The sequence below is a fragment of the Pyxicephalus adspersus genome, chromosome 11 (genome assembly GCF_032062135.1).
Source record: "Pyxicephalus adspersus chromosome 11, UCB_Pads_2.0, whole genome shotgun sequence".
Lineage (NCBI taxonomy): Eukaryota > Metazoa > Chordata > Amphibia > Anura > Pyxicephalidae > Pyxicephalus > Pyxicephalus adspersus.
Genome location: NC_092868.1, coordinates 41,156,192 through 41,228,280, shown reverse-complemented (window position 1 = coordinate 41,228,280; position 72,089 = coordinate 41,156,192). Strand labels below are relative to the sequence as shown.

Genomic DNA, 72,089 nt, shown 5'->3' with positions numbered 1-72,089 from the left:
TTTATCCATATATAATTTTAATACACATTTTCAATTCTAACATTGGGGTAATAAAAAGTTATTTTACAAACAATTCTAACAAAGTTTTAGTGAAATATATTTTCAAGCTCAGTAACGTGTTATGCTTATATTATTATATATTAACAATATATGATTATTAGTATTTATTATATATGTGGTTTTTACTATTGTAGTAATATTCTATTACAAACGACAAAGGCCATAATAAAAGGACCATTTAAATATTTAGTTTGTCAGCAATGGCAAATATTTAATATGTAAAGTAGAAATCTAATATTTTTATGTTAATGTAATTTCAAAAGTGATTTTATTCTTTTAAATCTGCAGCTTACAATAAAAAAAATAATAAAAACAGGTGATCCTACCATGTAGGTCTTTTGTCAAGTGCTACCTTTTTCAATCTGAAATCTGTTTCCCAAATATGTTCCTGTGCTGTCACTGGGTTGCATGGGCTCCTAATGGAGATTGTCCTTACCATTAGCAAACTCTTCCTAAGAAATGCTATGCAGCCATTGCTGAAATACATGGAGACAAATGGCTGTAAATAAGATCTGCCGAATTCGTATTCGTATTCGTATTCATATTTATGCACAATATATAATACACAGTGCTTTAGCAAACTGAATGTCACCCAGTTATGGTTTAGGTCTGCTTCAATGCTGAATGCCAGGGAACATTAAAAATTACACTTACAGCGGGACTTCTCCGCAAGGGTTAAATGGTTGTCTATAATACTAGTAAAAAAGAACACTTTTACCTACCTCATCTCTCACTCCCACAAGCTTTTTCTTGTGTCTGGGCCCTTCTAATCAGCTTCTCTAAGATGCCCTGTCCATCGGTCGCTGGGTCTGACATCATGTATATTAAAGGATCAGCAGTACTGCATTGTAAGTAAAGACACCCTCCCACAACTGGGTGTGTTGGAGGTAAGAGGAGAGCGCCGGCTGCTGGAGGGCAAGGCATAGGGTAAGTAGAATTGTTTATTACTGGTTCCCCAGGTAAAAACAAGAATTTAACCCCTGCAATGTGTAGAATATTCACTGCAAGTGTCATTTTTTTCATCTTTCCAGCTTAAACAGAAAACCTTACACTTTACAAATCTGTGGCTACAATTGGAACTGTGCTTCTTAACATATACATTCCTTGGATTTAGCCCTTCACAGTGCCACTAGCAATTCTCATCCTATGCTTTTCAATAAATACATTAATTACATGAATAATAGGAATTATTGTTATGAATAATATGAATTTATGATTTTTTTATCTATTATTTTGGTAATTATCTATGTTTCTTATAAACATGTTTAAATGCTATGGTAGACTGACCCACTACTTCTGCTGAACATCTGTTCCAATCATCAACTACTCAGTCAGTAAATTCATACTCTTTAAGTAAATTGTGAACTTTTCTCCTAGATTGAAGTTGTGACCCGGCGTTTTTGATCTTACAGTACCTGTACACTAAAAATACTGGCCTCCTGAGCCTTAATAACTGTAATTAAAAAAAAAAAATAACCCCCCTCCTCCTTCCCTTATTTTCTGAATGCTGTACATATTGAATTCCTGCGGTCTCCCCTGATATTTATTGTCTGAGCCTGTCCCTAAAATAATTCTTACTATATTATTAGTATCTGTTTGTGAGTTACAGTATTCTGAATGAGACCTAACCAGGATCTCATTACTTCTGCTAGGGATCTGTCTAGAGATTCATCACGATATCACTTATTTTTGTTTTTTATCTATATGATTATTATAATTTACTATTTTATAATTATCAATATTTTATTTCTAGAAATAAATAAATGAGAAAGAAAATGAATTTCACCAACCAACATAAAGTATTAGAGTTCACTCTCCTGGGATTGGCTAATTTCCCGAAGCTCAGCATAGTTCTTTTTCTTCTCCTTCTTATTATCTACGTTCTCATCTTCCTTGGGAACCTGTTGATCATAGTGACAGTCCATTTTGAGGCCCGTCTCCATTCAGCCATGTATTATTTTCTAAGCAGGTTATCTCTTGTAGACTTATGCTATGCCACAGTGACCGTCCCCAAAATTCTAGCTGACTTTCTTTCCAAAACCAATACAATTTCCTCCAATTCCTGCATCACCCAGCTGTTCTTTCTGCACTTCTTTGCAGGAACAGAATGCATACTTCTAACAGTCATGGCCTATGACCGGTACGTTGCCATCTGCCACCCCTTACGCTATTCCAGTATTATGAATAAGACTGTCTGTCGTTGGCTTGAGTTTGTTTGTTGGGCTATCAGTTTTTTCCATTCCATTATTCAGATCATCATGACCTGTCAACTGAAGTTTTGTGGACCAAACCAAATTGACCATTTCTTCTGTGACATCCACCCTTTGTCTGTTCTGGCCTGCTCAGATATTTCCATCATTGAGATAGTATTTGTTGCCAACAGTGGTCTGATTTCTGTGCTGTGCTTCCTTGTTCTACTTATGTCCTATATGGGCATCATCAACACCATACTTAAAGCTCGCTCTGACAAGGGCCTAGGAAAAGCGTTTTCAACTTGTGCTTCACACCTCATTGTTGTCACTCTTTTCTTTGGGCCTTGTGTCTTCATATATTTGAGACCCTCAGTATCATATGCAGTAGATAAAATGGTGTCTATATTCTATACGGTTGTAACACCCCTACTGAACCCAATTATTTACACCTTAAGAAATAAAGAGGTAAAGACTGCCATCAAATCATGTTTAGGCAAGAAATTACTACGAAGAGAAGATTAAATCAGTCAAGCCTTTCATTTATATTGTTTGCGTTTTATTATTGAATAATTTCGTCATACAAAGATATAATGAGCGTGATTTATTAATGCTGGTGAATGACTGGTGAAGGTAGAACCTGAGTCATTCAGCAAACCTGGAATGGATTTCTTAAAAATAAGTTGCTATTAGCTGGCAAATGTTTTTAGCCCTGGACCAGAGCCATCCTAGGTTTCCTGGATCACCAAGTTCTATCTTTACTCCATATTAGTCTATTAACAAGTCTTGGAGAACTTTAATAAAGCAAGCCCACTGTATATTATTTTATATTAGCAAAGATTATTAGCATATACTGTATAACGTGTACCTGCAACAAAATGTACATGATAGTTTGATGTTAACTAGGGATGAGCGAGAATGCCTCTGGCATTGTCGCGAGAATTTCCTCGAAGTTCCGATGGGTACCAACAGTAATCCAGGAAATCACTTATAGGAGAATTACCGCGGCTGCATTCTTGGGAATCCTCCTGTCAGTGAGCGATCCCCGGGCACTACAGGTCAAAATGAGGGCTTCCCTGAGAGGAGGATTCTCATGGCTCCATTCATAAATGCAGCCGCGGTAATCCTCCTCTCAGAGTGAGACATGTGGCTTGCGTTTATGAATAAACGTGGCCGTGGGAAAAATCCTCTGAATTTTTCCCACGGCTGCATTCATTTATGAGCAGCCAGCGAGACTCACGCTGTGTTCCTGGATAGAGAAACTATCCAAGAACACCGACTACTAGTACAGGGCAGCAACAGCAATTAGCTCCGCTCCCCTGATTGTTGTTGCAGCCCTGTAGTATGTGTTCCTGGACTCCTGTGTTCTTGGATAGAGAAACTCTATCCAAGAACACAAACAACTAGTAAAGGGCTGCAAGAACAATCAGAGGAGCGGAGCTGACAACTCCAATCCCGTTTGGTCTTGCAGGTCTCAAAAATTCTGTCTCGCTGGCCGAATTTACAAAGGCCTTTCTCGCCTACATGTTTGGTAAGCGAGAATGGCCCAATTCGGCGCGAGACCAAATTTATTAAATTTGCTCGCTTATCCCTAATGTTAACATGAAATGTGGACAAATGTCTAATAAAAAGTACAAAATTCTGTGGCGTCTTCCCCTTGACAATGATTCTACCGTTATGTAAGTTAACTCACGGTGTACAGATATTCCCTTTGTTTTTCCTTTATTTTTCCTTTATTTTTTGTGTATATTGTTTATTTAGTGTTTTTGTAGACAGTATGATAAAAATAGCTCTAAATAGCAACTTGAAAAGTATAGAGATACTATAAAAACTGTTCATTGGTATTTTTTTGCTTTATTTAAAGAATATGTGTAAATAAGAAATAACAATAAAATATACAAAAAATATTATTGTGATATTGTTACCTCTATTGTCTAAAATACTTCAAGTAACAATAAGCTACACCTAAAACTAACAGAAGAAAAGAGGTAGTAGTTGGGGGTTTCCGTTTTATATGGAGACTTTTGCTGGATAACTTTTCCAGCAGTCCTACAAAAACTGACCACCATCCCCACCCCCTTTGATTTCAATTCTGGAAAAATTTGATTTGATTCTGGAAAAATGGTTCAATATGAGTTTGACCTAAATACTATGGAAAATAGGAAAGTGCCATAGCTGAAAGTAGGTGATACACTGTATACAGGAAACATAAGCTAAGTGCATCTGTATACTGTAGATAGTAATTGAATGCTAGCAAACAATACAAACTCCTATGATCCCTATGTTAACGTGTTTATAAACACTCATGTCCTGTATGAATGCATGAATTACCTTTGGTTTTTAAAAACAGACTTCATGTTTTAGTAATCTAACTGTTGTAAAGTCAATTCTAAAGATTACAGGACAATGCTATTTATTTTTGTAGTTTGCTCCCTTATTGCTTATTGCTAATGAAAATTGCTCATCTTACTCCTAATTTATTGTAAAATGCAAATTTTTAAATTTATCATCATGGCCTGAAAAGTTCTAAAATAAAAAATAAAATATGTAGAATGAGATTGCACCCTATTGATCTTTGTACATTAATTTTGTTTTTGCATTTTACAATACGTTGTTATTAAGTAAAACATAAACTGTAGTGAGAGCAGTTATGTGGAATGACCGGTAGAATCAGTTTGAGATCTTCTTGTATTCAATATACTCAGAGTTTTGAAAAAATAACTTTGCTTGGCTTATATGGGGTATAGTCCTATGCAAATTGCCATGCAAGTTTTTTTTAGTTCACATTAGACAAAGCATCACATTTATTTATATACTATCCTGCAGATGTGTTTGCTTCCATATTTTGCTCCTATGCCCTGTATAAACTGTAAATCACTATAGTCAGGTCTTTATTAAGGCATAGGATTATTTTCCTGTCTCCATGTGGCAGTGGCATTTAGTGGTATATTTTTGGAAAAGTGTCATGCTTGGAAACACAGGGTATTTCTTTTTGTTCAATGGCTTCAAAGAATAGCATGTTAAATTAAATTTATGTTAGCATGTTAAAAATTTCCAATTTTCCAATATAGTCTATCCTGATATTATAGTGAAGATAAAAGAACCCACTGAAGATTCCCCAGTAAGTCAGGGGATCATTGTGTCACAGACAAGGGTTGCATAATAAACGTTTATGGGAAGCTTTAAAAAATGTCAAATCTTTATAATGCAGTGACAATATATATATATTTTTTTTTTTTTTTTGCTGTGATCAGCCTTCTTGTGTCATCACATAACACCTGCATATCAATTTTATGTGTTGTGAAGAACAAAATAAAAACACATGGGATCTGTCTGTGGTAAATTAATTGCAAAACTTTTGTTAGAAATAACTCGTCTGTGAAATAACACTGTAGGGAACATCTCCCAAGCTGAAAGTCTTGTTATGGATAGACAATAAATGTTAAAAGAATCAAGAGAATCTGCCTCTTCAGCAGCAGACTACCACCCGAGATACCTAAATTCTATCACTTCCAGGACCATAAGGAAGCCGTTGTATAATCCTCCATCACTTCAACATGAGCTGAACATTTTTTTTTATCTGTATACATTTTTTTTATTTTACATTTTTATTCTGATAATGGGGTAATTAAGACTTTTTTTACACACAATTCTACCAAAATTTTAGTGAAATATATTTTAAAGATAAATACCGTGTTATGCTTATATTATTATATATTATTATTATTATATGATCATTAGCATTTATTGTATAGTTAGTTTTTGCTATTGTAGTAATATTCTGTTACTATCCATAGTGTATAGCAAAAAGGTAATTTAACCATTTATTTTTTTTTAGTTTATCAGAAATAAAAATTATTTATTATGTTATGCAGAAATCTAAAGTTTATCATGTTAATAACATTTGAAAAAAATAGTAGCAAGTGATCCTATCATGTAGGTCCTTTGTCAGGAAGTATCTGAAAAGTGTTTCCCAGTTATGGTTCTGCACTGTCACTGGCTGCATGTTCTCCTGATGGAGATAATAATCACCATTTGGAAACTCTTCCTAAGAAATGCTATGCAGCCATTGATGAAATACATGAAGACAGCAAGTGGCTGTAAATAAGCCAGAGAAGATTGGCAGAACTCATATTTGTGATACACAAAGTTTATAATACACAGTATATTAGCAAATAGAATGTCATTCAGTTATGGTTTATGTCTGCTTCAATGTTGAATGCCAGGGAAAGTGATAAATTACACTTACAGAGGGACTCCCTGGGTCTGAAAGGGCAGACAACATGTCAACATCATGTACAAAGTTGGATCAGCAGTCCAGCATTGTAAGTTAGGACATTAAGAGCCCTTTCACAACCTGAAGGTAAGATGAGCAAAGGAAGATGGGGCAAGACATATGGTAAGTTTAGATGTATTTTACTGATTCTGTAGTCAAAAGCAAACATTTAACCAATGCCGTGCAGTGGAGCCCCATTTCAAGGGCAATATTTCATCCTGCCAACTTTAAAGGGAAACCTGATGCTATACATATGGCTACATTGTGACCATACTTCTAAAAACCTCTAAGTGAAGTTTCTAGGAGTTATTATCACAGCAGTCAGTGTGTTTATGTCACTTCCTAACCAATCTTTTTAATGCCTTCAAATCACTGATGTCAGTGCAGCACCATGGCACTTGCAGATTAATATAGGGTCAGATGACACTGTCTTTGGCTGCAAAAGGAATATAATGGAATTAGCGGGTAGGCGAAACACGTTGGGTCAAGAGACTTTTAGCTTGGACTTTTATTTATTTCTGATTAAACCAGGGCTTTCATTTGTATAGTCAACCAGTCTATTCACCCCATGATTATACAACGGGGAAAGACCACTTGTAATCTCTGTATATTATAATAATTGGTATATCTGTGATATTTTTTACCATATAAGTATTTAGTGCCAGAAAACCCCGGCTTCATCTCTTCTTTTATCTTTGTTTACAAGTTACCTACTTGGGGCGGCAATAAATAATTAATTTATCTAAGGAAATATTGCTATTTTCACCTACATACATATAATGGACGTGGTTTTACTTTATCTGGTGGTGCTTATTGAGGTACTTTGTCATAGGGCGACAACTGTCTCCCAACCATGCTCATATATTGTCACCCTGTCACAAGTATCCATGGTGGAGACAACAAGTGGACATTCCAACACTGGAATTGTCATCATCACAAAAAAGCTGGCCTAAAATAATGAACTGCAGATAACATTGGTGCACGTTAATAAAAAATGTTGGGAGAGATTCACAGATAAGTGATGCTGCCAAAACAATGGGCTGAAAACAATTGGTCTCATAAGTGTCTAAAGATCTATATAAGTAATTCTTTACTTCTGTTGGTGATCTTTCTAGACAAGTGTTTCTCAACCAGGGGTTCCATGAGCCATTAACAATTTGAGACAATTTAACTGACATCAATAATAATTTTTGGCTTGTTGTAAGGATGACATTCCCCCCAAAGGTCAGAAATGGAGTCATTGTTCCCTGACCACCCCATTAATGTACTGGGAGCTGTGGATATAGTAATTAAAGCAGGAGTTCTTTATGTCTTGAAAATTATTTCAAGGGTTCCCCCATGTTAAAAAGATCTAGAAACACTGGTCTGGAGATATACCCAAGAATCACATATTTTAAATGTTCATCTATATGCATGTTCTAATATAGTCTCATTTTTTATTTTTACATAGAAATAATTAAATGAGAAAAAAATGAATTCCACCAACCAACATAAAGTCCTAGAGTTCACTCTCCTGGGATTGACCTATTTCCCGAAGCTCAGCATAGTTCTTTTTCTTCTCCTTCTTATTATCTACGTTCTCATCTTCCTTGGGAACCTGTTGATCATAGTGACAGTCCATTTTGAGGCCCGTCTCCATTCAGCCATGTATTATTTTCTAAGCAGGTTATCTCTTGTAGACTTATGCTATGCCACAGTGACCGTCCCCAAAATTCTAGCTGACTTTCTTTTCAAAACCAACACAATCTCTTTCAGTTCCTGCATCGCCCAGCTGTTCTTTCTGCACTTATTTGCAGGAACAGAATGCATTCTCCTAACAGCCATGTCATATGACCGCTACGTTGCTATCTGCCACCCCTTACGCTATTCCAGTATTATGAATAAGACTGTCTGTCGTTGGCTTGAGTTTGTTTGTTGGGCTATCAGTTTTTTCCATTCCATAATTCAGATCATCATGACCTGTCAACTAAAGTTTTGTGGACCAAACCAAATTGACCATTTCTTCTGTGACATCCACCCTTTGTCCGTTCTGGCCTGCTCAGATATTTTCATCATTGAGATAGTATTTGTTGCCAACAGTGGGCTGATTGCTGTGCTGTGCTTCCTTGTTCTACTTATATCCTATATAGGCATCATCAACACCATACTTAAAGCTCGCTCTGAAAAAGGAAAAGCGTTTTCAACTTGTGCTTCACACCTCATTGTTGTCACTCTTTTCTTTGGGCCCAGTGTCTTCATATATTTGAGACCCTCAGTATCATATGCAGTAGATAAAATGGTGTCTATATTCTATACAGTTGTAACACCCCTACTAAACCCAAATATTTACACCTTAAGAAATAAAGAGGTAAAGACTGCCATCAAATCATTTTTGTGTAAGAAATTACTAGCAAGAGAAGAATGAATCAGTCAAGCCTTTACCTTATATTGTTTGCTATTTATCATTGATCGCAATCTGTCATACTAAAATATATTGAATAAAACACTACATATTAGCATGGAATATTATCATATACTGTATAAAGTGCACTTGTTTTCCAGGAGAAACTACATGAGACCTAACAAGACAGTTTAATGTTAACATGAAATGTGTTAGTATCAAGTAGGCAAATTATTCATGTCTAATAGATGGTACAAAAGTTTGCTGCTTCTTCTCCTAGATAGAAATGTTGTACAGATATTCCCTTTTGGTTTTTCTTTCTTTATTTCTTGTATGTTGTTTTGTAGACAGAGAGATAAAAAATAGGTCCAAATATCAACTTGAAACATATAAAGAGATATTACACAAATGTTTATTATGTATTTTTGTTGTATTTAAAGGATATGTGTAAATATGAATTAAATAACAATAAAATGTACAAAAATGTATGGTGATATTGCATGTAGGGTGAGATTTATGTTTAGGTTTAATAAACCTGTGCTTCTAGATGGCAGAGACTAAGGGGAAGTTTGAGGGTAGCAAGTTTATGAGGAAATTCACAGAGGTTTGTGAAAGTACATTTTTAGAGGTTTTAAGGGTATCTTAACACATATGGAGAGAGGTTTAGGGTAGCAGAGTGTCAGAATAAAAGCAATTCACATGCAGAAGCATTTTGATGTGATGTGTAAGAGAAGCGTTTCCTCTCTGGAGTGGGTTCCCCTTGTAAATGACAGTTCCCAATTTACCCCAAGAGGATATTTTCCTAAGCACTTTTTCTCAGGTTCTCATCATAATAATTCATCATAACTCTCCTCATATTTAGCGTTCGTTAGAAGTCTGCGTAGAAAGATGTCAAAAACGTCTCAAAAAGTGATGCACCAGAATAGTTATTGACTACTACTATGCCAAGGACAGGTTTCTCTCATGCAACATAAGGCAGCCAACCATACTGGGGAGAACCAATTCCAAAGCTGTCCAGAATTACCTAGGACTGACCTTTGAACCCTTATATGGACCTCTCTATACTAAAAGGGTGCTACAGTAGTTTGTGCTATCATTAATCAATATATATCAAAGTGGTCATTATAGCAAAGGGTTGCAGCTTTGGGTGCCCCAGGTTCTGTGATTACAGGCTGATGTAGGACAATGAAAAGTTCTATTTACAGGAAGGAATAATTATGACTGACAATTTTAGATGCTATATTTGGGGTTGAGGGAAGGTGATAACCTTATATCTAATTCAAGGTAAGGTCCTAGACCAGATTGCCTGCAATTCAATATAAAAAGTTTTCTATAAAAATAACCTATATATATTCCCCTCCGATGCCTAAAACATTACCTAATTGTTGTGTGGACTTTCTCCACAATGTTTGGACCACCACCAAGCTGGATAGTATTTGCATTCATTTTTTTCCGGGCATCTGTGCCAGGGTTGCCAACTGTCTGATATAACATTGGCCTGACTGGTAAACATAACACTTGTTACCAATGTTAACAGGAAAGAAACCAAAAAAACAATATTTTTTTTAGTAAATGTTACAACCATAATTACATTTGTGGCAGCTGGTTCTATAACGATAAATGAGAAAGGTGTCTCGAAAAATTAAATATAAACACTGCCCAGTATGGTGGAGGACCTCATGATGTAGAACAGGTCTTTAATGCCTTGTAGGGTTCCTTAGAGAAGATAGGAATCTGTAGGTAATGATTTTTGATTACCTACATTTGTCTTGCCCAGGATGCTAGATGTCAGCTCTATATAACCAATAACCACTTCTGTAGTCAGCTGCCCAACATGGAGGTTCCATTTAAAAGGATAACAGTGAACCTCATCAGATCTTTGCTTAGATGGCATCAACATTTTATTGGTGCAAGATTATGCTAGGACTCTGATACAATTCAGCTAAGGAATGCTGATTCTAACTTGTTGTGTAGGAGTTATTTCTACATTTTTACATGCACAGGAATTCCCAGGGAAATTCCGACAGAACAAGGGACACCCTTTAACTTTTCATGTTCAAAGTCATGAAAGAACAGTGTGTTTTTAGGAATAAAACAGCTTTATACCCTTATACCTTTAAATGTATGAAATGTCAAGTCCTTGGATGAGGGAGGAGTGAGGTGTGCAGGGATTCCAACATCCTGCTGGAATTGGCTATCAAAGGGTTCCAGCAAGACGCTTCCCTGCACACCTCTCTCCTCCCTCATCCACGAACTTGGCATTTTATACATTTAAAGACCAGGAAACATCTGTATTTTATATCACATTCTAACCCAAGGCATCATCTACAACTTAACCCATATCAGCAGCAACATTTATCCTTATCATTTGTGACATACCTATCTGTGACAACATCTCCACCTCGCTTAGACAATATCTTACACGTGTTATATACCCCTGAAGAAGGCCCCGTGGCGAAACTCGTCGGGTAACAAGACGTTTTTTTCACGTACACTTTCTTTGTAGCCCAGAACACAACTGTTCAGCCTAGCCAACCACCACCCCATGATTCTACAATGGGGAAAGGTCTTTTTTGATGTAACACACTATTGTACTGATGTATGACACCAGACCTCAACTGCTTTTTGAAACAATACACAACTTAAAACGGGAGCCTGAAGCCCCTCTCTTTTCTCCCTCTAACCTTTCCCATACATACACAAAGGGGAGCTCACATATATTTCATTCACCTTTAAAGGAAAATAGAAAGGAATCTGCCACCATACCCCTGAATTTCGTAGCTTCATACCTTAATCTAGCATCCACAACTGATTGATTTTTTTTATGGTTATATTGGAGCAGGTAGTGAATGGAAGGAACTGGGATTGTTTCCTGCCATACCTTATGTCCAGAGTCTGAGAGGTCCCACCGTTTTCCACAAAAAAATTTCATCCTTTGAATTAGTGTATGGGAGATGCTCTGTGACTTTTAAGATATTGCTAAGGAGACACAGAAAAGCACATGCCCAATGCAGGAAATAATCAAGGTAGTCATACCCATGGTCAAAGAACACATGCAACAAGTTTAGGAGGCCCAGAGACAGGCTTGCAATCTTTTTGGAAGGTGCACTCCTTCAACCCTGGTATCCTTGTCCCCACAATAGAAAGCAAGTTCATGGCCAAGTAGCAGGGACCATATGAGAGTGTTAAGAAGGTGGGGGGAGTAAATGACAAAGTTTACCAATCTGACAAGATGAAGAAGGAGCAAATTGCAAACTGTAGTACATGTCCCAAATACATACAAAGCACATAAAATCGAGTAAGGTTCTGTTTGTGCTGACAACACAATGGCTCTACAATGTTAAGCCTGCTAGGTTTTATTCTGCTGCACTTTGGAACACCCCCGACTCTCCACAATGGGTGTTCATCAACCTACCACTATCCCACCTTCCTGACATTCATCATGGCAGTCCTGGTCACCCACAATGGCATGAGAGGGTTGAAAAAAATGTTGAAACATTTTTATGTCAAAAAATACATGTTTAAAATGATGCAGTCACACAACTAAGCAGTTTTATCTGGGAATTTATTAAACAATAGTGCATAGACTGATGTTAGCGGAATCCCATTTCAAAATGGTCAGAAGATCCAGAAAATATAGACAAGTAATATAACACTTCATGGTCAAACGTTCTGTATTTGGATACCTCTGAAAATGAGTGCAGTTTTCAGTGAAGTGTTGTATGCTGTATGTCGTATTTTATATTTTAAACAGGAATGTTGTATGGCATGTCTGGACAGCTTTTGTTTGGGAAAACTGAAACATCCAACAATAGCGTGTTTGCTATTAACATTATTGAGAGTCTGTACAAGGCTTAAAACAGAACTAAAGTCTCCTCCATATACTCTTGGACATTGACATCTTCGTCTGGCCTTCTTTAAGGCTCAGGATCTGCGGCTATCTTGTTTAGCCAGACAACTCCTATGTATTTGACTGCGCCATTGAATTATTGTGCATGGGACTTCAATCGCTCTGGAATTATGTATTTCAATATTTTTATTGGGTTTTTTAACATGTATATTATTTACAAACAACTAAACAACAGAGAAACAAAAAACATCTTCAGCATTCTTTGAGGATACCTAATAACTCTGGCATTATGAATGTACACTAAGCTGCACAGGCCCATAAAGACCACAAGCAGACAGGTTTGTTTGAGTGTCTCCTGCAATAAAGAACTGTCTGTTCACAGTTTATTTTTTATCACTACCCAGGGAAAACTACCTATGCTGTAATACAAAACCCTTTCATAAGCATTGTCTCATTGTTCACTAGAATACTTTAGCTAAACAATTGCATGGGCTCCAACAAAATGGCCACTAGGACCCATAACTGCAGACACTTGTTGCTCTGCTCTTGTGCTGAAGATAGAAAACACATATCATCACGTGACCATTGTGTTGCATTCAGCTACAGGAAGCAGTAATTCAATGCATGCATAGCAATATATCTGCTGCAGCTCACCCACTGCTCCTTAGGTGATGAGAAGTAAGTAAATTCCAAGAAACACAATGGCAGCTTGTCAGAGCCTTCAATGCACACATACAGGAGATCACTAGGTTAATACATAGAAAAAACCTAGTGTACATTAATATTATAATACAGTATTTATATAGCACCTACATATTACGCAGAGCTGTACAAAGTCCGTAGTCATTTTACCAGCTGTCCCCCAAAAGGGCTCACAATATAATGCCCCTACCATAGTCATATGTCTTTACTAAAGTCTACGGTCAATTTTGGGGGAAGCCAAATAACCTAACTGCATGTTTTTGTAATTTAAAGAAGATGCTAATAGGCAGGTAAGAATCTATATAGCAGAAGAGTTGTGACAAAAACAAAACCTGGCCTTTCTGCACATTTTAAATATTCATATCCACTATGGATACTCACAAAATAAATTCTCAATCAGCTGATTGCTTCCTCTTGTGCTGCACAACTTCCTCGAACTTCCAATCTGGGTCCACACACTGTAGATGACACATCTACTACGAACCAAAACAATCAATTACATTATTGACACATTAATTCCTAATGAAGAACTAAATTTAAAAATTCTGATCAGACAGGATCTCCCCCTTACCGATCTGATCCCAATTTTATTTTTTAGATACACTGACTTGCCCCCTTTCTGTTGCAGCAAGCCATCTCCTTTCTCCTCCTGGTTCTGATCCTTAGCCTGGCTGGGCCAGGATTGTGTAACTCCTGGGGATGTCAGCATACCTGGTACATCCCAGAATCATAGACTGAATTGCATATGTGCAGCCCAGCGTTTTCCTAAAAGATAGCAATCAGGCAGATAAATGTGCCTGATGAACCTGCCTGATCACAGATTTTGTTTTTGCAGACAGATTTTTTTTTTTTGCAGAACTTTAGCTCAACTTTAAGCCCCATTAAGATGTCATGTGACATATGAGTGAATGACCACTGTACACACAGCACCCGCTGTGTTCTATGGAGAGATAATAAATAAAAATATTCTGCAATAACTCATCACAAATAGAAATAACACATTCACCCCTAAATGAGATTTATTTGCAGATTTGTTTTATTTTGCAGGATGTGAACCATTTACCAGACCCTGGTAAAAGCTGTACATGGACGTGTATAGGTCCTGTGTATCAAGGCCTCCCTGGTCAAGGTGTTTGACTTACTGAATACTATTTAGCAAGATATGACCGGCCAGGTAAATTATATTTTTTGTTGTTGATGTACAGTACAAAAATTCTGCCAATGTCATCTGTCATTTACAAAGTAAAGAAAAGACACTTTAGGCATTTTCCCTTTTTTCTAGTTTTTTAAAAAATTGATATATTAAGTTTAAAGAGTTACATTTTGAATGTATAATATGTATGTAAAAGTCCAAGAAAACTTAATTTCACTTTACAGTTTATAATACTCTGTGTTGAGATAATTGGCCACACACCAGAGGCTGCTCTTCATGTCCCAGCATTATTCTTTTTCTATATTGTTATGGCTGATCCTTCCTTTTATAAGCATGTACTTCTTCAGGTATGAATCAGCACCTGCATATGCATTATGGTAACAAAATATATACAGGAACCTGATGAGGAAAAACAACATCTCTGTCCATGTTGGTATGATTTAGAGCAGGGGTGTCAAACTCTGGCCTGCAACGTCCTTTTTTTTTTTGCTGCCAAGGGATTTCTAAATATGAACTACAGCTGGCCCACTGCTGCATTGAAATAGCGTCACTACTACAATTCCCGGCATCACTCGTGTCTATAGACCAGCAGGCTCTCTGCCTATGCGTGGCCCTGCATTGGACTGTTTTATAGACACAGTACTGCCAGGAATTGTAGTAGCGGCCCTAAATCAATGAAGAGGGAGTTCCAGCGGTATGCCACTCATAAGATTTAGCCCCGCATTGGCCATGTCTGGCATTTCCAGCACTCCGCCTCAGCTACACGTGGGAGGTGCCATGAGGCTTTTGGAGTTACAGGGGCTTCTTGGCGACCCAAAGCCTTGTGTCATATAGTCCTATGTCAGGTTGTGTGTAGCCGTTGCCATTATCCAAGTGATTGCATCAAGGTTTTATACCAAATGAGAAGGAAAAGCTTCCTCAATTTTTTCAAAAAATTTCAAGGTTGGCCCTCGACTTTGTTTAAGTTTTTAATTTTGGCCCACTGTGTATTTGAGTTTGACACCCCTGATTAGGAGAGTTTATTTAGAATAAACATTACAAAGTAAAAGATTAAGAGATAAAGTAAAGCACACATGGCATGATCAGAAGGTCTGACTACTAACTCCAGGTGAGGACCATTTAAGCCAAATATCTAGACAGATGCCCAGTGGGGCCCCTAAAAGGTATATTGTTCTTGTTACATTACATCAGCATAATAGAACCAATATGACATTACATCCAAATTTACTAAAATTGATTGGAGAAATATTTCTTACTATTATCTCAACCGACTCCGCCAAGGCTGGATGATAACAGCCACAATCACAAACACAAATTCCAACAATATCTATACCAGTCACTGGCAGTACCAGGGTCCCTTGAAACCACTCTAATAAAAGAACCAGTCATCCATTAGTTCAAGCATATAATCAACTCAAATCAATAGTAAAATCAATAGAATTATATATAATAAATGATTTGCTTATCAAGCCAATAATGGACAATTTCACCTTTAGTAAAACTGTACTCATAGCAGCTTCCAGCAGTCACTTGCTTAATCCAGGGGATAAACAGGGCTGCAACATAAAAATGAGCCAACCAGGATCTTATAGGAAAAACATTCGCTGAAACATGGAGGAAGGAAGTTCTTTGCCAGGTGGGCTACGCTAAGGTTACTTGGGTTGATTACCAAAAAAACATCTTCACTAAAAGTAAAGTTGTCTAAAAAAATGCAATGTGTAAGTCAATCATTGTGGAAGGGTTGCTAAGTGACAGACATGGGTCTATGGCCATGTATTAAATTGCCAAAATTGTACATGCATTACATAGTCTAACATTCCTTTTATGACATTTTATATTTTGTTTCCAGGGTTCCATCATATTCCATGATGTTGCTGCCTCCTTTAGTGAAGAACAGTGGATGCGGCTGGAAAAGTGTCAAAAAGATGTTTACAGAAATGTGATGAAAGACATTCATGGAGCATTATTAGCTCTAGGTGAGTTTGAAAAAGCTTGAAGCAGAACTGCAGGCAAATGGCTAAATACGCAATAAACAAACACAGATAGAGGAACCTTTTATTTGTCGTTTTCTATAGCCATTCTTGTGATCTGCTCTGATTGGAAAGTACAATTACATCTAGGATCCAATGGTGTTGGTGTAATGTAATGTAGTTACAGCAGGACCTAGTATTACCCTGAAAGTTCCCAAGATTTCAATGTCCAGGCTGTTGCCTGTTGGGTCATGCAAAGCTCTTAAGCTCCCTGGCACTGCTTCACAGTCCAATAGAAATGGGTAGTAGGTGCTCAGATCAGGTAAGCTGATCTGGTATTACCTGCATTCATTGATGTTTTTATCACACAGATATTCATTATTATTCTTCTGTTCCATTAGGTTATACGATTTTGAACCCAAGCATTATTTTTAGGATTCAAAGTCGAGATGAATCCAACATTCGTATTGAAAGTCACTTCATGGAAAAGGAAAGTGCTGTAGTTGGAGGTAGGTGATATACTGTATACAAGTTAAGTCTGTCTGTATACTGTAGATAGTAATTGGGTGCTAGCAAACAATACAAACTCCTATGGTCCCTGTATTAACATGTTTATAAAGACAGTCCATAATGTCCTTTATGAATGCATTGCATTGCTTATTTTACTCCTATCATATAGTAAAATGCATACTTTTTAAATGTATTTACATGGCCTGTATAGTTGAATTAAATATACAATATGTAGAATGAGATTGTGCTCTATTGATTTTTGTACATTGGCATTATTGATCTTTGTAGCTTGTTATTTAGTAAAGCACAAGTTGTAGTGAAAGCAGTGATGTGGAATGACTGGTAGCAATCAGTTTGAAAACTTCAATACACTCAGAGTTTTGAAAAATTAGCTCATATGGGGTATAGTGCTTTGCAAACTGCTATGCTATTTTTTAATAGTTCACGTTAGGCAAAGCATCACATTTATTTATATATTATCGTACAGGTATTTGCTTCCAATTTTGGCTCCTAGCCCCTGTGTAAGCTGCAAGTCAATATAGTCAAGTCTATACCAAGGCATAGGACTATTTTCCTGTCCCCAGTCCAGAAGTGGCAGTCCAGAAGCCTGGCGATTGGCTAGTCAGGTATTTAGTGGTACGTTTTTGTGAGAGTGTCACAGTCTCTGCAAGCTTGGAAACAAGGTATTTCTCTTTGCTCAGTGGCTTAAAAGTATAGCAGAGGAGAGAAAAGAAAAAGGTGGTTAAATGAGCAAATCGCAGATTAAATTTTAAAATTCTCCAATTTTCCATAATAGACTATCCTGATATTATAGTGAAGATAAAAGAAGAACTTATTGAAGACTCCCCAGTAAATCAGGGGGAGCATTGTGTGACAGACAATCAGTCTACTATAAGTGAGTAGTGACAGTATGATTATACACATTTATAATTGTGGTTTCCTGTATCAGTTCAGTAATCCATTTATCTCTGTTCCATATCAGCAGGTTCTGGCCCAGCTCCTTCATTAGATATCAAGCAGGAGAAAACAACACATGGACATGGCAGCTTTGGTGCTGAAACAAAATTCACAAGTGAATATTTCTGCTCTTTTAAGAATAATTGTACTTAAATTATCCTTTAAGTTAGTCTTTTTTACTCCCAGAATCTCACTGGCTTTTTGCTCGCCTGTTCTCATTCTGGCCTCTATGATGTGCAGTCCATGGGGAGTCGAACAGCCACCACTGTAAACTCTCTCAGCCAGTTCCTTGGTTTTCTTGGTCATGCATGTAAAAATTTACATTAATTCTTATAGACAGGCCATCTGTTATGTATCCAAGCTATATAGTCTCATGTATCTCATGTATATAGTCTCATGTATCCAAGCTATATAGCTACAGCCTCTACTCCTAGTAATGAAATTGCTTTTAAGGTGTAAGATAACTGGCACCTGCCAAGAATTTGCAGTTGTGGCTGTGTGGAACCATATGGACTTGCTAGGGAGGGGTCTGGCAGTAATTACTTCAGTAATGACTTCTCCACATTAATAGATTACATTTAAAATGAGTTAAAATGAAACATTTAATACTTTAATGGTGCCTAGCAGTTATTCTAAAAATACTTTTTTTTCCTTAACTTCCCAAAACTAGCAGTACGCTTCCTGATAGTTGAGTTGCAGCACTGCTGCAGCCTTAGTTCTTTTTTGATATTTGTCATCACTTGATATCAGAATTTAGTACAGGCTGTGGGACACCCCAGTTTACTTCAGATTTGTGTGTCTTTAGGCAGCTTATCTCAGTTTAAATGTATTAGTTAGTGAAGGGAAAGCTCCACTTTAGTTCCCATTGACTTGATTGACTTGATTTTATATGTTGCAGTCTCACCACCAAAACCATCTAATACCATTCTCATTAAAAAAGAAGAGGAGGCGTTTTCAATAGATGATTATAACAATGCAGGAGAAGGTACTGCCGGAAACAGTGCAGGTAAGTATGTGCTTTCCTCCTTTAGGCAAATTGATCCTTTCTTTTAACATTTTAAACAACTTATTTTTAACCTGTTGTCAGTGAACCCATTCAGATCAACGAAACACAAAGTCAATTACCAACTTCTATTAGCTTGATTCTATTAGTTTGTTATTAAACTGCTTTTATCCACAGCTTCTTGAGGGTTGGATGCAATCCAGCAGTAAACACGTGGCCCCAGAAAGTTGTCAGAACCACTAGAATACAATTTCAGGACATTTGCCTCACTGTCCTTGCAGTGTAGCTCACAGAGAGTGGATCAATGAGTATAACAATGCTAGTTCATAGATCAATAAATATTAAAAAGGGGTAACAGAAAATTACAATAGCAATTAGTGGTATCTGGATGACAGGTACATGAAAGACAAGACTATCTGTATACATTTATAAATATCACACTAGATAAAATGATTTGTGTATTGGGCTGTCAGGCTGAAATTTAGCTTTGGCAATTAGGGTGAGAGAAGACTTGATATGTGTTAAGTAAAGAATGAATAAATAGTAAACAGCCACAGTAGAAGATACAGGTGTTAGTTGCAGAATATGCAGTAGTGGCAAAACAATATTATCCAATTATTTGTGTAATAGCCAGGCACTGGGATTTTCTATCACCCAGCCAAAGTCAACCATATATTGCCTTACCATCCAAGTTACATCTTTTTACTCTCTTTCCGCCTATGATTACTACAATTTTTGTGCATTTCTGATAGGGGTTCCTGGTGTTAAGCAAGAACCTGAGAGTGGTGATGAAGAAGAAACTGACAACGAGGACCTTGAAAATATAAGTAAGTGATGTATAGTCACAATGTGTCAAAGAGAAGGGAAATATTTAAAAAAATGTTGTGTGTCTTATTTTGAGAAAGATGACTCCAAAACATCACGTAGGTTCAGCTGCAGAACTACAGTTAACTATTTAATTGATGCTATAATTTACTCCTCATGTAGGTTTTTATTTCTAATTACATTCCTTCTGGGAAGATTCCTCTTCTATTTGTCTTTGTTGTCATTGTAATTTACTTTAGTGATGTGTTACAACAAGCATGTTTATATTAAGGCAGCCTAGTTACTTTAAGTGGACAGCTAATGAGTCTTAGCTTAAACCAAACCACACCTGACCAGTTAAGCAACACAAGGTAATGCGGGAGCTTCACTTTGTTGTGTCGGGGGTTGTACTGGTAATTACTACAATACAAAGGTTAATCCTGCCTTTGTACATTTGCAACTTTAACTCATAATCTTGCACTCTTGGGCACTTAATTTTGGACAGTGTCAACTGTCTTCCAGCTAGGGTTTTCCTCCACTTGAGATTTGTAGTTTCATTAACAAGGTGAACTTGGGCTGCCTACATGTGCAATAATTGTCGCTGGAAAGGATCTTTCATAACTGAGCGATACATGAAGGAGCGCCGTACATACAGCACCGTTCTGCCCTATAGAGATGGGAGGGGGTAGAACGACGGAGTGGCACTCTCCTGTGCTCTCTCCACTTCAATTTCATATCGATCGTTCGTCGTTCATGGATCCACCAGGACAGATCCATGAACGACGATTGACAAACACTACACACAAGCCAAATTCTTGTCCAATATTACTATGAGTCCATTATCGGACAACATTCATCTGATATGTGTATGTAGCCTTTGTATTAACATAGTAGAACATAAAACTTCCATTTTGGGAAGATTGACGAAGATTCAGGTTCTAACTACAGTATTGTATTTTTTCCCATAATCACCAATTGTGAAACAGGAGTCTGACCCAGCTACAAATGGTTACAATGGATATGTTGGTCACAATGTAGGTGCGAAGTTTCAGACCTTTATATTTCAGATTTTGAACAGTTTGCAATATGTTTACACCATGCTCACCGCTGATTGGAAAGCTCTTGTCATGCTCTTGTCATATGTTGGGCATCTCAGACCACTGCAAAAAGTCTGGTTCCCTTATAGTATTTTATACTGACACTGGAGTTCAGTTTAGTAGTAGTAACGTGTTGTTTTTTTTCTGTACTATACATGTATCTAAGTGAAACTGTGGTCTGATGATTGTCCTATTTAAAATTATCTTCTGTTGCAGATGGAGGAAGTTGTGGAGGCAAACATAAAACAGGAAAGACTGGACCAGTAGGTACCTCTGGTTCTTTATCACTTGTCTATTCATTTCAAAGAAATGTCAGCATGTTGCTGGTATCCTGTGGATGAATCCCTGTCATTAGTGGGGGTTAAAGTTATAATGAATAGCGAAAATGTCTATCAACAGTCATCCAAGCCAAAATTTAAGTTGCATTGAATTATTCACGTATTTTCATATACATATAGAATTTCAATGTTACTTGGTTTGTAACATTTCCCACACTTCCTGTGTCTGTTTAAAGTTGAAGTTTGTGATAAGCAAATTTTGTCTAAATACAGGGGCCAAATATAATATTTTACTTGAATTCTTTATGTATTACTTACAGCGCTGTGCAGTAATACAGTGTGAGACTTTTCTTTTTTGCAGGAGCTCCCTAAAAATGACCAGTCACTGCGTCTCTCTGTCTGCAGAGGACTGGTCTTGTATCTGCCCCCGTCGTATTGTTTAACCTTTGTAGTTTGGAGGTGAGCCCCACTACAAAGATCATTTTGTTCAAATTTCTGGAGTTCATTTTTTTATCCACACTGATAAAAAAAACATTTGATATTTTGCTGTCTTTCAGCTGTCAGTAGAAGCAAAAAAACCACGAATGGGTCCTCGAGTCCATGGTGATATTCTGAGCTTGGAAGAAAGAGAAGCAAGGGTAGGTGTATAAGGCAGGTAATGCAGATTCTGTATTATATGCAGAAACATACCAACAATGTCCATACCATATATAATACAAACAGCAATGACCCACAATAGTTCTAAATCAGCTTGTAGAACTTAGTCTACATACCAGCTGATGTTTTTTTTTTTTTTTTTTAAACTGAAGCGGAATTATACATTTACATGCTGGCATCTCCTGGATGCTAGGATGAATGAACTACAAGCCATGTGTTGGAGTTTTAGTATTACAATATAGGAATCAAGGTGACTGAAGCTCCTAAACCTGGAAGAAGACCAAGCAAAGAAGTTGGTGCTTGCAACAGAGCTTGAAGACACAGTGGGTTGTGCCTGCTTACACTACTTGTTAAAACTCTGCCAATGTGAGCTGCAAGAAGTATATAAAATATAAATGAAAAATCTTTTACTTCTAGGTCTTTTTTTTCTTGGTTTGCGCATCGTTTCTCAAATTAGGAGCCTTTATATGTACATTTAAAGTTGCTGGCGTTGGTACATAATGTTTTTCTATAGCAAGATAGAGGGAGAATACTATTAAAGCGCACAAACTAAAACTGATTTTTTTCCTTTTTTTTTAGCGTCTCAGGGTCCTCGCAGGCAAAGCCCCACAACAACCCAGCTTTACATTTGACACTATAAGAACTGCTTCAGATATAAAAGTGGAAAATGCAGATGTAATCCAGCTAAGGAAGGATACTGAGAACATGGACTGGTGTAAATGTGGTCACTGTTGTCAGGTGTCCACAATGGAGGAGTCTGTGTGCTGTCATGAGATTTCTGGGATAAACTACCCACTAAATGATGACTGTATAACCCTGCACCCGGCTTTCCAGGAATTGTGTCTGGATCAGGATCGCCTGGATTTCTTGTACCGTTTTCTAGGTCGAATAAAGAGAAAAAATGACACTGTGTACTATTTACAGTAAGTATGTCCAGTAAACACTTAGATTGTATCTGGATTTGATTTGACAAATCTTAATTGTCTGGTCTTGCAATGGCGTTCTGGGGTTCTAGCCACTGTATGCTACATCCCTAGTTTGTCCTTGCCGCTCTAGAGGGACTAGTGACCTAACAGACGGGTGAAATCATGCCAGTCAAATACTTTTTTTCACTTGTTTCCCTCTTTAAAATGTTAATTGCTTGTTTAGAATAGGAGGTAACAAATTAAGAGAACTTTTAAGCTATTCTTTACTTTTTAAGTATCCTTATTTCACGTCATACAGCTGCTCACCTTTAAGTCTGTCCTCACTTTTCCAGGTTCAGCCTCTCATTGCAAGCATTGCTTGAGAGTATGTTCAGGGGCCACCCGTAAAGGAAAGCATCTGGATGTATTGGCTTCTGGAGAGTGAGAAATAAGGTGTTAGCAATATTATTCTAAACCCCTATATTTAGCAATTATCTCTTTCTGTCGAGCAGCAACCAAAAAGCAAAATATAAATGCTGATTAAAGATTTGCTTTACCAGATGTCCACAGATGGTGGCTGAATACAACATATGGTGCATTCAGAAAAGCAGTATCACAAAACCATGTACATAGTTCCTAAATCACATCTGAACTTTGATCTAAATCAGATCTGAACCCAAGATAAAGGTAAACAATAGAAACATTGTTCCATGTGTAAGGTCCAGAAAAAGGCTGTATTTGGGTTTGATTAAAAAATCCAATGTGTTTCAGGGGCCTTTCTTTACCTAAAGCCCATGTGCATGCTATCAGAGATATCCTGGCTTTAAGCAGGGAAGGATAGGAGCACATACATTTCTTTTATTTCTCCTGCTAGCTTGTTGATCATCAGGAGCCAGAAAAAAACCCTTGTGTGTATGAAGCACATTTTAACCTCTGCACACCACAACACTCACTCAAAGCCTAAGTGGCCAATTACCATCTTAAAAAGCTTTTAGATAGGGGCAGAATTGCTTTTAGCTTTGTTCAAGCTCTGAAATCAATGTGAATGCCAACTTACAAAGCACTTTCATTGGGGGGGCTCATAAATCATCATAAATAGATAGAATTACGTATGATACACAGAGGTAACTGGGCACATTGCCCAGGAGATAAAAAAAAATTGGACACATGATTGAAAACCCAAAAGGAATGCACAAACCTGTCTAGTTTCTGACTTTTAAGGTAATTCCGTACTGAAAATAAGCATATTTTTTAAATAGAAAATGCAAAATCTCATTCAGTGGTTGAGTTATGCAGTAAACAGTATCCCTTATAAAAAGTGGGGTATTCAATTAATTTTTTTACAATACGTGGTATACAGTTTATAGGTGTTTTTTTATTATACATATGCTGATATAATACATGTTCTGTTTTTCAGCAAGCTGCGCCGCATGTCATACAGATCGTTTGTTGTATGGGCTCATGGTTTCCTGGACAAGCACGAATATAAGCCTGTCCCAGCATGTGTAGTCAAAGTAGTGCAAGAACTTCTACCCTACCCAGAGGAGCTGAATGTGGGATATATGAAGATATATGATTACCCAGCAGCCATAATGGCTTTGGATCATATTTAATACATTTTTGCAGTTTTATCACTTTTTTGTACTTAATAAAGTTTATGCCTCTGTCTGAAAAGAGAAAGTCTAAAAAAAAAAAAGTCCCCCCAATACTGAATGTAAAAACTAAATCTGGAGCTCTGGATTTGATTTCCCACTTAGGACACTATCTGTATAGTATTTGTTACCCTTGTGCTTGCATAGGAGAAATAGACAGGAAAGGTAGTGGGCTTTTGAGCCTTACTAATAGGGTACCATTGAAATTGTACCAATAAAAGGGAAGTAGAAAATAAAGTATTTGATTAATATTTTACCACTGGACAGTATACCAGCTTACCAGAATGAGGATAAACCCATACCAGTGGAAAGTAGAACTAAAGGAAAAAATGTGGGCAGGCAGGTTTTTTGCAGGAGGAAAGGCACAGTCCCTTCTGCAAAAATTATACCTGCCTTTTACTAATTTATTTTTCTAAAATATACTGAGCTGTGCATGGCCTGACAAATCAAGATGGCGGAATATCCCCAACCCAGAAGAGGATCAGGTAAACATGGCACTGCCCACAACAAAGAATGTGAGTTTTTTTTACATTTACACAGTTACAATTTACACAGCTGAAAGGTTAAAACGGCCCAGGTTGGTAAAAAATACAGCAATCTGTGCAGTTATGTATTTATAAAAAAAGTATTTTTACATTATAATCAAACTGTCTCAATATCGGCTTCCTGTAATCCCTCTGTACAGCAGCACCCAGACCAGGAGGGGAGGCAGCAATAGCAATCCTACAGGTTCTGCAGCTGTGCATGTGTGTTGTGCTGCTTCTCATCCACTATCCAATCAGCAACCGTATCACTGGTTCTGCTACAGATGACACAACTGGATAACGAGCATTGCAAATTATTTGGTGGGTGAAACAGTTCTCATTTTTGTTAGCTGATTGTCTAATTCTTAGCTTTAAAAAAAAAACTTGAGACAAAATTAATATTTAATGTATTTTGTTAATGTATGCATTGTATGTTTTTTAGGTTATGGCCAATTTAAAATTCCTTGTATGACTCAAAACTCCTCCTCTTTCTAACAATAAGCATTATTGTAATAGGGGAAGAGGGAGTCTTCACACAAAGGGTCCAAGTACACATTCTTCATCCAATATTCAGGAAACACAGCAGTCATTGTGTGTGGAATATGTTAGAGAAGTCGGCTAACAGTTTTGTGTAGGGAGAATTACTGTTCATTTTGTAAATGTAATTTTACAAATAATACATAAACCCCAAGGCAGTGTCCAGCTTCCCATGCCATTTGTTTAACTGGAAGTGATCACAAACGGTTGTTGTTGATCTCATTGCTGCCAAAGGTGACTACAGCCAAGGTTCAGTGTACAACATGCTGTTCAGGTCCAGGGATCACATTGTTCAAAGTCCATCAGCAATAAACTTGTATTACTATATCTGATAATGTGAGCACAGATAAGCATAAACATATAGGCTAAATGGATTCAGGAACGGAAGACTACAGGATCAGGCAGCACCGTGTATAAGCTCCTAGATTGTAAGCTCTTCTGGGCAGGGTCCTCTCCTCCTGTGTCACTGTCTGTATTCGTCTGTCATTTGCAACCCCTATTTAAAGTACAGCGCTGCGTAATATGATGGCGCTATATAAATCCTATTTATGAATAATATTAACAAGGCCTTTGTCCTAGCCTATGTTGGTGGGCTCCATCATCTCCTCCTTTCTCCTTCAGACCTCCCATTACCTACAAATCCTACACTAACTACTCTCTGTACTTTCCCTACCACAGATAAAGCATGTTGTAACAATGGCTGCTGTAATGTTATTGTGCAGCTATATTCATGGACTCTAAGGCTGGGTACAAACGTGCAAATTGTTGAAAAGGATCCTTTCCAATGACAAACAACCGCACAATGCATGAATGTTCTGCTTTATAGAGAGGGGGGAGAACAACAAAGCAGCACCCCGCTGTGCCCTCTCCCCTTCACTTTCATAATGATTGTTTGTTGTTCATGGATCCGTCCTGACGATAGGCGCTGTACACACGCCAGATTCTTGTATGATATTGCCCTGAGGTGACTATTGTATGAGAATCATCTGACACGTGTATATAGCCTAATGCTACATACACATGTGCACTATTTGTCATTGAAAACGAACGAATAACAACAGATCGTTCAATATTCTTTAACAAAAAAAAGTGCTCAATGATGCCGATGAACAAGGAATGTCGCTGGAAACAAACAACTGTCCTGGATCTATTTGGGCGACGATCATTCACTATCTATTGTGCGTACGGTCCTGTAGTGGTTCTGCAATACACTTTCTCCTTTACATGTCACTTCCTGCATCGTTCAAACAATCATATCTAGCGTGTGTACACTATTGGTGGATTAATTTTGAATGATCATATCATTCCAGCATGTACAGAATTGTGCACTATACGATCGTTCAAAATAATTGTGAATAATCGTTGATCTGTCGTTAGTTGTTCATTTGCTAATGACAATTATTGCACGTGTGTTCCTAGTCTAAGACATCCAGGGTTGAGTAGTCCTTTGCAGCCAAGGGTCAGTGGCTACATTTAAGGTTCAGGTCTGTCACCACTATGGGATCACAGATTAACGCCCTTATTTCCTGCTGACATTCTTTCTTTATTATGATGCCAAAGAGAAATATGGAACAACCATAACTGGAAATTCCCATTTTCTGGCTTCAACGTTTTCCATAGCCTAGTAATCACGGGCCGATCTGCTGCCAATTTTGAGCTGGACCAAAAAATACCGTGTGTTTTCTGATCAGTGATTGTACAGTTGGAATTCCCAAAACACAACACGTGTATGATATTCTGAATATAAAGACATTGTAAATTATTTTGGAGGTTATTGATGCATGAACATAAGACTTGGTTTGTGTACATCTGATCGATATTTTCCAACGTGTCAGATTGAAAATCATAGAATCGGTTGTTTGCAAATTGTTAAATTAACTTTTTTTTTAATTGGATCAGAATTGAAAATCGTCCCATGTGCACTAGGTCTGGGTCATTGGGCCACAACAAGTGATGCAGAAGTACACTACACAAATTCCATGCAAGTCAGTGAATTAGAAAGTGCTGAAGCCATGGGACCAGCATGACACTGACCACACACAGCAGCCCCCACACCTCCCTACTAAAGGGAGCAACAAGGACACAAGAAATCTGTGGTTGGAAATCAGGGACACCTAGCAACCTGAGCGCTAACCAGCCTGCCTGTTATACAGCAAGAGACTCTACTGCCCGATCAATGACATAAATCCCCGGTGCTGCACAGTGCTGACACTGACGATACTCAGCTCCACTGACAGCGCCGGGATCACGTGATCAGGCTGCCGGAGAGGATCTCTGGGTAAAGATCGGGAGGGAGGAAGTAGCAGGGACTGTCCTCTGTGCTGCAAGGAACGACTGAGATCGGAGACCTGGGACTACAGCCCATGCAAGAAGCAGCACCAGGGATCTGAGTCCAGGACTGTTCTCCAAAACCAGGTACCTGAGTCCTAGGACTTTCATTTAGGTCCCTAAACAACAGTAGGGATCTGAGTCCAGGGATTTCCTTCAGTATGGACCCTGTAAGTCCTGGCACTGTGCTCCAGCAGGGGTCTGGGTCCTGGCACTGTCCCCAAGCAGGGATCTAGGGTCCTGGCACTGTCCCCCAGCAGGGATCTTGGGTCCTGGCACTGTCCCCCAGCAGGGATCCGGGTCCTGGCACTGTCCCCCAGCAGGGATCCGACTGTCCCCCAGCAGGGATCCGGGTCCTGGGACTGTCCCCCAGCAGGGATCCGGGTCCTGGCACTGTCCCCCAGCAGGGATCTGGGTCCTGGCACTGTCCCCCAGCAGGGATCTGGGTCCTGGCAGTTTCCCTGGCACTGCCCCCCAGCAGGGATCGGGGTCCTGGCACTGCCCCCCAGCAGGGATCGGGGTCCTGGCACTGCCCCCCAGCAGGGATCGGGGTCCTGGCACTGCCCCCCAGCAGGGATCCGGGTCCTGGCACTATCCCCCAGCAGGGATCCGGGTCCTGGCACTGTCCCCCAGGAGGGATCCGGGTCCTGGCACTGTCCCCCAGGAGGGATCCGGGTCCTGGCACTGTCCCCCAGGAGTCCGGGTCCTGGCACTGTCCCCCAGGAGGGATCCGGGTCCTGGCACTGTCCCCCAGGAGGGATCCGGGTCCTGGCACTGTCCCCCAGGAGGGATCTGGGTCCTGGCACTGTCCCCCAGCGAGTACTGCCTTAAGCTTTGTAAAGATGTCAGATTGTTGCCTGAGACAGTCATGCTTGTGGTCATTTGACATGTGTATAGCAGTCCCATATCGCCGATGATCGATCAAGAAGGAGTGCTGTGCATTTCTATGTAGGTGAGTGCAAACAGGTGCCACTCACTCATCCTCCTCTCTCCCCTCTCCATAGAGCAGAATGTGTACAGTACGCCTTCATTCATCCGTCACAGGGAACAGTCATGAAAGATAATTTCCAGTGGCAATCCTTTGACGTCTGTATGGGGCTTAAGTTTTGGAGGAGATTTTAATCTATGTTCTAACGATCAATCACAAAGCGTAGGGAGTGATTGCTAGGTCAATAGAATCAATGGGCCCTATCATTTAATGGAGAGCTTTGGTCCGACCCCTGGCTCCAAGGCTGAGGAGTTTTACAGTTGTAAAGTTAAATAAGATAATTTTTTAGTTATGAAGAGAGTAGAAGACATGATTATTTCTGTCTGTGACCATTGTGTGAGAATTCCCCTCACTTCTCGTCCTTGTGATGTCATATAAGAAATAGGGGTGCAGCTATCAGGAAGCCTTAGACCACTATAGGGCACTGCCAGAAAATTTCCCCGCTGTGTAGAATGTGTTATTGTCTGATTAGGAATGAAAGAAGATCTCCCCAATAGGGATAAAGATGACAAAAAACACCTGAGCCTCTAACCCTTGCCTGTGTTTGAGTCTGCTCCGTATTGATAATGATGAGCACAATCATTTTGTATTTTTTCATGTATTTTGCAGTGTACGTTAAAGAAGGATCAATGGATTCGAGCTGTTGCTGCCTACATACCGTGGGTGCTGTCCTCGGAGCGCTGGTGACCACTGTACTGCTGTGGTTTGGGTATCGCCTCGGTGTCATCTACCAGCTCTTCCACAAGGTCAGACCTACACACAAAAACAAAAAATCTCATTTAGAAAAGTTTATGTCAAATTTGTGGATAGAGTGATTGGAAATCTGGTTTCTGCTGCTTTCTAGGGCTTTATTCCCTGAGTGTAAACAGGTAGGGAGGGAAAATGCCCATCAAAGATACGGATTTAAATAAAAAGTCTGCCAAAGTGCACAGTGCAGCCTAATAAAAAAAGAGCTTTGGCCAACAAATCGATATAAAAATAAATATATTTTATTGTGGCAATATTCACCTTTAATCTGAGGATTGTACTTCTTCTTGCAAATATATATTTTAACATGGCAGCACCATGTACCCCATTTCCCATTTCCCTGTGTTTTTCTGTACTGGAATGCACTGTGGCCATGTTCACATACTGCATATGTAGTTGTTTACATGGTCTCCTTGACACGTTAAGCAGCATCATGGCCCTATGTGCATGGAGTATGTAGCCAGGAATGAGTCTGGGAAGGTATTGGCTGCAGCAACCTTTTATTATAGCTGAGCGCAGTGCTGCCTTTTTGAAGGAAAAACTCTTGTTTTCCATAGCAACCAGCCAGATTCTCCTATTCATTGTTGGTGATTCTTTAATAAATTAGTATCACCTTCTCTATGTGTACAATGGCCACCACAACCTTCCTTTTAGACACTTCTGTATATATTATTGGGCTATGTTTAACATTTTCTGCACCTAAAGGACTGCTGTCATGGGCCTTGGCCTACATGGGTGCAGATGTTTTTGTTTACAATACCTGCAGAGGCGGGGAACGTCTGTTACTGTGGTAAATATCACAATGATGGTGGGGTGAATATCCCAATGAATGGGCTGAGTAGGATTTTAGTCATTAGGTGTGTGAGGATAGACCAGTTTGCCTGCATGTTTTTTAGTGCTGATATGACTTGGGTGCCAAAAAACTGGTTTGTTTACAGTGAGGGCCCAAACAGAGAAGGTGTGCACTTGGACAGCCTTTGTGTTAAATGGATTCTGAGTGCGGCACACAGTTTATATGTGTAATAAGGATATTTATATATTTTGATATTATATTCCCATCAGGGGAAATGTAAGGGAAAAGAGAGAAAGGGACTGAATAAGGCTGAGAGTAAGGCCAGGTACACACATGCAATGGTTCTCGTCTGATAATCGGCTCAGGGCTGATATCGGACGAGAATCTTGTATGTGTACAGGCCTCGTCCTCCATCGTCCAAACCACTGTCCTGACGGATCCATGGACAATGGACAACGAACTATCGTAATGGAAGAGAAGGGGGAGAGAAAGCAGCAGGGTGATACTCCGTCGTTCTCCCCCTCCCCTCTCTATAGAGCAGAATGGTGCTGTATGTACAGCACACGTTCATGCATCAAACAGTCGTTAAGCGTTGGAAAGGATCATGAAAGCTCCTTTTCAACGACAATTATTGCATGTGTGTACATAGCCTAATTGTAGTGCTACAGATTTGGCTCTTTTTTTTGGGATCCAGACCTACGGTGCCTTGGAACAAATGGGTAGGCCAAACATTCCATCTAATTCCCAGAAACTGGAGATGTCACTTAAAGCAGACCTATCATCGTATTGTATACTGTATACTAGCTGATTACCTGGCGTTGCCCGGGTATTTATTTATCGCAGTCTTATATTATACAGGAAAAGGAATCAAATAAAACTATAGTGATTTTCTTGTCTACAGCGTTGTTTTATTTTTTTGCCTTTGATTGCACTCGGCCAATTGCCTTATGTTTTCTCAAAAGCATTATTACAGGCCAGAAATTTGTAAAAGAGTCCAAAAAAATTTGTAAAAATATAAGCAAAAGGCACACTGTCACTGAGCAATACATACATACATACATACATACATACATGCAAATATACCTCTGACATATACCACAGTGCTGTACAAAGATCAGCGATGTACTCACATGAGTCCGAGTCATATGTTTAGCAATTTTGGTTTAAATGTCTTGATGCAATTCCTACTGATGACACACATACATACAATTTTTTTATATATAGATTTATATAGTTCTGACATATACCATAGTGCTGTACAATGAAACATTGACCTAGACCCATCAGTCTCTGTACAAAGGAACTGACAGTCTAATGTCCCCCCACAGTCACACACTAATATTATACATTAACATACCTCTGACATAAACCACAGTGCTGTACAAAGATCAGTGATGTCATATGTCCAGCAAGTTTGATTTAAATGTCTCAGCGTTTCTGAGTGATGGTGGAACATAACAAGTTTGGTTGAAATGTCTCCATGCGTTTCCTAGTGATCACCAAATATAGCTCTGACATATACCACAGCGCTGCATAAAGATCAGCAGTGCTGATAACATCAGTGAGTCATATGTCTAGCAATTTTGGTTTAAATGTCTCGATGCGTTTCGGAGTGATGACATACACACACACATCCAAATATAGCTCTGACATATAGCACAGCGCTGATTGGTGCACTCACATGAGTCTCAGTCATATATATGGCAAGTTTGGTTGAAATGTGTTCATGTGTTTCCTAGTGATGGTGGAACATAGAAAGTTTGGTTGAAATGTCTCCTTACGTTTCATCCAAATATAGCTCTGAAATATAGCTCAGTGCTGTACAAAGATGACTGGTGCACCTACACGAGTCTCAGTCATTTGTATAGCAAGTTTGGTTGAAACGTCTTCATGCTTTTTTAAGTGATGGTGGAACACTTCTTTAATAAATTGTTGCAACTGTTCATGTACCCTTGGTATTGTAATAGTTTGTTTACTCCTAACCCTTGTCGTTGTCACTTTTATATTCAAAATATCAAATTTTATAAACTTAAATTCATATTTTTTTAAACATACTGAACCTTAACTAAAAGCCAAGAGGAAGTAAAAGGTTTTAGAAAATAAATACACATCATGTGAGTGGACAGACAGGATATGCTGAAGACAAGAAAATACTCAAATAGGTTAATCAAGGCCAAGTTTGGAATGAAGAATAATTATCTAGATGTAGACGTTTGCCCTTACGTTTACATAAAAAAACTTTCTTTGGAAGTTATTGAAAGTTTTGTAGTAACTTTACTTTTAGTAAGTTTCAAACACAGTGAACACAATGGTTTACTTTATATGTTGTTCCCAGGATTAATAACTTGACCAATGTACAGAATATTATAATAGACATGAATTGTAGGAATATATCTTCCTGCACCTTCCTGGATTCAGAACAAAGTTGTCACTCTGAATACGAACATTGAGGGCTAAGGCTATTAGCATTGTCAATTGAGTCACAAGCATGTAGCTTCATAATTGGCACTATGAAGAAATTGTAACTATGAACTATGGAATTGTTTAGGCTTCATATAGGAGCCTTAAGTTATACGTTAAATAAAGTGTGTCATGAGAAAAATATGTACAGTAGGCTGCTATTGCCCTTTCCTTCTGAACATGCTGGTTTCTATGCTATGGAAGTAAAGCAATTGGAGCAATATTTTACTTCACAGCCAGGAAGAATAAATGAAAGGGGGGAAATCTAATAAAATGTTACTTTCTGCAAAGGTTAAAACATTATCTTTTTTTCTATGTGGTAATATTGATTAGATATCTAGAGACATATGTATGTACAATGTGTCCCTGCTCTTTTGCCTTCTACAGGTGGAAACCCAGAGTCCTCGGCATGGAGGAGAGGTGGTTGCTAAAGTCTTACAATCCCACGGGGTGCGATACGTATTTACGCTGGTTGGCGGCCATATCTCGCCCATTCTGGTGGCCTGTGAAAAGTTGGGAATCAGAGTGGTAGACACAAGACATGAAGCCACGGCTGTCTTTGCTGCTGATGCAGTGGCCAGACTCTCAGGTAAGTGGAACTTAACCCACTGATCCATCCTTGGATGTAAGGAATATGAGGATTTAATTCTGCTCTCAATCCTCACTCTAATCAAAACATTTGGAAGGGATAGAGGGCCCAGCAATGATTTTATTGCTGTCCCAACCTTCCTGTTCTAGTGATAACCGCAAGCCCATTACTTGTCTCGTGTCACAAAACAGGTGGTAAGGAAAAATTTTCATAAATTACTTTTTTATACACAAAGAAGTTTGGCTATATTCTAACAGTGAACCTTTATGTTATAGAGAACTGATAATGGGAGGGTTTAACTAGTATAGAGAAAGACAACTGGGGGGCTGACGGCAGTAAGGGGCACAACATTTAAATGGGATCAGTTATCACAATAAAGTGAATAGGAGCCATTAGTAAATGATGTTATGAAATATCTCTGCAAAGGTTTTAGCTATTTCCAAAATTACTTTATTGATTGATTATTGTGTCACAGGTACTGTTGGTGTAGCTGCTGTGACAGCTGGCCCAGGGTTAACTAATACTGTGACGGCCATCAAGAATGCTCAGATGGCAGAATCACCGCTATTGCTGATTGGTGGAGCAGCTGCAACTCTATTGCAGGTAAGTAAATGCAACAATCCTGTGATATTGTGAGCATAGACCAACATGGCTATAATTGACAGTGCATAGTGCTGAAAAAGGAACCGTATCGGTTAGGAAGTCCAAAAACCTTTGTTTATTAAGGCCTGCAACACCAGAATGGTAGAACATTTTAAAAGCAGAATACTAGAATTAATTAAAATGGTATCAGAGCCATTGGTCTGACCTCAAAAGTTCCAAGCTTTAAAGGTCAAAGAGTAATATGTCAAATTTTATGTGATCTCTCTCCTCATGACGGAAACTGAAGTGTCGGCCTGAGACAGAAAATATAAATATTAGTAATGGAAATACAGTAATAATTGCTGTGTTCTTTTGGGGTAAATTACATTGTTCCTTCCTAATACAGAAGACTTTGCCAACAGAGACACACTTGGCAATAGAAACTCTTTACTGTAGTCACATGCAATCACATCATGCCATTTCCAGAAAGGGGTACATTTTTCTGGAATAAATTACATGGGCAGGTATAGAATAGGCTCCGGGCTGGCTACTGATTAAAATGGAAAGATCAATCATTTTGAAATACAAAATAGTTTTGTTTAGCATTTTTTTTAGCAATGTTGAACACATTCAAGCCTTTACAAGTCAATTTCCTTTTCCTTATGCTTTAACCATTACAGATGGATTTTACAGCCACTGTTGGATTTTCCATATTGCTACAGCAAAATTATTTGAATTATGTCAGCAATATTGATTTGTAACCACTAGGCCGGATTGATCCTTTAAGTTTACAATGTCATGTAATACACTTTGTGATGCTTTGTTTTGTACTTTGTTCACTAGGGAAGAGGAGCTCTGCAGGATATAGACCAGATGTCACTGTTCAAGCCTATATGTAAATTCTGTGCTTCTGTCCGCACCATACGAGACATAGTTCCTATACTGCGCAGAGCGCTGGTCGAGGCTCAGTCCGGGACACCTGGTGAGAAGTACTGTTAAGCCTGCTTTTATAATGACTAGATGTCCCCTATTTTGAAATATAACCGTGATATTAAAAGCATGGAGGCTGCTATTCATAATGCACTTTCCTGAAATTCCAGTTCTCTTGTTGTTATGCTAACCCTCTGGCTTTAAATATTGTATTTGCTGACTTTTATTTTGCTGTACTTTCTTTGAATCTTGTTTTATAGGGCCTGTGTTTGTGGAATTTCCTATTGATATTTTGTATCCATACCATTTGATTCAAAAAGAACTGGCACCCAAAGGGGCCCCTAAAGGAATTGTTGGGAAAATCATTAATTGGTAAGTTTATTGTTTAAAAGTTAGAAGGACAGACCAGAAAGTGTAGGCTAAAGAACTGGTGTGAACTTTGTTTTTTGCCCTCCAAACTCTAGATCTTCATTGGTCAATCCTCTTTTCACTTTGATGTCACTCCTTCATGGTTTGATAAAGCAAATGAAACATCAGCACAAAATGATTTATTTAATAATGGAGAAGCTTTTACAGTACTTGTCTTGCTGGGTATCCCACTACCATTATCTTTTATAGAAAGATCTTAGGAAATAGACAAATTGTTGCTCAGTAGGACATTCTTGGTTTTAAAGAGGTAAACTAAGGATGAGATTTCAGTGGAGAGCAGAACAAATTTTGCTATCCTCTTTACTGTATACGGTTATATAAGGTTAGTGAACACCACAGCCTGTGGTCTATTCATAAAAGGGTTTGTAGTCTTACTACTACTAGTTGTAGTAGAGGGTGCTCCTGGATCGGTAGAGTGGTTGGCTACATAACAACCAACATGTTAGCGGGTTCTAATTTTGATGTCCCAAAAAGTAAAGATTTTACTTACAAAGAATATAATTTAAATGCGGCTACATCTTTACATGTGTATTTGCCTAGACAAACTTCTTTTCAGGTTGCATATCTGACTCAAAAAGTGAATGGGGCTCTCAGGGCAACAGACAAACTTTTCCTGCACTTTACCCACAGTGTGTGTGTTTTAAGAGGGGGTGGGTGATCCGTCTATAGTATGCCTTGCATTTCACCTATTTCTTTCAGGTTTTGCAATCCCAAAAGTTTGTATGGGGAAGAAAAACCTATTTAAACCCATAGTAGAGGGCCCTCCACTAAGGCTGCCAATACCAGTCTATTACTCTGCAGGACAAAAAACCTAGAAGCCAGTGACATTTCACCTTGTAATTGAAGTTTGGTTGATGAGGATTGGTGTACTTTGTTGGTATCACTGTTCTACAAATCTGTGATGAGTAATCTTGTAAATGTTACTATTCTCATATGTTCTCATATTTTAATTATTATAGGTATTTGCAGAATCACCTAAATAATTTATTTGCGGGAGCCTGGGAGCCACGGGACACCTCACCTCTTCCTGTCTCCATCCCCTATGCCACCCCAGATCAGGTCTGCTGTTGTTAAAATTTTTATTCTGCTTTTTAAAGGTCATCTTTAATAAATTATGGAGGCTAATATTTTGTTCTAAAAAATGCTCAGATTAAGCATGTTGGTGTGTTGTTTGAATGGCACCCAAATCCATCCTTACAATGCAACCTGCATTGCAATATACAACACTTAACTATGATAAGTAAAAAAAACTTCACCTGCATTCATATCATCAACAACTTAATATGTGCTAATGTAAAGCTTTTCTTTCATTTTTAAATACAGTGGAGAGGTATTAGACCCTGTGGCAGGATCAGTACTACACAGGGTTTGTTCAATGTGGCAGTGACAATGTTATTACTAGATAGGATTACATAAGGTGCAGTGACCAATATCTGAACCTTGGAATAGTATTTTTAAAGAGATGTTTACTACTCTGTTTACATTAAGCTTTTCTATTTGCTGTTTATGAGACATCTTTTGCCCTGATGAAGGGGGCATTTCATTGGTTTAAAAAAAGCTGTGCTATTTGGGTTCTGAATAACTGTATAGAGCACTATTTTATCTTAATTGGAAGACCCTGTAATGGCTCTCTCCCATATAATAATAGCTAAATAAACCATATACAAGAATTCCACATTGTGGTTTAGCACCTGCGCAAGGATTTTTGTTGTTGTTTGTATCCCTGTTGAATATTTTCCTTACTTCCTGTCCAAGGTAACTGTTATCAACCTTGTTGAGTTGTAGAGAAAATCTTTCTAGTGGAGCCCCAGAATATCAAAAAAATCCAACTTGTTCCCATTATCCCCCGTTCTCTTAAAACTTAAACTGAAAAAAAAAATTGGATGCATTTTAATAGATGATTTTACTTGGTGTGGAAAATTCAGTTGTTTTTATGCTGTTTTTTTTTTCTATGTACAGATCCAGCAATGTGTGGAGTTGGTAAGTCGAGCTAAGAAGCCCGTGTTTATCCTGGGCAGTCAGGTGACCCTCCCTCCCACACCGGTGGACAAGCTCAGGTAGCTTTATTAAAGAGTCTAAGGGAAACCTACTTTTGATAGTTAACATTCAGGTTTACGTGAGGGTGTCCCTGTTTTTTCAGACAGGCTCTGGAATCGCTGGGTATTCCGTGTTTCTTGGGAGGAATGGCCAGAGGCATGCTGGGAAGGAATAGCCCTATCCATATTCGTCAGAATCGCAGGGAAGCCCTTAAGGAGGCAGATGTTGTTATATTAGCAGGTGAGAAAATTGATAGGTAGATATAATAATCATTGTATTCCAGCTCTGACCTCCATGAATCTAATGTCTCCATATAAGAATTGCCCTTTCTATCCAATAATTGTCCTATTCCAGAAGGGCTGCTGAGTATCATTACACAACTAGGAAAGGAGTTTTAAAACACTATTGCATACACTTTGTGGCCACTTTATTCGGTACACTTATTAATTAGTTTGTCAAGCTTTTTACATTCAAAACAGTAAACTCTACACAGCATGGATGTAACAAGGTGCTGAATATTGTTGTTCTCATCTATGTTGCATTGTCTGGTATGCCTTTAATACAGATCTGCTCATTTTGAATGACATAGGACAATAGCAAGTGCATCAAGGGTACCTGTCATATGTGTCAAGTTCCAAGTAGCCTTTTCACAAAATAGCATTACCATTCATTCTGGTGTGTTTTTCTCTCCAGGCACTGTGTGTGATTTTCGGCTTTCGTATGGTCGTGTTTTGAACAGACGTAGTAAAGTTATTGCAGTGAACAGGGACAAGTCTCAGCTTTTGAAGAACTCAGATATGTTTTGGAAGCCAGCTGTTGCTATTCAGGGTAAGTCTGGTCTCACAATCGAATATTTACCACAGAACAAAGACAAACCGGAAACCTGATAGTCTTTACGAAGATACAGAGTAGATCCAGGCCAGGGGAGGGCAAAGCAGCACAAGGAGCCATTCATTTTTATCAAAGTGCTAAGAAGTAATATACAAATGAAGAAAAGAATGACAGATTGATGAGCTTATCTTTAGTCTGTTGTTTCTTCTTTTATAGTCTTGTCACACACTGGGGGTAAGACAAGTCCTGAAAGTCTTACTTCACTGCAGCAGAGAAAAGTCAGATCATCTCCTATGTTAGACCAGGCTATGCTACATGTCAGAGTTGTGTAAATCCTGAGATTAAATATACATCAACACAAATCTTTTGACAATTAACATAGCTTCATATATATTTTTTTTTGTGTATTGGACTGTTTGGCTGGAGTTCAACCTTCAGGGACAAACTATGGACATATTATGATTCTAACTTAACCTGTTGATGTATACACAGACAGATTAAGGCAGAAAGGGGGTCTTATGCATGGCATCTATTGTGACCCCCATTCCTTGAAATAATAAAATTGATAATGATCTTCCCATCAGATAACAACTGATTACAAGTATGTCTTCCCTTATGAAGTGACAAATTAGGTGCACAGCTTTGTCTAATTTACTATAGCCATGGTTTACTGTGGGAAGCTTGGCCCCAGGCATGCTCCTAGGTTCCCACCTAGATTGCCTTGCAGATATTTTAGTGGGAGTTTAGGGGTTTGGGACAAACACCTACTGTAGTGCACCCTAAGCTTGCCATGATTTCCACCTATGAAATATTTAACATTTTAGTTACTTGTGTTATGTTGGTCTCAAATGTATTTACTGTGTCATGACCTTATTCATTCCTAGGAGATGCAGGCTCTTTCATTTCCAGTCTCACAGAAGGACTGAAAGGATACACATGTCCCAAAGACTGGACAGAAGGCCTGAAGTCAGGAGATGAAAAGAAAGAGCAAGCCAACCAGTAACATATTCATATTTTATATTTGTTCAACTTTTGTTCAGTACCTGGTGCTCAGAAAATCTTAATGAACCATCAATCCCAGTTTCCTGTTATATCTGTAATACATCCTATTTATATATGGGTTTATTTCAGGTTGGGACTTTGCCTAATATAGATGTCATAGCTGGTAGTAGCCTGTAACATTCAGCTATGCATGTACTGTAAAGCTGAAGATGTTTCCCTGTTTATCCAAGTATCTTCCACGGATCTTGTGTCAGAAACATCCCCCAAAATTTACACTATTTGCCCAAACGTTTGTGGACACCTTATTATCACACATACCTTGTAGAAAATTCCACTTATAATTAGGGGCATTAATATACAGTTGGACCATAACACCACCTGAAAAAAAAGTTGTGAGTTCAAGTGCTGTTGTTGGATGAGAAAACCTTGTTGTGGAAAATATCCCAAATACGTTTAATAGGATTGAGGTCGGGGCTCTGCACAGGCCACCTGAGTTAAATAAAACCGTTAAAAGAAGAGAACATTTTTTAAGAAAAAAACCTTAATTGTGTTATAACAAGGAAGCACACAATTGTCTTAAATATCTTTGTGTTCTGGGGCATTTACCAGTGTGTCTTACTGAAAGTACCCAAGCTAGAAAATTTATAGGGGTGTCTACATATTTGTGGTCATATAGTAGGTGTAATGGTTATATACACACACACTTTTGCCCATATACTGTCAACCACCTTATAGATATCATAGTTTCCAGTTGTCTCTGGCCTTAAGAGTCAATAGACTGAAGCAAATATGCAAACTGTATTACTTATATTGTTTATACATACATATGTAAATAATACATTAGTAGATTAACCAGTCGCCTAACCATCTATATTGTAGTAAGATTTTCGAACCAGAAAGATTTGTATTTCCATATTAAAGAGTTTTTTTATCTCTTCAGGGAAAAATCTGAGGAGAAGACAGAGAGACATCTAAATCCATTAAAAGTTCTACATTTGGTGGAGGAAGCGATGGCTGAGGACAGCATCATTGTCGCTGATGGAGGAGATTTTGTAGGTAGTGCAGCCTACATCCTTCGACCAAGAGGACCTTTGCGCTGGCTGGATCCAGGTAACTACTACTTATTCCTTAATAACCACAAACTCAACAATAAAGGTGTCTCCAAAGTGGTTGCTCACATAACAGATTCTGCCATTTATGTTTTAAAAATTGATTATCAGAAACATTAAAATTTGTCCTACTTATGACACCTAAACATGAGAATAAGGCTCAATTGCAAAACAAAGCAGAAACACTATGAAAAGAATCATTATTATTAAAAACCTGGCAATATTCTACAGCCAGTCAGATATATAAATATGTCTTACCGCTAAACACTGAGATCCTTATCCTTGTGTAAAGATTACGACTAAAATGAAGAACATATTATTGAATAATGTCAAAAGGTAGGATAAGAATTATTATTTAATTCTTAAAAAAAAAAAAAAAAAAAAAAAGATTATTTTCATTGTGTCAAATGAGATTTAAACATCATATTCATCATAATCAAATGGCTAAAAAATCTGTATCCAGATGTGTTAGCTTTGTGAATTAAACCTAATGTTAGTCTCAGGGCCCCTTCACCTGTGCTTTGTGGGCGTGCACACATTAACACACATGCTAACCAACAAACATTACTACCTTATATTCCGTTTATGGTCAATACCCTCACACTAAAAAAATTTACAGTTTTTATTTCTTAAGACAAGTATATATGGAAAACTACAAAGCTTTACATTGAACTCATTGATTGCTTACATGTAGGTGCTTTTGGTACTCTCGGAGTTGGAGGAGGATTCGCTTTGGGAGCTAAACTTTGTCGCCCAGATTCTGAGGTATCCATATGTTTAACGTTTTGCCTTTTATGAATTTTGTTTTTGTTGCCAGGGTCTTAATTAGAGAGTATGCTGTCACAGGTAAATGAGTATACACTTTTATAATGATTCCTTCCCTTGGAGAACCAAATGTTTTAAATCAGCATGCAACATGTTTTATAATTAAAACAGCAGCTTGCTGCTCTGTGCTCTTAGGATCATTTCAGAGCAACGGACTGCAGTGTTCTACTGCAGGCTCAAGCATAGTCCCACCTGCTGCGCTTTAAGTGAATGGGAGTGGTTAGGAAATATTTTGTACACAAGTCCCCAAAGATGACAAGTCTCATTTGGCTGTTCAGTTTCTTTTCCTTTACTGCAGGAAAAGTCACACCACAGTCGCCATTGCTTCTGTAACTTTGTGCAAGTGTGATTGTTGCTCCTAGGTGCACAGCAGCAGTTTGCTGTGCATCCAGGAGCTGCCAACTGTGTAATTTTTCTAGAAGAACCCTTAACGTCCAGTGAGCCCAGGCCAGTAAACATGTCTATAATAGCCAGGGTTTGCACAAAATGGATCAAATGACTTTGTGTGTCATTTAACCTGGAAGACAAGTGATACTTGACCTTTTGAATGGGACGGTCTAAAGGGGACAGCACCAAATAAGACGTAAGTATTGGGGACAGAGCTGCTTATTTGTAATTTTGACATCTGGGCTTCTTTTTGTTTTTGTAAAATGGATTTATGTTTTAAACCCCTGTGCCTTTTGATTGTGATTTTTGAATCTGGGTGACTGGCTGCAGAAATAACTTTTTTTCTGGTTTCTTTTAGGTGTGGATTGTGTTTGGTGATGGCTCTCTAGGTTACAGCATTGTAGAGTTTGATACATACACCCGCCATAAGGTAATCTTAAATTTAACAAATATTTCTATTGGCTGAAATCTTTTTAGTGCTTGGCCACAAATTCTGCAGGGAACCAATGTGTGAAAACTGAAAGATGGTCATTATACCTCTTCTGTCAGCTTTGTGTGGGACATCATTAGTTGAATGCAGTATTCAGATCTGTTACAGAATGTTGCAGTCCCTGTTTTTTCATTTGTCATTAGGCAAACATTCTATGAGAGAAGTATAGGAACTGCCATGGCTGACCATGCTCTAAAAAATGGTATCTACCTGGCTGCCTCTGGCTCAGTCCTTTCTGACTCATTTCCCTGGAGCATGTATGGGGAGGTTAAGATAAGTGAAAATCCCACATTCTAAAAACATACTGGTAGATATGTGAGTTTTCCCCTATACTGGCCTTAAGCTACGTACACACTCAGGGCCGATATCGGTCGAGAATCTGAAGTGTGTACAGCGTGCGTCGTTCATTGTCCAAACGACTGTCCTGGCGGATCCACAGACAATGAAGGACGAACGATCGTAATGCAAGTGAAGAATGGGAGCGAGCAGCGGGGTGCTGCTCCGTCGCTCTCCCCCTCCCCTCTGCATAGAGCAGAAAGGTGCTGTATGTACAGCACTCATTCATGCATCGTGCAATAATAGTCCCTGGAAAGGATCATGAAAGATCCTTTCCAACGACTATCATTGCACGTGTGTATGCGGCTTTAGACTCTGCTAACCACATAATAATATGGTTGAAAACTACATTGTGAGCAGCCCTGAGAGAGACAATTAATAACATGTCTATAGAGAAAATGTGAGCATGATAGAAATTCATGAATATGTTTAGACTAATGCCATCCCATATACATGAGTTCTGGATCTATTGCAGAAAACCAACTTTTAATGTACATGTAGCTGTAAGCACCAATCAGGAGAAACAATGTTGGGTATAAAAGAGACAGTACCTACCCAAAGGCGGCTGGGAACAATAAAGAAAAAAATGATGGTGGGTTAAACACATGACTAGATCTCTTCCTGTTACAGAGTTTGCTGTGCTGCACTGAACACAGGATATATTATGGGTCACCTCTGAATCCACCACTGAGTTTTACACTCATGTTTTATGAATAGGCCATAAAATGCAGGCTATGAAGTTTAATGCATAAAAAGTTATCTGTTCTCTAATAAATATTCCACTTGGTAAAATATTGTATATCATAAACATTTACCACCTTTTACCTTTTAATATCTTGTTGCTACATGTACTTCAGTGATGGCTGGAAATGCTTTCTCTGGATGAATTTCCTGATGGTGACAACAGTGGGTCATGGCTGTGTTAAAACAGCAACTTGTAGTCCCCAGCACAAGCCGTGTGACTGGGTGATGAAACAGAATGTTTTCACTCTATGAGAGGAATAGGACTTTCATGGCAGGACCATCAGGGATAATTTTAATCAAAGCTATACTTACCAAGATTTAAATAATGTTTAGAAATACTATACGGTTTTAGTGACAGTTTATGGCAATGTGATTGACCTCTTTCAGACCCCTGTCCTTGCCCTTGTCGGAAATGATGCTTGTTGGAGTCAGATTTCTAGAGAACAAGTTCCTCTACTGGGAAGCAATGTTGCCTGTGGTCTGGCTTACAATGGTGAGTCTTTTCCTTTGTCTTTAGTAGTAAATTGTACAGTGTTAGGGTTTTATATCTATGATTAGATATATTGTTCATCTTTGACACGGATTGTACCCTGTACAGGTAGTCCCTGAGTTAAGGGCATCCAACATACGAACAACTACTAGATACGAACTGGGCTTCCCTGCTCGTTTGTGTGCAGGACGGAGGCTTGATAGGGGGGCGGTTTGCATGACTGCCACATCTGGTAATTCTTTAATGACAAAGACAAACTCTACAGTTGTTTCTTTTTGCATGTCAAAGCACAGGCTTCATAAAGATTTTTTTTGCTTCGTTTGTGATTAACTCACCTGTCCTAATTGCATTTATTAAAAAAATTTACCTGTTCCCACTTACATACAAATTGAACTTAAGAACAAACCTACAGTCCCCATCTCGTATGTAACCCGGGACTACTTGTATATTCTAAATTAAATTGACCTGAAGTATATACCCTGTGTATTCTAAATTGGAAAAACACAGTTTCCATATCAAACATTTTCAATTACTTAAACCATTTCTATTATTAAGATAGAACTCTATCATTATTAGGGTTATGGTGGGTATGATTATGGTTAGGGTTATGTGCTTGAAACAAGTATAGATTCTGATAGATGCACAGAATACCAGACCCATAAATATTAAATTTTTTAAAACGAAAGAGTGGGTGGCTGAAAACTCCCCTCATTTAGGTATAGAAATATGTACTGAATTGTCACAATAAAGTTTAAATTAAACATAAACCTTAATAACAAAATTAATAAATAATACAGTATACATACAAAAAGACACATGAACTCAAAAAAGACTTGTATGTACTAAACAGAAACAGCACCTCATTTATCACATATCAATACCAGTGAGCAACAAGATCTAGATCAGAACATGAAGGTCTTTTAAGAAAGTAGTAAGGGGGCAGATTCTGTGTTTGCTGCTGCAGGATTGTGGTATTTCCTGGTCTCCAGGTAAAGCTAATACAATACAGACAATTGAATTTCAATGACTTCTTGTAGCCATGAGGTGTCACTACCACTGTTCAGCATGGTATAGATCCTGTGTTTCACAGTGACAGTGACACCCAGTGGTTAGTTGAAGTAACTGAAGCTCCATTGTATAAATTGAACTTTTGTCTTCATGAAGAAGGGAAACTGTGTTTAACTTCAGTTAGACTAGATACAATATATAAGTTCTATTAACCTCAGTATCAAGCTAATATTACCAGATTCGCATGTAATAATTAAATGCAAGTGTATAAAGTTGTAGAATGTATCTGGTCATTTAGAGAAGCAGATACGTGTTGTATTATTCGAGTTGGCTAGAACTAGTTCTTTTGGAAGGCTATTCCCATTACACAGTTTATAGTGTAGATGTCTTTTAAGGAAAATAAATAGTTGGTAGTATATAGTCATGACCCTTTATGTAGCTGTTTTTTTATTTTTTAGCATGCATTACCACCCGGGTGTTTAACCCGACCTTGGTTCGGGGTAAAAACACTTGCAGAAAGCGTTTACCCCGAACTTTTCTCAGGTAGTTAAAAAAAGAAACAGCCCTCTCTTACCTGGTGCCGCTGTGATTATTCCGTGTTCTGTTGTTCCATCCTTGTTCTCCAGCGTCGATCTCCGTCTCTAGCGTCGGGTGTCAGAGAAGGCAGTCGGCTTCTTCTTCCCTCGGTGTTCTCGTGTACGTCGGCGCGTGATGATGCCGTCGGTGCATGTGCCCATCAGCGGGAAATTCAAATTCAAACTCATTTTGTGTTGGATTGAATACAAACTCCTGTATCCAATCCAATACAAAATAATATAAAATAAAGACAAGTTATAACTTGGAAATAACATGGAAATTCAACTAAAGATTTTTTTTTTATGTTTTATAAAAAAAAATGTTATTAATAAATTTATAAAATTTTGGACATATTACGGTGAGTTATGCGGTAATTCAGTGAATTATAAGTAATTATTCAGTAATTCGGTGAATTATAGCCTATAATCTAAAATAAAGTTCTATGCAAAAAATGTAACACTTTTTTCATGGAAGTTCGGAAAGAATTAGAACACGTAGAACAGGCGTTCGCGTTCGCGTCCCTTGGCGATTCCTGATGATGTCGGTGCATGCGCCCGTCGACGGGGGTTGTAGCGGAGGTCGAAATTCAAATATTTTGTATTGGATTCAATACAAAGTCCTGTATCCAATCCAATACAAAATATTACAAAATATATTTATGTGGTTTTGTCTATAGGTATGTGACGGACACTAGGGAGGTGTTTTAGAAAAATATATTACTATACAGTATACCAAATATTGCATTTTCAGTATTTTTTATTTATTTAGGTATTCTTGTTTAAGCTGATTTTTGTGGGTTTTTTTTAAAAATTTTTTAAAAGTAATTTTTTTTTTTTTTACATGATTGTATGTTCCAAACTTTTTTTTATATTCATATCTACTAGACCCTTGTTCGGACAAATTTCTGTAAGTTACAGGTCTACAATGTAAAAAAAAAATTTCATGAAAAAGAGTGTAACGCTTTTGGTACAGAAATCTAGACATCAGTGGTTAGCCCAGGTGGTTAATAAGTCACATTTATATTGTAGTATTGCTGTTATTTGCAATGTTTTTTTTTTTATTGTAAGACAAAAGCAAATATCCATATAATATGTATTTTTCATGCAGATTACCATGTGGTGGCAGAAGGATTCGGTGGTAAAGGTTTCCTAGTCACCCGGCAAGATGAAGACAGGATAACAGATATTATCAAGGAAGCACAAGAGGCCACTAAGAAAGGGAAATCTTCACTCATCAATGTATTGATAGGCAGGACCAATTTCCGGGAGGGGTCTATCTCTGTGTAGAGGCGGTATTTCAGTTATGGTTTAGGATAGTAAAATGGAAAATATTTTTTTAAATAGACCAATTTCTCTAATTATTAGTTTCCGTGTATCTTCTTTGTGATTAGCAGTCTAAGATTTGGACAAGTCTCAGGATTGCTCAGAAAGGCACTAAATTTTATGAATTAATTTTTTATCTTTTATGGTTATTTTTTTGTTGCTAATTGTGGTTCTGGATTCATGGAGAGCCTCTGCCAGTAAGGGAAAATTTAAAATGAGATGATTTCGTGACTACACTTTGCATATGAGGCAGAAAGAGAAGGATAGATCTTGTGCTTCTAGTTTTTAACTATGCAGTCTTTTGTTAAGTTTTAAAATGTGAACCCTAAGAGAAAAGGGGGGGTGTATTTCCCAATGAAGCGCAATTATGGGCACCCATTTCTCAATGTAACTAGTTAAATAATGACCGTGTGAAAGCAATGTGTAACCTGGGGCATCACAATTCAAACAAGGAACAAAAGCCAATCTATCCTTCACTTCCGTTTTGTCTGGGGGTCACCTTAAGGCCTCTAGGTTTTTTTTTTCTTTTAACAATACTGAATGTGGTGCAAATGTTGCCTTTTACCTTCCTTCTACATATGCTATGATCTTATAGCCGCAACAAATACCTGTCATAATGCAACCGACGGCTACGTTTATGCATTTTTTGGCAATTGCCAACAGAATTTTTGGATCAAGGCAACCTACCACAAACCGTTCTCAATGTTTTACAGTTTTAATAAAACAGCTAGTGGTTTTCCTTGATCTGGTCCAAGAGTGCTGAACCATGCTGGCATTTCTTTTTGTCTTTTGCTTTGTACAAAGAATCTTGGTTGCATTCCTTGTTATCTCTCTCATATTAAGTTTACCATCAGTACTTCCTGAACCATTGACATGGAACCAGTATGCAGATAAGAAAAGCCAGAGAAAAGTCAGAATTCCTTACCTATCTACCTACCTATCTATTAGGAAAGCCCTCACGCTTGCCACCCGTGTGACAGCCAGGCAGCTATATTTTTTTTGGAACAAGAGGTCAGCAATGACTACCTTTGAGTTCTATCTGAAATAAAAGATTACAATCCTAATAATCATAGAATGAATAAGTGTTTGAACGGGAGTAGATCTTACTAAGAAGGGATTGCATCTAAAGTACTAAAAGCACCTATTTTTCTTTCAATTTTTTTCATATCTACTGTAAGGGAATTTTTACATCAGTATGTACATAACATTTTATTTCATCCAGTCATGTCCCATAAATAAAAAATCCAATCTATGACATGTACATATATTATAGGTTGCAATATAAATCAGCAGACACAGAAACGGCTTCTGCTGAGGTAGCATGAAATAAATCCTTTCTCAGGTAAACAGTGCTAACAAGTGAAATACCAAACATTTTTTAATGTCATTTGTATAATATTTTTTAACAATTCTCTTAACCCTTCTAAAAATTAAAATTCAGGGTATATTTGATTACTTTGGCATTCTTATTTTCCTAAAATTGAATTTCATTTTTTTGCTGATTTGCTAAAGAATCTGAATATGGATAGTGTTTGAGGAAAATAAGAGAATCATGCAAAGCTGTTTGTAGGGGTGAAACATGATAGAAGTTTTATAAAATTTCAGTTTGTAATTATGTGAACACTGGCACTGAGTTATACTTTTTGGATTTGCATAATAGTTAGCCTTGCCGTTTAGCACTCAACAAGGTAAATTCATCTTCTGTGCAGAATTGCCCTGAATGTTGACCTATCAGTAACTTAACAAGGCTACGTGAGTAAATTCTTAACATGTTAAAGTATACACCTCTGGTTATTGGACAGTACAGAGGTCAGGGAGAAGCATCTTGGGAAAATGATGTCCTCAGTCTTCATCATACATGGGCCAGCATCTTAGTCCAGCAGGTAAAATGAATCTAGTTGATGCTTGAACAAAGCCTGGCCTTACGTTTGGGCAAAAGGCATGACAAAAACTTTGTCAGGGGGGCATTCTAATTTTTGTAGGAATTACCAGATACCTTTAGGTAGTACATTTACACTATACAGTCAACAAATTGTGTACCACTGTATACGTTTGTTGGTCATGCCAGTTTCAAACCATGGCTAATATTAGTTGGCTTATATCTGTGTCTATGCCAGATTCTACTCTTCTAAAAGAAGTTTCTACAAGAATTTGCAATGTCTGTATACATTTGTGTGGAGCTAAAAGAACGTGAGTTCATGATGTATGAGAAGACCTGGCTTGCAGTCTTAGTTCCAGATCAATACAAAGATGTTAGTAGGGCTGAGGTCAGGGTCCTGTGTAGCCCAGTTGAGTTCCATTACACCAAACTCATCCAATGATGTCTTTATGAAGCTGGCTTTGTGGACATGTGCCTAGTTATGCTGGAGCAAAAAAGGTCTCTCTCCTAACTATTTAATCTATTCCTATATTTGTCAGTACTGCACAGTTTGATTTCATGCACCTAGTTTTGAAAAAGTTGACAAACATATTATTGTCTATGGACTTTTGGTCATATAACATAGTTACTTGCAGATACTCAACACTCACTCAGCTCTGAGGCTTTGCCTACTTTGAAGGGTTTAGAAGGGTTTATAAGTTAAAACTGAAACTCTGTTTTATGGGCCCCTTTTTGACACAGTGCAGCATTCACTTCCTAATGACTTTTTGGACCCCTTTCTTTTTTTTTTTTTTGTAGTGTTGATTGCTATTTGACCATAAAGCACAATGTTCTCTATTGATATGTATTGAATCTTGTTGGTATGTGGAATTTACTTCACTCTGTAACTTGTCATGATATTTTAGAATTGCAATTGCAGACTGTGAAAGTTGCATGTTTCAGGTCATCAGTCATTTTGTTTTTGCTTGTTTTTACTGAGCTAGGCATGCAGCTAGTGATGGAACTCCAAGCCTGCATACTTGCTTGGCTCAGATCCTCATTATGGAAATAAATTGTAGCCCTGAAACATGCATCTTGAAAAAGAAACTGTGACAGCTCCTTCTATCCGTGCTAGTAGGCCCTGAGTTAGTTTGCAGAGGGGAACACAATCAAATAGGCAATACCCAGTTTCCGTTTCAACATTTACTGTATCAGCACAGTTTTCAGTGCTAATTCTGTGCTCATATACAACTCTAATCTGTTTTAATATTTTTTGATTTAGATACTATTATTTTTTCTTACTGAAAACCTCTCCTGTAAATCTATGTAAAGTATTTAATTAAACATGTTTCTAATAAATAACTACATCAAATATTTTCTGTTTCGTTTTTTCGGTATTCATATTTTAAATATGGGCTAGTATTGTGTTACTGTTATCATATAATATTACATACAGTGCTCCATACACAAAGTTTGGAAGGATTAAAGTTTTTACAGCCCCTCAACATCTTGGTAGCGTTGGGCTACCACATGTTCATAAATAGTACTAGGCTTGCCACCTCTTCAGAGTAGTGAAATGGAATGTAGATTCTCCCACCAAAACCTAACTCTCCTGTTGCAAGACTTTTTATTGAACTCTGAAAATTGGATTGCCTCCTAACCAAATCCCTTTTTATTGAGGCATCTTTTTCAGTTTTTGACTATTTGTGCTGACGCTATCAACTATATTTTGTTCCTGAGGCTCTCCAATCTGGAGTAATCCTGCCTTTGTCTTGGTCAGCGCCCCAACTATCCTCTTACAGCTAGTCATTTTCTTTGGACAAGGGCCTCCGTCATGAAAGGCAACCACACTTTTCTGAAACCAAAGTAACCTCCTACCCTTAATACTCCATTTTCCTTTCTAACGACACCTAACTCCTCTTAAACAATTGTGTGTTTTGGCTGGCCCACTTTGACACGTAATCATCTATTTACCAAGAACTTACCAACCCACTAATGCAGACCTTTTCTGCAGAAAATGTCAGAGATAATAAGGTGTAAAGTTCTCAGACCATGAATGGGAGAACATTATTCTTTTAACTCTTAAGGGATAGCAAAACCCTAATATACAGGAAAACAATTTAAAGATTCATACACAGTGTTACAGAGTCCCTCATATTTTACATAAGTTTTATACTCAATGTGACAAGTTGTGCTGGCTCTGCAGTGATAAGGAAGGCACTTTCATATATTATTAATAAAAAGGATTTAAATAGCACCAACATATTAGGCAGCGCTGTACAATAACTAGGGGTTGCAAATGACAGACAGATACAGTCAGTGACATAGAAAGACCCTGCCCAGAATAGGTTTCTGTGGCGGAGTTGCCTATTTATTACACTTTTTTGGAAAGACATCTAAAACCTTGTTTCAACCAATACAGATGATCATCTCTAACTCTTGCACAGATCCTACTTCACCACAGACACCCCCCATCAAGTACAAAAAACTCTTCTTTTCCATGTTTTGAATGCTGCTAAAAAAAATCTGTACATCCCGTTAAGGATTGGCTTCTAAATATAGTACAAATAGCAACAATGGAAAAACTGAATAAGATACTGCTCAGGGTTGAGAGCCTGGTGGAAAAGGCCTATACTCATTTATACAACAGTCTGTTGTCTTCCTGTATTTTAGGCCATCTCCTCCCCCAGCCTTTTTTTAACCTTTATTCTTCTTCTAGGTTTTGGGATTAGGGCTGTGTTCTAATAGCTCATCAAGCCTCATTTTGTTCTCTATTGAAATTTCAATGAAACCTTTTTTTAATAGAAGAAGAAAAATGTGTGAACTTGTGTAATCTTTTTAAAATATACCTATACAGGTAGTCCCTGGGTTAAGGACATCCGACATACGGACGCCTCCTAGATACAAAAGGGCCTTCCCTGCTTGCTTGTGTGCAGAATTGAGGCTTGAAGGGGGGAGGGGCTGGATTGCATGACTTGCAGAAGAAATCTTTTGCTAAACACAGCTAAGCTTGTGGGTGATCTTGGGGGGGTGAGCTCTTTCTGCAGCCTCTTGTAACTCTTGAATGACCAAGACAAACTGCAATTATTTCTTTTTGTATATCAAAGCACAGCTTGCTCCAGAAGTTAATGAATGTCTAGGCTACATATTTTTTTTTTTTTTTTTGCTTTGTTTGTGATCAACTTACAGTGAGGATTTTTTACAGTAACCGACACCATGCTGCCTAATAATATGTTGAGACAAGAATCCATTGAGACTTACATACAAATTCAACTTAAGCACAAATCTACAGTCCCTATCTCGTGTGTAACACAGGGACTACCTGTATGTACTGCCTCTTCCTGTTCAGACAATAAAAGACCCCCCACATCTCTAACTACCACGAGCAGAGCGAGCATCAGCATGTACTGCTAAGCAAAGAGCTCAGAAACACCAACAAGGATTGAAAAAAACTCCACCACATTCTTCCTCTGTTACCACTAAGAAAGCTGCAGTGCATCTGACAACTCATAGTCCCAAAATGTCTGTGGTCTTATTAGTCTTCATGTTTCTCTACTGGCTTTTTTGTTTGTCAATTCAACCATATTTCAGTTCTTTTTTATTTAGTTTTGCCTGTCAAAACATTCTGACACCAAGGTAGCAGGAAAATGGCAAAGGGCTCCACCATACCTGACAATACCTGGGACCAGGTGGAGTGCTTTGCCATTCTCTCTGCACTTTTGTTTACATTAAATATCCATTAGAATATAGGCTTTAGGGCAGATGGTTTATGCGTACCTTGCTGTACCTTCAAGACTGTATGAATTAAGTTCTTTAACACACAAGGCCCTGTGACGCGGATCATATACCTGAAAAACGCGTTAGTAAGACCTAAGGTTTTTAAGGGGTCAAACTAGACCACTAGAAAAGTTAAAAAAATTCTGGGAAAGTAATCAGCACATCAAGCTTTTCTGCCCCCTCTCCTATCCTCAAAAGGTCTTGTGAAATTTTGTTTTCCAAGGACAGAAGGGGCAAAAAGTATAAAGCAACTTTCCTTTTTGACAAAAACACTCACCAGTGGCAAGAGCCATTGTTGAGGAAGAGATCCTCATCCCACAAATGTAACCCCTGTGCTGTGGGGGTCTGTGGGCGGGGAGCTTACTTGTAATCTAGAAGTCCTCTTAATAAAGAGGCCCCAGCTATCCAACCCCCATTACTGGTACACAGTAACCCTTACCTATTCCCAGAAAAAGGTTAATATTGATACCTCAAAAGAAAAATAATATTCCATTGCAGCTCTTGCAGCTTTACATCCCTCCCTAATCACTTGTCCTTCATTCCACAAAGACAGGAGCTCCATCTATCTAGATAAAGCTCCTGTCCATTGTATTCATTTGGAACACAACTGTCACAAACTGTCGTAACAAAATTACATGAAGAAAGAGGCAAAACACAGGTGAACTGATGAAAAAATAATCTATAGTTTTGTTTGTGGTTTGAGCTATATAATGCACCTATTTGGATTTTTAGTTTGCAGTCAATAGTTAAGAAGCTAATTCTGGGCTTTCTTATAAATGCCTACCTGCTCAGCATGCTCTGTATCATGGAAAAACTTTGCATTCAAAGTTTATTTGCAAACTAAAGATTTATTTTAGCCAGATATGTTTAACATTTTCATTTGGATATTCATCTGTAAATAGTTTTGTTTGCAAGCGCAGCCTAGCTGTTTTCTCCCAGTTAGTTACTAGTTTACAGTTGAATCAGATATTCCCAGTAGGTTAATTGGTTACTAATAAAAAGACAGATTAGTATACACACATCTGTAGAGAATTGGTTGGATCATTAGTACAAAATATGTGACAAACATGGGACTGTCTGTGGAGACCAACTCCCATGGGACACAATTGAGAAACAAACACAAAATCATTTAATTAAACTGAGAATTGTCTGTATTTTACATCTATTACCTAGAAGGACAAATGTATTATAAATACATTGTTATAAAACTACTACTTGGTGTTTGTTAAAGTTTTAATTATCTTTACATTTACTATTGCATGTATGTAAAATTAATTACCTCTACCACAAAATAATAAACTTAAAACCACAAAAACAAAACTAATCATATAAAAATCCCCAGCAAAATCTTCTTGAAAAGTAGACTTGGTTGGGAAAAGCACAATTAAAAAACAGAAAAATCAGAAATATATATACCGTATTTTTCGCCGTATAAGACGCTCCAGAATATAAGACACACCCAATTTTAAAGGAGGAAAATTATTCCCCTTCTGATCACTCATGTGCCATTCATACCGTATTCCCCTTCTGATCACTCATGTGCCATTCATACCGTATTCCCCTTCTGATCACTCAGTGCTTCCTGGTTCAGAATCGCGGGGGCGCGTGTGCCGGCTTCTTAGTTTCAGTTTGGCTCTGCACTGCAGCCAGGAGGTGACACACACTGCAGCCAGCATCGAGGAGACACACAGGATCGGCTATCGGGGGATGTCTTATTCACGGGTGAGTGTCTTTTTTTAATTATTTTATCAAAAATCGGGGAAACACGGTGTTTGTCGTATAAGACGCACCAACTTTCCCCCCCCCAGTTTTGGGGAAGAAAAAGTGCGTCTTATACGGCAAAAAATACGGTATAAGAGAAAACAATACAAAAAGATTTTCCTGTTTTAATATTGTATTGATTGTATATAAAAGAAGAAACAATAGAATACAAATGACTTGCAAACATAAGTATGAAGATTGAGGGCCAATGACATTCTGATATCTCCAGGCCAAAATGTTTACTAAACACCACCAGGGAGTCGTGAAGCTTAGACATCATAAATTCATTGGTGTAATACCAAGAGATTTTCCACTTTACCTGTGCCTAGAACACCAGGCCTCCTCAAGGTTTGTTTTGCAAATGAAAATATAAAGTTTAGGAGTTTTTTTTGACAATTACACAGGTCAACAAAAAATGTGTTTTGTTAATCATCAGAAACCACAACAAACTTTTCTAAATCAATATTCAGATCTGTTTTCAGTTTTTCTTTAACACTTACAGTTCTTGAGTTTGTATTATAGGTAACATTTTACCTGCATGTATTCTGTACTAAAACGTAAGCACCACTGAAGTGAATGTTAATACATCTTCAGTGTGAAGTAAAATAAGGCACATTGTGGTATAGATCTACTGAACAGTGTCAGTCAGGTACCATTGTTTCTTCAGAAATCCTTAGAGTATGATTTTCTTTTGTACTCCTTGTCTTTTGTACTCCTTGGATTGTCGCGGTACAGCATCCAGCAGTAGTCAGCCATCATACTTTCATTCCAGAAACCTTGGTAGCAGTGCTGAATGTAACTGAATGTCCTGGTGAAAACGTTCTCTTTGTTTGTCACTCACCATACCAAGATTTTCCGGGAAGAATTCTAGATGTGAGTGCATGAAATGTATTTTTATTGACATGCGACAACCCAGTTTCTGGTATAAATCAAGCAGATTCTGAACTCCTTACTTGTATGCAGGAGACTTATGGTTTCCAAAAAAATTTTCACACAGCCACTTGAATGCATCCCAAGCTTCTAGCTCAGCTGCTGGGAGAGATTGTTTGAAAACATCATCCTGCAAAACAGACTTGATCTGTGGCCCTATAAATGAGAAATTTGGAAACTTCTCAACAAGGTGCTGAAAACCCATGGAGTTTGATTTACCCATGGCCTTTACAAGGTTCTTTATCACGCCTAACTTGATATGGAGAGGTGGCAGAAATATTTTATGTGGATCAACCAGAGGCAGAAACTTGACACTGCTTGTTCTGGGCCTATGGCTTATCTATAGGTAGACAATCACGCTTGACATAATGGACTCCCGTAGATTGGCTGTCCCATGGGCACAAGAAAGCAATATTTTGTGAATCCCCCTTACATTCCCATCAGCAAGCTAATGACCTTTAGATCCCCACAGATGTTCCACTGGTGTGTTTTATACTGGATTGCTTCAAGTAGTAAGTTCATGTTGTCATAGGACTCCTTTAAGTTAACGGAAAGGGCAATCAGTTTGGAATTACCATTATGCAGTAAGACTGCTTTCAAGCTTCTTTTAGAGGAATCAGTGAAGATACACCATTCAGGTGGAACATGGTCTTGTGACAGTAGCACAGTGAGCCATCACTACTGAAGAACGTTGTGAAGTTATGATTTCGTTTTCTATAGTGAGTTACAGTTACACCCTTTGCAAGCAAGTGCTTCTGTTTAAGCCTTGAAGCAAGAAGTTCTGCTTTGTCTTTGGAGAGATTTAGATCACAAACAAGATCATTCAGCTCTGCTTATGTAAGGGTCTCTGGTGCCTAATCCTCATCAGTCAAGTAATCAAGATCAGATGATTCGAGGTTGTAACTGGCTGCAACTCCAGTGCATTCCTCATCACCTTCTTCAGAAGAAAGTCCATCATGTGGCGGTACCGGAACTGGTAATGAATCATCAAGGGGAACAGGCCTAATTGCAGAATCAAGGCTGGAATATACAATTTTGTGTTTAGTTTTACCTGAGAATTGACTTTTGTTGATGCAGCAAAAATAGTGATTAAATTGTCTTACGGTTCTCTCCACACTATAGGGAATGCAAATGGCATTGCTGCTTTACGCCGATTTAGCCAGTCACGCACTCCAGATGACATGTGAAGCCCAGGATGTAACCTAATCACCAAGTGGACAGCTGAAATATGATTTGTATATCTTTTTATATATCTGATAGGTGACGGGAAATGAAAGCAAGAAAGTATACCTTTGCTTAAAGGATCATTAGCACAAACACAAAGGGTGTGTTCAAGAGAGGTTTATCATTAAATTTAGGCATAGACTGGACAAAGTGCTTCAACTAGAGGTACGAAATGAGACACAGTGAAGGAATAAAACATAAGGAGTAAAGTGAAGCAAATGATCGAGTTTCAGAAAGTGTTTTAATTTGGGAAGGAAGAGGATCTTTTTAGCCACTCTAGGTCTGGATCTATGCCGGATAAAATCAATAAAAGCTCTTTGGAGGAAGCAAGGAACATGTAGTGGCACCACAACTGCAAGAACTCGGAATAGATACAAAATTCTTGGAAAGGTAGTCACATTTAGTGATGCTATCCTACCAAATCATGTTTAAGAGTGAAATAGACCTATTGTTAGCCCAGGAAAAATGGTTTGTATTAAGCATGGGGATCATACAAATACCTGCAGTTAAAGTATCAGAGCCAAAAACCTCACCCTTGAGAATCTGTTAAAAAAAATGTGACAAGTAAGGAAAAAAGAAGGCAGAAATATTTTTGTAATAGATGGCAAAAAACCCATTTGGCCAAGGAAATTTGTGTAATTTAAGAGACTGAATTGGATCCCAAAGGGGGATATTGGGACTTGGAATTGCGAATTTTGGAAAGAGGAGGGAGTTGATGACCTGAAAAGATGGACCAAGGCCAATAATAGGACTGATAGTCAAGGCCAGCTTATAATGTAGGTTAGCATGAAAGCATGGCAAAAATTAAGTATTGTGGTATATTACTGGGGGTTGCTCATGGTAAAGGGATGCTTACAGGGCGGATAATAGGCAGCAGACTCCAAAAGTTCAAAGTAACAGCAGTATTTCTTTAGCTAAGAGTTACAGCACACTCCACAACTTTAAAACAAAATAATAAACAGTAGCCCGGCTGGGCATCTGGCTACCTCACTGCGTGCCCTCTTTTTCTAACACAGGCTATATCACCACTGTTCACTCCCAGTTTAAGTCCTATTTGCCCACTGGCTTTCCTGGAGCTCTGTCCCCTTTTCCTGCAGCCTGGAACAGACTCTGGCTCCTTTCCCAGCCTGGAACATACTTCCTCCAACCTGGAACACTCTGGCTGCCTTCTCAGCCTGGATCCTTCTGGCTGCTTTCTCAACCTGGAACCCTCTGGCTGCATTCTCACCCTGGAACCCTCTGGCGGCCTTGCCATCACACTCCAGCCTCTGACTGATTACACTACAGCCTGCAACACACTGGCTGATCATCTCCCAGTTGCACCTGAGTGCCGGTGCATATAACCCAAACCAGGATTGGGTTGGGCCAGGGAACCCACCCTTTCACACTTGGCCAGCTTCAGGGCCCTATAGAACCTGGCTTCTTTTCTAGGAAACCTATCCAAACCTATTAATACTCTATTTCCCTGGAGCCTTTAACACTTTCCTTGCATTTCTTAGGGACACACTGTCATAGTATCTATAAGCAAAAATGTTTAAATGTTCTTGGATTGCAGCCTAGAGGATAAAAGGGTGTCTTGTTTGTCACTCCTAGGCTATGTACACAGTGCAATAATTATCATTGGAAACAAAGACTAACGACCGAACGTCCGATAATCGTTAACAAAAAAAGTGCACAAAGACTGGCCAATGACATGGATGAATGAATAATGTAGCTGGAAATGAACAACCGTCCCAGGTGATCTGTTAGGGCAACAATCGTTCGCTATCTATTGTGTGTACGGTCGTTCAATGATCGTGGATGGTTCTGCAGTACAATTTCTACTGTATATGTCCCTTCTTGCATCATTCAAACTATCATATCTAGTGCGTGTACTGGTGAATTAAACTTGAACAATCCTATCGTTACAGCATGTAGTGAATTGTGCACAATACAATCATTCAAAATAATCGTGCATAATCGTGGATCCATCGTTAATCGTTCGTTTTCTAGTGATAATTATTGCACGTGTGTACGTAGCACTAACATAAAACTTGTTACAGGTCGAATTAATCTGCTTAGCTGCTTGATCTGATAGACAGTCTTGATGTGCCCGATCCAATTCCCTTTTAGGAGAGAGAGAAGGGGAGCATTTAAATTGTTCCAAATAAAATGTATAATAGTATCTTATCAGAGTAAATAATTACTGTGTAATTTACCCCATAACCTGCAAGGTAATGTAAAAAAAAGATTTTTGCTTGCATTATTGGATGGATGAAATTAGAGCATCATCTATCATGCAATACCTTAATACACCTTAAATACCCTAAATATTTTTTTAATTAAAAAGTAAAAAAAAATGTAAAAGAAATGTGTCCCCCTGTGTGCCTGGGGAATTACCTTATGAAATGTGTAAAGACCCAAATCATCAAATGTATTTCTTTTCCCACTGATCTCAATAAATTCAGTGAATATTGCCTACTTTCTTGGTAAATTATAAAAAAAATAATAAAAAACTTTATGGAGCCTAGACATTCATTAACTTTGGTAGCTAGCTGTGCTTTGATATGCAAAAAGAACAACTGCAGAGTTTGTTTTGGTCATTAAAGTTACAAGAGGCTGCAGAAAGAGCTGTGTTTAGCAAAAGATTTCTTCTGCAAGTCATGCAAACCGCCCCTCCCCCCCATCAAGCCTCTATCCTGCACATGAGTGAGCAGGGAAGCCCCATTTGTATCTAGGAGTCGTCCTTATGTGGGATGTCCTTAACTTGGGGACTACCTGTATATATATTAGGAAAGTTTGTTACTTTACTAGGTTAAGTAATGCCAGTCATATTAAAAAATGGCTAATGTTTCTTTCTCAAAAGTTAAAAATTGAAAGGGCCATTTTTTTATCTGTTAAAGTAAACTGAACCATGCCTATAAGGGTTTTTCTGCCTCCTTCTGGACCAACTGTGCTTAAAGGTTTCTAGCTAGTAGATTTCTAGCTTTAGGTATATTTCTAGGATGCTTATTTCAAGTGGCTCAACTTCATGGACCTATGTTAACCCATTTTCACACTGTTTGGAGAAATAGGTTTCTTTACTTTGTGTTTAGCAACAAGTAACAACCACTACCATTTCATTATAGTTCTGCAGAAATGCAGCATATATGCTTATACGGTAATTATAATGCAACAATATGCTGAGTTGGCGCCAGAAAACAGTTAGTATGTAAACCTCAAATCATTTTTGAAAAATGTTAATACAGTGTATTTTTTAATCTGTAACAATGGTTGAATTTGAGAATCTTGTGTTTAGAACCTGAAGTCAAAATTGTTTGCTGAGGAGACTATTTTTTATGTTTATTTTTATTTTGTATACACATCACAATTAGCTGGGGATTTTACCTTTTCCCATAGGAATAATGTTAGAACAATTCCTAAAAGATTTCTATGGGCTATATAAAATCCAGGTATGCTCTAATGAGCCTATGTCTAGAATGAAATCCCATATTCCGGGAAGCCTTTAGGACATACAAATCTACTTCTTTTGGGCTTTTTTAATAATTAGAGGTGAGTGTTTTTCCAGGTAGGAAGGTGTTTTGGTCACTTCCAACAGAAGGTAAAAAGAAATTTAATCGTATGCTGACAAATTAGAAAAAGACAACACAAAATTAGGTTCATTTTGTAAAAAATTTTTTTGTAAATGATCAAGGGTTTTGAAGCAATGTATCTAACTCGTCTTCTATTTTTTTTGTTTCATTTGGCACAAATTTTTATATATATTTTCTATGTTATATTAAAACTGTGTTTTTTCTTAATGTTAACATCAGCACCTATGGCTTAATTAGTACTTAGGAAAGTGTTAGATCTAATACAAGGTTACATAGTTAGCTAATACAAATACATTTTCTATCAAGTTCAACCAAAAAAAAATAAATACAAATAAACCTGCATCCCACAGATAATCCAGAGCCAAAAAAAAAACATAAAAATCATGCGCCAATTTTCTTCAACAGGGAAATATTTACAGCTGTAGTCCCTCAAATATTTCTTGTATCAACATTTTGTGGAGCTTTTACTGTTATAGTATGTATTTAATGTTTATTACCCCACTTATGGTATGTATACACTAACCTGCCTATTATATGTATATATTTTATACTAACATAAATTAAGGGTATGATGGATGGCCTTGTTGTAGCTCCAATTTTCCCAATTTTCTGTAAAACTGATAATTGGCATTCAACCTGTTTAGGCTCTATCTGAATTGTGTTGATATTGCTCTTTGAAGCCTTTAAAGTGAGTGCTCCAAGAGTTGGTTCTATACTTAATGTACACAGTAGTGTCTACTGAGCCAATCTTTGCAACCAAGAAATAGGAGGACGAGGCTTGGTAGGTTTTGAAAAGCACCCACAATTAAATATGAGAATTTTCCTACAGGAAATCTTACTTTTTTGATATGTACATGGGGAGAAGTTGCAATAGACCTTGAGATAAACCAGATAGTGTAGTACAACCTCCTAGGAGCAGACAAAGTTGTCAACTGTGCACTCTGACCAATGCTCCAATGCTGTGCTGTGTCCAATCCTATGCTGAGGAACCTTGCCTAAGTCCAAAGATTGAAGTAATGGTGGAGTGCCAAAAAGAACTGAGAATAAATAATTTTGGATTTAGGAATCTTTTTCTTAATTGTAACCCTAAAGAAGAATGTATTTAAAGACCCTGGAACACATTGACATTGAATGATGTAACTGTCTCCTTACTCAATCTATCTCATTTTGTGCAAAAAAACATGTTTTTATATCTCCTTGCACATTATTGGGTATTCTGAGTAAAGTGAATTTTTACACATTCACTAAGCTAGGTGAAATATCCATTGCAAAGTGAACACCCAAAACTTCTTTAGGTAAATAACCCAGATTTGTATTGTTGTCTCAGGAAGGCAAAGACAACCAAGCAAATTGTGTTGTCAGAAGGAGATCGACAGCCATAATGTAATGCAGATTATCGCTCCATAAATTTGATTGGTATTTCTACCCACAGATCCTTCTAGTAACACACATTTTGTCCTAGGGTTACAAAGATCACCTACTGTAATGTATCTATGGAGGAACACCAAGGACAGTACTTCAGAATACCGCCTCTCCCTATTGTAACAAAGGGGTATAAGTGTTCCGTAACCCACAGACAGACAGATAGCAAAAACAATTATTTTTACTTATCTAACAAATATAATAAAACAAAATGTATTTCAACAAATGTACCAGACCTAAAGGGAGCAAATAAAGGAGAATCACTGTCAGGTTTACATAGACAAAGCTTTAGGTAATATGCTAGGTGTGTACAATGGTAAATATGTAGTAGTTATGTTCTTTTTCCAAAGACTTTTAATAAAGATAAATGACATAGAGCTCCATTTACAAAGCTTTTGCCCTGATACCACACCAAACTTGTCTCATATCACTTGCAATTGAGTTAACAAAGGAGCATAACACATTATTTAGCCTGTTCTATATGTGTTATTCTACTGTTACTAGTGCTAATATATCATTGTCAATCTTCTTTCATCCAACTTTAATTCACTATGAAACCTTACATGTGAAACCTAGCTTGTTCTGTCAGTGTGATCTATATAATGTGATACATTTTTCTCCTAGTGGTATTTTCAGTTGACAATATGATCTTAATCATGATCAATTTAAAACAAATTAGGCGATCAACTACTATTGTCCAATGTATTTTCTATTTGTTTGACTGGTGTTACAATTGTTTACACCATAACATCAAATGGATAATGACAAAAGGTTTTATTATTAATATAATGGTAATTAGATAACAAAAACAGATTTACAAATTATTTTTCAATTGACATTTTACCAAACGTCATATTAAAAATGTACAATTGTATATATGATCTGATTTTTGTTCAATTTCATGTTTTCAATAAATTAGGGTATGGTTAGCTTGAAAAGTCAATTCACAAACATTAGCACATGAGTTATTTATCACCACTTAACAGCAGCAAAGTTTCAATAACACATCACAAAATAAAATAGTGATCTGTGAGAATATATGATTACAAGTATTCAATGATCAATCAATTATTAAATCGTATTTAGGAAACTCAAAAACCTCCTAAAACAAACTGCACAGATAAATTCCTTGCTCAGTGACTTTTTGATCAACATTCTGCCCAAATAATAATTAATAATGACCTTGGGGTTCCACAGAGCCCTGGTTGAGAGCCACTGCTATGGTTAATCATTTTTTTTATTTAACACACTTATGGCCAATAGAATGCTTTGCTATCCATTTATTCCCCATTACATAACAAATTTCCAAACACTTTTAGAGACTTGACAGGGAGGTAAAACATTTGTCTGCTCTGTATAGTTTTGCCATAAATTATTATGTACAGGTTGATCTTGGGTCCCTAGCCAGAAAATCAACAATTTTTGCTGCTTTTAACTTTGTTGGAAAACTCTACATATGTAACAGTCAACAAATCATTTGTATGTCTCTGTAACAGATAAAAGATAGCAGAATGCATTTATATTACATGTTATTATGGGTTCTTGCATCAACAACTGAAACATCACAATTTAAAGTCCAAGCTGCTGACAATGGATACCACTGGTTAATTGTATTATGTCAGTGTTCTCACACTGTGCAATCAATTTGTGTTTTTGCGATGTCTAATGGTGATGCTTTACATGAAGGTGGAAAGTAAAATAAGAAAATCAGTAACAGCTCTGTGTTGTCATTAAAGATTTTTTACAAAATGATAGCTTATGTTAATATAGCCATAGCCATTTTTAATATCAAATACTTATTTAGATCCTTTGTTGCACTGCCATGTTGCTAATCTCCTGTGACTTTTTGCAGACAAGTTCAGTTTACAAGTGCTACAGACATCAATATGTTAAAACTGATCTGATATGTCATTGACTTGGTTTAAATATACAAGTGTAGGCATAGTCAAAATTTGTATTTTGAGTTTTAAATAGGAAAGGTATGAGTTTAAACAACCACGCTGTCTGTGTCCTGTTGTTCCTTTCATTCCCTGTCCCAGAACCACAACAAGTTAATGATAATCACTACAAAATGCAGTAAGTCATTGCAACAGGTGCATCCATTGGAAGGTTTTCTTCTGCCCTGTAAAATTCTGGATTTCCTATCACTTTTTGTCTCAGTGATGATGGCCTCCAGAACATATGCAGAAGGCGAATCTATTTAATGCATGTCAAAGACAGCAGGAAAAATTGGCAGAGGTTCTAATCCTTCTCTGCAATATGCAAAGCTAGAAAAAAAGGTTTAGATTTCACATTTATTTCAAGTAACTAATGAAATCTTTCACCTTCTGAAATATAACAACTTTTCTATGAAGTTTTTCCTATTGCAGATGGAAGATTGGAATAAAAGTAGTGTCTCGGAGTTCATCCTTGTTGGGTTTCCAACTTTGCACAGATATGGTCCGTTCCTCTTTGTGTGTCTTCTCATCATCTACCTTCTTACTATTGCTAGCAATGTAATTATATTGTCAGTTATACGGCTTGACTCAAAGCTCCATACTCCTATGTATTTTTATATCAGCATACTGTCCTTCCTGGAGATATGGTACACTGCAGTCACCATCCCAAAGATGTTGGTCAATCTTCTAGTGCCAAGAAAAAGCATATCTTTTATGGGTTGTCTCTTACAAACGTATTTCTTCCATGCTCTTGGAGCCAGCGAGTGCTATCTACTTACCACCATGGCTTATGATAGATACTTAGCAATTTGCCAACCGTTGCACTATTCTTCTGTTATGACTTCCGAGCTGACATTAAAATTAGTAGTGTTCTGTTTTGCTCTTGGATTTTTATGTCCAATCACTGAAGTCATTCTAATATCTAAGCTTCCTTTTTGTGGGAGCAATGAAATTCAACATATCTTCTGTGACTTTCCACCATTGCTTAGTTTAGCTTGTACAGACACTTCCATCAACGTCTTGGCTGATTTTATAATTAACAGTTTTATTATCCTGGTGACGTTCCTCTTCATAATGATTTCCTATATGCGGATCATTTTTACAATTTTAAAAATAAGGACATCGGTTGGACGTGTTAAGGCTTTCTCCACCTGTGTGTCCCACCTGACTGTAGTGTTGCTATTTTTTACTTGTATTGTGTTTATGTATGTGCGACTTACCAAGAGTTACTCTTTGTATTATGATCGTGTGTTGGCAGTCATTTATTCTGTACTTACCCCATTCCTGAACCCTGTTATATACAGCCTGCGGAACAAAGAGATCAGGGTGGCCTTCAAACGTAGACTGTGCACCAGAAATGAATATAGCTCCAAGTGAAAGAGGGGTTGACAAATATTGCGAATCACCGCAGGCAACAAGCAAATTATTTAGCCTGTAAAATATAAATTCCGGACAAACAGCAAAAATAAATAAAAATATTTATATGTGAGATATGATACCCCCCAAAAGGTTTTGTTTAGTCAGTCTTCTAGAGACTTTGGCCAGACGGCAGATAAGCAACAAGTTTGATGATTTCACTTTTCATGAATGCAGTAAAGCAATACAACAGAATCAGTGACCTCCATCCTGCCTGCTTAAGTTGAATATTCAGCAAAAAAAAACAATAACCGTTACCTGTGAAAAGCCCTTCATCCTTCATCTCTCCATCCACAAACCGAGCCCAGCATGTCCTGTTCTGTCTCAGCTTTTCTCTTCTTTACAGTGCTTATCGTTCTGTCCAGGGCTACTATCTTTTTTCTTCTGGGTTCTTTTTCACATCAGCAGAACTTTTTTTTACATTACAAAATAATTTTTTACATTACCTGATAATGCATGCCGAATCTCAGACATACGCAGAAGGAGCAGCCAAAAGCCTCCTGGGATATATGATGCAAGTAGCCCAGGAACTGAGGAGACCTGCCGTAGCAGTAAAAACGTAAGGGGAGAGGACCTCCTAAAAAAGTAAAAAAAAAACTAAAAACAATACACTGGTCTTTTATATAAGAGGCTTTTTAAATATTGTTTAAAATGTGGTGATAGATCCACCTTAACTGGGCAGTGAGGGAGTGTTTCAAACTAATTAAGTTTGCAGTGAGCTTATTTTTGTCTCTTCTACTGCCAGCAAACTTTAAGTGTTGGACTTACCGCACTCTGCAATGGAAAGCCCGGTTCCCAGTGCTGATTTTTCCCTACTCAATCAAAGGTCTAATCTCCACTTGGTATAAACACCTCCCTCACTTTTTGAAAATGAAATCCTAAGAAAGATGTTTTTTATTTTTGGGATCTCATTGCTCTGATTTGCTTTTTTATTAGCCTTGCTTTTATGCACGTGTGAGTTGAAAAAAGTTCTTCTCTAGATGAGGGCTGTGCATTTGACCTTCACTGTCAATATAGTATTTTTTTCCATCAAAATGTTACTATACTAATATTTATGCCTTTGCTAGCTGTAAATTTTGAGCTGAGAGATCCTTCACTATACATTCAATTTATTAACGCTATTGTTCAGTATATATGGTTTTGCTTATCAGGACATAAAAATGTTTTTTTTTGTAGGTCTTAAAATTAAGTAAATACAACCTCAGATGAACCACAACAAATGACAAAATTACATATTGCACAGTGGTAATATTTACTTAACTAAGCCTAAAAAAAATGTGTTTGAAAAATTAAGTACATCCTTACCACGTTCATAGTATCTAAGAGGGTAAGTAGCAGCCAGGTGTTGCTAACCAAATGCACTTGATTAAATGATCATCAGCAAGTGTAATTACCTCTAGAAACACTGAAGTTTTGTCAGTTTGCTAATCTGGAGCATTTAGGTGTGTGGTAATGCAATGCCAAGGAGGAAAGACATCAACAATGATCTCAGAGATGCAATTGTTACTGCCCATCAATCTGGAAATAGTTATGAAGCCATTTCCAAATAATTTAAAGTCTGTCATTCTACATAAGAATGATTGTTGCTAAGTGGAAAACATTCAAGTCAGCTGCCAATTAGTGGGCATTCCAGCAATTCACCCATATCAGACTGTGCAATGCTCAAAGAAATTGCAAAAGGGCTACATCTACAAGTTTGAGGTAACATGCAAAATGTTAGGACTGAACAAGGATGACTTATATGAAAGGGATGTCAGGAGAAAGTCTCTTCGGTCTCATAGGAATATGGCAGTATGGCTTAGGTTTGCAAAGTTGCCTCTAAGCAAACCACAAGTCTTCTAAACAATGCCCTTTGGACAGACAAGACCAAAGTGGAGATAGCCATAATGCACAGTAGCTTATTTGAATAAAACCAAACAAAGAATGCCAGCAACATCACCCCATACCGACTGTAAAGACAATGGTGATGATTTGGCCTTGTTTTGCAGCAACAGGACCTGGGCACCTTGCAGTCATTGAGTAAACCATTAACTCTTCTGTATCCTAAAGTATTCTAGAGTCAAATATGAGGCCATCTGTGTGAAAGCTAAAAGTTTGCATGAAACTGGGCCATGCAATAGGACAATGATCGCACATCAGCAACAGAATGGCTGAAAAGGAAAGATTTGAGGTATTGCAGTGGCCCATTTACAGTTCAGACTTTAATCCAATCTAGGGTAGGATCCTAAAAGAGCTGTGCTTAAATGAATGCAGTCAAACCTTAATGAACTGATGCAAAGTTGTAATGGGCCAAAATTCCTCCACAATAATGTGAAAGACTAATAAAGTCACACAGAAACAATTACTTCAATAATGCTGCTAAAGTTGGTTCTACAAGCTATTGAATCATGGCGTGTATTTCGTTTTTTTCACATGGCTTCCTTATTTTGGTTTCATCTATGTTAAATAAATGATGATACAGTGAAATCTGCTGTCTGTGGTTTTATCACTGAGATATTGTTTTATTTTTGTTCTGGTATGTTAAACCTTAGAATTGAAATACTTTGCTTTTTTTATTGAAAACTGAAACTTATATATATATATATATATATATATATAAACACTTAATAATTACTCAATCTGGAAGTAATAGGCAATCTCACTGGAATTAAGCAGCAAAGATAATATATTACAATTGTCGAATAGATAATTAATTCCCAGCACAATCAAACCTATTTAGGCAGCAATGAAATCACAGTTTATACTGTCTAGAGAAATAGAGTAAACAGATACTGTATTACTCAAACAACAGAATGTCACAATACAACAATATAATGTAATGATAAACTTCAGTAATTTTTTGTGAATTTGAATATTAAAATATTAAATTTCATGGTATATGTCTTTTACTCTATGCATATTCTCTATTAGTCAAAAAATCCATGCAAAATAAAAGCATTACACAAGTCTCTGTTACACAATGGGCCTGATTTATTTAAGATCTCCAAGGCTGGGGAAAACAGACTATTATGGGGGAACCAGGTTGATCCAGCAAACCTCTGCATACAATAAATACACTAAAGGTGTAGTTTGTTATTGTTAATATTGCCAATAAACATAATGGATCTGGGTAATCCAACAAACCTGAAATAGATTTCTTAATTTGCTATTAGCTGGTAAATCTTTTTTGTCCTGGACCAGTCCATTCCAGGTTTGCTGGATCACCCAAGTTCTCCCTGGATAGTCTATCTTCTCCAGTCACGGAGAGCTTTAATAAATCAGCCCAAATGTAAAAGTTTAAAATAAAGATGTTGTGTGTGGGATATACTAAATTTACAATTTACAATATATTTAGGAAGGGAATGTGACATATTTTTAGGTTTCTAGAAGAAGAGAGCCAGGATTTTGTTAACAATTCACAAAGAGTTTATTTGTAAAGTGATGGGAAAATGCTCAAGAATATGTTTTGCAATTGTGTACATTCTTGAAGTTTGCCAAACCTGTTCTCTGCAAAGCCACTGAAGTGAAGCTTAGAACAAGCCCCAATTGGCTATGATTTGGTAAAATTTACAAAGCCAATAAAACTTTGTTTTTTTTTTAGTAAGAAATGTTATACTCTGTTGCTGCACAGTACTTTCCAAAGCCTGTCAGATCCACTGAATATATTTTGGTGAATGAAACAGAAAATGAATGGACAAACTGGTACTGAAATGGACAACTGTATCTTGAAAGAGAGAAAAGTTATCTAACAGCAGTAAATGTTTAAAATTATTCTATTTGAATTGTCGAACTTGGAAAAATTCAAATTTTTGCTCTTCCTGGGGTTTCTCTGTGTCTATTTATGCATTATTACTGTCATAATTCTCATAATCTTTGTTATCCAACATCAGAACAGTGACTTGATCCAGGGTACATCTGATTGTCTCATGGAATCAGGAAGGAATTTTTTCCCCTGTTGAAGCAAATTGTACCAGGGGTTTTTTTGCCTTCCTCTAGACTAACTATGTCTTATAGGGTTTTATATCTGGGATATGTTTATTTCCCTAGTGATTGAACTTGATGGACTTATATCTTTTTTCAACCTAACCTAACCTAACCTATGTTGTCAGCCCTTGCAATACTTTTTTATTGAGGGGTTATCGTGCTTGGAGATTTGTTATACTTCTGTCACTCTTCTTTTATATTGGAAATTCTACATTTTGGCCTTTCTAAAATGTTGATTATATATATCACTCCATTAATCATGTTTTCTTACAACAGGATTATCTATGTTATTTGGAAGATGAGACCCAAATTAGGGTTGCAGAAAGCATTATCTTGCGGAGAACATTTGATCACTGTTAATCTGTTTTACAAGTACTTTTTATATTCATGTAGGATTTTCAAAAAATTTCTCTGAAAAGTTGGATAGAATTGCTAGTTTTACAGAGAAAAGTAATTTCACCATGATAAAAGTAAATGAGAGAATTAGTCAAACCATTCAAGAAAAGATGAGCTCTGCATTTGATGTTGTTTATTAGTCAATACCAAAACAATATCATCTGCAAAGAGGCCAACCAGCACTACACAAAGGGAGGGCCTATGGAAATACTCTTAAACAGCTCTGTTGTCTGCAAGGAGAGCATCAAAGGTTCTAAAGAAATATTAAATAACAGTGATTATATTGGACAACCCTATCAGGATCCTTTAAATAGTGTGAAAGGTTGGGAGGGAAGTCCAGAAGTCAAGGTCTGATCCATAGGGAAGGCATACATAGTTTGTATTAAGGTAAAAAATTGACCTGATGTACCTATATGTAACATAACCTTTCCTTAGCCAATCCCAGAAAATGTTGTCTAAGACTTTCTCAGCAATAGGACCAGGGAGGGCAACAAGTACCTAGAAATCTCATCTGTTCCAGCACTGCCAGAGATTTGCCCAGCACAAAACTGCAATCGAAGTGACAAATCAATTTTGGTAAAAGAAGCCAGTTTATTGGCCATTATTTTAAACTTGATGAAAAGCCCTGCCCTGCAAATACTTGCGTATTGCTGTATAGTATGCACAGTGCCCATGTCATGTCTAGAACACGATCATCTTCTTCAGACATGAAGGTCCGGATTTATTAAAGCTCTCTATTAAAGACCGAGAAGACTATCACGGGGGAACTTGGGTCATGCAGCGAACCTGAAATGGATCTGGTTCAGTTAATGGTTTTAAGGGAATCCACTCCAGGTTTGCGTTAATAAATCAAAATATGCAAAATATTTGTCACCAAGTGATACTTGTCTACCTGCTATTCTACAAGCCTTGGTTTTGGATAAGACACTACTATTACTACTACTACCACCACTATCATTATAAGAACCAAAACTACAATCATCAGCAACACCACTAATGCCACCAACAGAAGTAGCTGCAGAACCAAGACAGAAAATCCCAATTGTGCCAATATCAATGCCTCCTCAACACTTCTTGTAGCTGCTCTGGACTGAATAACTGTTCTGTGTCATCACACTGCTATTCTTTAACATAAATTGGTTGTCTCCATCTCCTGAAAGAACAGAAAAGAGGACTGAAAACCTGTTCCCTCAGAGAGAGTGTATATTATGAGTGTTTGGGAGGAAGCAGAGGGACCCTGGCTCCAGGGAAATGTATTTTGTTTACTGTCTTCATCTCTGTGCTGTGACTGAGATGCTGAATGAGCCATCCAGTCCACAAGGAGCAAAGGTTGACTAGGAGGAATATGTCTCCTGCTGCTTCGTGAAAATATGTATAACCCTGGTGGTTTACTTTGAGACCAGGATACATTAGTGGCCACTACTCTCTTGTGAATCCTACTTTTGTTGCCAGTCCTATTTTGATCTAATGATGACAATTCGAGACATGTCAACAGTCAAGCTAATAGAAGTAACAAGAGGTAAACTTTATTAGCAGCAATGGCCCTGATTTATTTAAGTTTTTCATGACTGGAGAAGTTAGACTGTCATGGGAAAACCTGGATGATCCAGCAAGATAGACATTTTTTTCTTAAAAGTTTTTTTGCATATTTTTGGAAAATATTTGTTCTCAAATATTTTTAATCCTGTACCTGACCCATTCCAGGTTTGCTGGATCGCCAAGGTTCCCACTTGGTAGTCTGCCTTCTCCAGTCTTGGGGAGCTTTAATAAATCAGGCCCAATGGGGAAAATTGCCTGTGTGTGCCTGGAAATAAATGCTTTCATTTAACTTGTTGAACAATCATAAGTGAACCATGAAAACTTTGAGACTTTTAGCAACTATAGGAGAAAAGTTTCCTGTGTGTAAATGGAAATAAATGATCTTATATGACTTTAAAGTTTTAAGTTCACAATTTCCCTAATTTGCAGCAAAAGAAAAATGTCCTTGGAAATAGAGTATCTCTCTTTATAAATATGGTATTTTTTTTATTTTCTAGGCTGCAATTTAAATTTACTAATAAACTAAACGTAAACTGAATACCTCTCTTTTAACCCTTGTTTTGCATTTTCTAAACCACAATATGTCTAATTTGAAGCAAAGGAAATTGCAGTCATGGGAATAGAATGTCTCTATAACTTTTGTATTACTCTATTTTCTAGGGCACAATTCCCCTGACTTGCAGAAGAGGAAAGGATTGCCTTGGGAACAGAATTTCTCTATTTATAACTCAAGTATTTTGGAATTTTCTTGGCCAACATTTTCCTGATTTGCCACAGGAGAAAAAGGTGGCCTTGGAAATAGAGTATTTCTATAATCTTGTGGCTCAGTGATTAGCACTCTGGCCTTTCCAGCTATGGGTCCCAGGTTTGAATCCCAGCCAGGACACTATCTGCTTGAAGATTGCAGGCTTTCCCTGTATTTGCGTGGGTTTCCTTCAGTTTCCTCACGCATTCCAAAAACATGCAGTTAGGTTATTGTGCTGTCCTCCAAAACTGACCTTAGACTGTGGTAATGGCAAATGACTGAGATAGGGACATTGGATTGTGTATTTTCTAGGGAACAATTCCCTTAATTTGCAGCAGGGGAAATGTTAGCCTTGGGAACCAAACCAAAAAACCAAACCCTTGTATTTTATATTTTCCAGGCCCACGGTTCACTGATTTGCAGCAGGAAAAAAGGTGAAATAAGAATTTCTATTTATAACTCTTGTATGTAGCAATGGTTCCCCAATCTTGTACCAATAAAATGTGGTGACTAGAAAAGTAGATGGTTTCCATACATGGAGATGGATTCCATATTTATTCTTGATAAAGAACACCAACTTGAATGCTAACCAGAATCATAACCACAACAAAAACCCCACCCCTAAACTAAAACCTAAAACATAATCCTGAAAAACATTACTAACTCAGAAATATATCCTTTAAATTATTATAACTTTTGGGGTGATAACCAAACATGTATTTGCCCCAGTAACATGTTTTTTATTAGTAGTTGATCTGGTCCTTAAATCCCTTACTTTCCATTTGTATTTCTTTCTGTAAAGAGCCAACTGTACACCATAAGTGCCTTTGCTGCTATATAGTCCCATCACTTATCATTCAACCAGCACCGTTTTTACACTTTTCACCCAACCTGCACCCTATTCACCCTAACAAGAAAAAGAGAACAGAAAATATCAGGATCTACGGGGATTTTGTTCACACTGATATTAATTACACATTATGCATACCTTTATCCAGATTTTGAACATTTACCTCCCTAGCTGCACTGTGGTGAAAATAAT

At 37.7% G+C, this 72,089-nt stretch overlaps 5 protein-coding genes across 7 annotated transcripts; all 5 read left to right on the top strand.

The window, feature by feature from the left end:
- Positions 1 to 1,835: 1,835 nt before the first annotated feature.
- Positions 1,836 to 2,774, top strand: LOC140340944 (olfactory receptor 4E2-like). Its single transcript, XM_072426408.1, has one exon. The coding sequence runs from the start codon at positions 1,836 to 1,838 to the stop codon at positions 2,772 to 2,774; it is 939 nt and encodes a 312-aa protein (XP_072282509.1).
- Positions 2,775 to 7,996: 5,222 nt separating this feature from the next.
- Positions 7,997 to 8,929, top strand: LOC140340236 (olfactory receptor 4E2-like). Its single transcript, XM_072425292.1, has one exon. It carries the CDS (start codon positions 7,997 to 7,999, stop codon positions 8,927 to 8,929), a length of 933 nt encoding a protein of 310 aa, XP_072281393.1.
- Positions 8,930 to 13,344: 4,415 nt separating this feature from the next.
- Positions 13,345 to 24,457, top strand: LOC140340214 (uncharacterized). 3 transcript variants are annotated; one of them, XM_072425267.1, is made up of 12 exons: positions 13,345 to 13,433; positions 14,505 to 14,631; positions 16,460 to 16,586; positions 16,982 to 17,089; positions 17,887 to 17,985; positions 18,076 to 18,162; positions 18,946 to 19,053; positions 19,803 to 19,877; positions 21,168 to 21,214; positions 21,787 to 21,867; positions 22,466 to 22,809; positions 24,209 to 24,457. In XM_072425267.1, exons 2-12 carry the CDS (start codon positions 14,620 to 14,622, stop codon positions 24,402 to 24,404), a joined length of 1,284 nt encoding a protein of 427 aa, XP_072281368.1. In that variant the 5' UTR covers positions 13,345 to 13,433; positions 14,505 to 14,619; the 3' UTR covers positions 24,405 to 24,457. The 3 variants fall into 3 exon arrangements, with proteins under 3 accessions (XP_072281368.1, XP_072281367.1, XP_072281370.1); XM_072425266.1 differs by having other exon boundaries at positions 18,073 to 18,162; XM_072425269.1 differs by lacking the exon at positions 24,209 to 24,457 and adding an exon at positions 23,352 to 23,702 and having other exon boundaries at positions 18,073 to 18,162.
- Positions 24,458 to 27,617: 3,160 nt separating this feature from the next.
- On the top strand, positions 27,618 to 49,737 carry ILVBL (ilvB acetolactate synthase like). Its single transcript, XM_072425265.1, has 16 exons — positions 27,618 to 27,919; positions 29,430 to 29,566; positions 33,208 to 33,409; positions 33,885 to 34,012; positions 34,835 to 34,973; positions 35,182 to 35,293; positions 36,310 to 36,409; positions 37,310 to 37,407; positions 37,491 to 37,627; positions 38,081 to 38,215; positions 39,103 to 39,217; positions 40,161 to 40,330; positions 41,024 to 41,094; positions 41,900 to 41,971; positions 43,499 to 43,604; positions 46,293 to 49,737. The coding sequence occupies exons 2-16, from the start codon at positions 29,450 to 29,452 to the stop codon at positions 46,469 to 46,471; spliced, it is 1,881 nt and encodes a 626-aa protein (XP_072281366.1). The 5' UTR covers positions 27,618 to 27,919; positions 29,430 to 29,449; the 3' UTR covers positions 46,472 to 49,737.
- Positions 49,738 to 63,287: 13,550 nt separating this feature from the next.
- Positions 63,288 to 64,446, top strand: LOC140340987 (olfactory receptor 6N2-like). The gene has a single exon (XM_072426471.1). The coding sequence runs from the start codon at positions 63,400 to 63,402 to the stop codon at positions 64,363 to 64,365; it is 966 nt and encodes a 321-aa protein (XP_072282572.1). The 5' UTR covers positions 63,288 to 63,399; the 3' UTR covers positions 64,366 to 64,446.
- Positions 64,447 to 72,089: the final 7,643 nt, after the last annotated feature.

Coding starts and splice junctions, on each gene's coding strand:
- LOC140340944 (XM_072426408.1), top strand. CDS start 1,836: ATGAATTTCACCAACCAACATAAAGTATTAGAGTTCACTCTCCTGGGA.
- LOC140340236 (XM_072425292.1), top strand. CDS start 7,997: ATGAATTCCACCAACCAACATAAAGTCCTAGAGTTCACTCTCCTGGGA.
- LOC140340214 (XM_072425266.1), top strand. Junction 16,587..16,981: donor TGGAGCATTATTAGCTCTAG/GTGAGTTTGAAA, acceptor CTGTTCCATTAG/GTTATACGATTTTGAACCCA. Junction 17,986..18,072: donor AGACAATCAGTCTACTATAA/GTGAGTAGTGAC, acceptor GTTCCATATCAG/CAGGTTCTGGCCCAGCTCCT.
- ILVBL (XM_072425265.1), top strand. CDS start 29,450: ATGGATTCGAGCTGTTGCTGCCTACATACCGTGGGTGCTGTCCTCGGA. Junction 29,567..33,207: donor TCTACCAGCTCTTCCACAAG/GTCAGACCTACA, acceptor TGCCTTCTACAG/GTGGAAACCCAGAGTCCTCG. Junction 34,974..35,181: donor GGCTCAGTCCGGGACACCTG/GTGAGAAGTACT, acceptor CTTGTTTTATAG/GGCCTGTGTTTGTGGAATTT.
- LOC140340987 (XM_072426471.1), top strand. CDS start 63,400: ATGAAGTTTTTCCTATTGCAGATGGAAGATTGGAATAAAAGTAGTGTC.